Source organism: Prionailurus bengalensis, chromosome C1, assembly GCF_016509475.1.
Source record: "Prionailurus bengalensis isolate Pbe53 chromosome C1, Fcat_Pben_1.1_paternal_pri, whole genome shotgun sequence".
NCBI lineage: Eukaryota > Metazoa > Chordata > Mammalia > Carnivora > Felidae > Prionailurus > Prionailurus bengalensis.
In genome coordinates this window covers 94,378,758-94,448,662 of record NC_057345.1, presented here as the reverse complement: position 1 = coordinate 94,448,662, position 69,905 = coordinate 94,378,758, and the positions used below count along the sequence as shown (strand labels likewise).

At 54.0% G+C, this 69,905-nt stretch overlaps 1 protein-coding gene across 4 annotated transcripts; it reads right to left on the bottom strand.

The window, feature by feature from the left end:
- Nucleotides 1-23,093: 23,093 nt before the first annotated feature.
- Nucleotides 23,094-69,220, bottom strand: KCNC4 (potassium voltage-gated channel subfamily C member 4). 4 transcript variants are annotated; one of them, XM_043575809.1, is made up of 4 exons: nt 67,345-69,220; nt 55,201-56,137; nt 52,946-53,149; nt 23,094-23,876 (listed from the first exon to the last, which is right to left on the bottom strand). In XM_043575809.1, the coding sequence occupies exons 1-4, from the start codon at nt 68,020-68,022 to the stop codon at nt 23,857-23,859; spliced, it is 1,839 nt and encodes a 612-aa protein (XP_043431744.1). In that variant the 5' UTR covers nt 68,023-69,220; the 3' UTR covers nt 23,094-23,856. The 4 variants fall into 4 exon arrangements, with proteins under 4 accessions (XP_043431744.1, XP_043431740.1, XP_043431743.1 ...); XM_043575805.1 differs by lacking the exon at nt 23,094-23,876 and adding an exon at nt 45,709-50,505; XM_043575808.1 differs by lacking the exon at nt 23,094-23,876 and adding an exon at nt 45,709-46,958.
- Nucleotides 69,221-69,905: the final 685 nt, after the last annotated feature.

The window sequence follows — 69,905 nt, the reverse complement described above, 5'->3', positions numbered from 1 at the left end:
CCGCACTTCAGAATTGATATGAAATGTTGGGGTCCAGGAGTGAACGGTCAAGAAAGAATTTTTGAGATGTCTTTGGTACAAAAACGGTGGTTTTATTAAAGCATGGGGACAGGGTCCGTGGGCGGAAAGGGCGTGCTACTCTGGGGTGGTGAAGAGTGACTAGTTGGGAGGGGGTTAGGGCCAGGGTAAGTCTGTAAGGAATTTGGAAGCAAGGTTTCCAGGACCTTGACGGGGCATTTACTATTGTCTAGTAAAACATTAGCCGTGAGACCCTTCAGACATACATCAGGGAACCATATTTTTGGAAGATGACTGCTCACAAATATCTTGGGTGGGGGTAGAGATAAAGGAAGTTTCCAAAGGGATTTTTTTTATATGTTAAAGAAGATTTAAAGGATCCTGGAGGTCGGCTCTGTCAAGGTAAGGATGCCTTTTGCCTCCAGAAAAGTATTAACATTGCCTCTAGCAGTTGAGTGCCTGCGGGAAGGTCACCCCTGTCCCAAGTACGTGTCAAGTAAGTGGCAAGAAAGTTTAATTTTTTTTCTATTTCTTTTGCCTTTGTTCTCCAATTCAGGAGTTGGTGTCAGAATCCTAAGGACACAGTCCACTCTGACACGTGATTGAGATGCAACTCTTTATCATGTCCCTTGATCCTCACACCCTGTGAGATCATCATTAATATCCCCATTTTTGTCCCGAAGAAACCAAGGCTCATGGAGGTTTAGTGACTTGGCCAAAATAACACAGCTAGCAAGTGGCTGAGCTGAGCCTCCAACAGAGACCCAAATGCACCCTGAAACAGCATAAAATCCTGTCTGAGGATAGGTGGCCTGGCTTATGGTTCGTCGTAAGGACCCTATGTACCCAGGGAGCTTCGGAAAGGTATTCCCAGAACCTGGAGCTTAAGTCATTTTCAGGAGAGTCAAACAGCTAAAAATGAACAAAAATGGATACATTTAGCCACTTATAAAAAGGACCACTCCAAATGATGGTTCGTAAATGTGTAATGAAGAGATTGGGAAATACCCAAGTCCAAGAAAGGTGACCGGGACCAAAAAGGAGTAAAGAGACTTGTGCCAACAATAGTTGTCACACTGATTGATGAAAAAGGTATGGTGACTGAAATCTGTGGTCTGCCTGGAGCCCAGAAGATGCCTTCAAAGGAGAAAACCAGTCAGCGTGTCTCCAGTTCCACCTGAAGGAGACACTTTGGCTCTGGAGAGGGAGACGCTGCCATGGGCCAGGCAGAGCGCATCACAATTTCCAAAGACTTGTGAAAATGTCCCTTGGCCCTGTACTCACTGATGATTAGTTTTCTAGGTTAGCCTGATAACAGGAAGGGTACAGCTGCTAGGAACTGTCAACCCGTTTTACATTTGCCTTGGGTTCCTCAGACTCTTAGGAGTTTAATGATTGTGAATCAGTCTTGAGCTCTGTTGCCTAGGTTTTTTTTTTTTTAATTTTTTTTAACGTTTTATTTCTTTTTGAGACAGGGAGAGACAGAGCACGAACAGGGGAGGGGCAGAGAGAGGGAGACACAGAATCTGAAACAGGCTCCAGGCTCCGAGCTGTCAGCACAGAGCCCGACGCGGGGCTCGAACTCACAGACCACGAGATCATGACCTAAGCTGAAGTCGGCCGCTTAACCGACTGAGCCACCCAGGCGCCCCTGTTTTGTTTTTTTTTTAATGTTTATTTATTTTGAGAAAGAGGGTGAGCAGGGAAGGGACGAGAGAGAGAGAGGAGAGAGAGAGAGTCCCAAGCAGGATCTGCACTGCCAGTGCAGAGCCCGATGCGGTGCTCAGATCTACGAACCATGAGATCATGACCTGAGCTAAAACCAAGAGTCAGAAGCTTAACTGAGCCAACCCAGGCGCCCTCGTCTCCCGATTTTATACTGGCGTCAGGTTCATCAGTATCTTATACATTAGTCATTTTAAGTCAATACCTCTTGAGCCTGAATGACGACGAGAATGTTTATGAATCCAACATCTGGAACTTCAAACCAGAACCAAGGCCGTCCCCTGGTCCACAGCAACCCTGTGAAGGTGCCTCTACCTGGGAGACCCCCCCGCCCCAGCATACACACAGGACGTCTGTAATGAAATCCCTCACAGTTCAGCCTCCCGGCCACATAAGCTGCAGAGTCGAGTGCGGGTCACGCACAGGTCCCTTCAGGATGTCCCGTGAGAACACTGGGCTCCCTGAGGGGGAAGCACAAAATGATACAGAATTATTGGAAGAAAAGAGTGTCACAGGCACTCAAGCGCCCCAAAGTAGAGGGAAGATAAAAGAAAGCGTTCATCTTTTTTCCTACTCATGGTCAGACACTTCCTAAGTCCTGCTTCTCCCCCTAAAAAGAGCAGGAAGCGTAAGGCAACAGGTGACGTCAGAGTCCGGGCACAGGTGGATTTGTAAATCCTGGAAGCCACCGGGGAAGGCAGGCAGGCAAGGCGGGGGCCTTCAGTTCCACTCAAGGGATGACGGCTCCCTTTTATATCTCTTTCTCCCTTCTGGGATTCTGGGAGTGATTGAGATAATTTACCATTTAATGTGGACAGATGGCTTAATTAAACTAAATCGAAAGGCATCACAGAGGTTCTGGGCGTGTGAATGACTGGGGGTGGGACCCTGGGAGCCACCTGCCAGATGTGTCGTCGCCCTTCGCCAGGTAGGTCTCCTGCTTGGTCCTGAGGCGCCACCGTGCAGAGTACCTCCGGGGTGGCCTGCTTAGGGATCCAGGATGCTCGCTTCAGGAGCGGGTTCCTCCTGCGGCCTCTGCCAGAGCAGCCTGGGCACGTCCCGGCTCATGCTTTGACAAAGGCCTCTGGTTTGTGAGAACTCTCCAGGTCTAGGGACAGCAGCCGCCCAAGCAGCTGGCATGGCAGACCCTCCCCGCGGCTGGCTGGGTGCTGGGTGCTCAGTCGATCACCCAGCGGTTGAACCCAACTGCCTGCCTTCAGGGAATGTATGGCAGGGTGGGTATCCCAAAGTCCTGGGCCTTTACAGGCAAGGCCTAAGAGATTCTAGTACTTCTCCTGAATATTATGGATGAACACACTGAGACCCAGACAGGGAAAGCAACGGGCTCACCGTGAGCAGCAGAAGAGGCGTGAGAACCAACTTCCCGTGTCCTAAGAGCGCATGCGCGCGCACGTGGGTTCATGTACGTATCGGGGGGAGGGGATACAGACAGTAGGGCTGCTCTAATTCCTCCTCCCGGCCCCGTTCGCGTGTTCCTCAGTTGTTGAGGTTCCTGCCAGAAGGAAGGCCGAATCCTTCCCCATCTCTATGGTTATGTCTGAAGGAGGAGAGGGAGCCCCGCAACAGGCAATGACCTTCCAGGTTCCACCCACTCCATTCAGCCTCCCGCCTGGAGCTTTACAGTCTTTGGGCATGGACCCCAGCGGGCGGCCCTGCGTGGTTTCCTGGGCGAATTCTACTTCCACAGCTCGTGAACCTATCCTGTCTGAAGTTGGGAAGTCGGGCAAGAGACGAGCAACAAACCACCCTCTTCTCGGTCCCCCTGCCCCCAAACATCTTAAAATGATTGTCTTGGCCCAGAGCTAGGGAAGTGATGAAGTTTTCCAAACCACAAGTTGACATTTCATGTGGCTCGTTAGCCTCGTTACTTTGTGGACCAGAAGCCCCCTCACCACCCCCAGGGGAGCCTGAGTCTGCCACCTCAGTCCGATGCCCTCGGGAGGATCCCGGCAAGGATGCCCAGGGCGCTGTCCTCAGGGCTGCAGCTGTTTGCTTCAAGGAGGGCTCCAGGAGAGGCTAAACTGAGGACGACACAGGAGCTCAGGGGTCTGTGTGGGGCTAGGAGTTCCCACTGGGGATGGTAGGGCAGTGGGGCAGGGGGTGGGTGACAGATCAGTAAACCAGGAGACGCTGGGGCAGTAAGCCAGGACGTTACAGCAAATACTCCACCCCCAGGAGGAGACAAGCCACACGCGCTTGGGGAATCAGAAAAGGCTGTTTATTGCGCGCGGGTGCCGGCCCAGCGAAGTCAGCTCCAAGGGCTGGGACCCGAACTTTGGTATCAGCCTCCTTTTATGGCTGGGAGGGTAGGGGGTTGAGAGACAAAAGAAAAAGGGAAGGGGGCCCTTATCGGTGGTGCTCTCAGGGCAGTTGGTGGAGGCAGGAGGTAAGCAAGATTACAGAAGCCAAAAGTATGCAAGGAGAGTATCCAGCCTCGGGCATCTGGCTGGCCCCTTTTATCTTGCTTTTACTAGCTTTTCTTCTCTAGGAGATGATGGATAGAATTGTTATATAAAATATACAACGACCAATTAAATTTGAATGTCAGATAAACAACAAATAATTCCTTTTTTTTCTTTCTTTTTTTTTTTTTAAGCAGGCCCCAACATGGGGGTTGAACTCACGACCGTGAATAATTCCCACGAAATTATCACATGCCCAGATGCACAACTAGTGTGAGACGAATAATTAGTATAAATACATCTGAAATAGTCCATGGAACATGGAACATATACTTATATTAAAAAAAAAAAATCAGGGGCGCCTGGGTGGCTCAGTCGGTTAAGCGGCCGACTTCGGCCCAGGTCATGATCTTGAGGTCCGTGAGTTTGAGCCCCGCGTCGGGCTCCGTGCTGACAGCTCAGAGCCTGGAGCCTGTTTCGGATTCTGTGTCTCCCTCTCTCTGACCCTCCCCCGTTCATGCTCTGTCTCTCTCTGTCTCAGAAATAAATAAACGCTAAAAAAAAAAAAATCATTTGGTGGGGGGGCGGGGGGTGGCGCCTGGGTGGCTCAGTTGGTTAAGCGTCCAACTCTTGGTTTTGACTCAGATCATAATCTCACAGTTGGTGAGTTCAAGCCCGCCTCAGGCTCTGGACTGACAGCCACAGAGCCTACTTGGGATTCTCTGTCTCCCTCTCCCCTGCTTGCTCTCTCTCTCTCTCTCTCTCTCTCAAAATAAATAAATAATTTGAAAAAAATCATTCGTTGTTGATCTGAAGTTCAAAGTTAACTGGCCAGACTGTTTTATTTGCTAAATCTGTCAGCCCTAATGGGGTAGGGGTGGGGGTGGGAAATGGTGGGGCGGCGGACTGGAGAATGATAGACAGTAGACTAGGGGATGGGGGGAGGGTAGTAACCAGGGATCACGGGCCAGTAGACTAGAAATATACCCCATCCTGGAGTTAGGTACTGAGAGCCTATTTCCCATCGAGGCCAACTCCCAGGTACCTTTTTCTGCCTTCCCTAGGGTCTCAGGCCCTCAGCTGCTCCCCTGCCACTCCCACCCTTGGGGTTCCTCTCTCCCCGAACTCAGAGCGACGGACTGCCAGACTGCTATCTCCTCCCACCCAGCCATTAAGCACAAGTACCAACTCCTGCTGTTTGAAGGGTTTGTGAGTGCCAGAGCTGGAGGCACCCTGGCCTGGGTGTGAGTCTGAGCTGAGTCTCCCACTAGCTGTGCATCTGGGCATGTAATTAAGCTACTCTGAGCTTTGGTGTCTGAGAACTGAGGGTAAAGTGAGAGCCAACCTGCTGTGATCACCTAGTGGGTTAATATTCATAAAGCTGTTAGAACCTCGCACTCAGTAAATGATAGCTTAAAATGTATAAAGCCCTCTGATGACTCCGGGGAACCAGGAAAGGGATAATAACAAAGAACAAACACGGCAAAGTTCCGCAAGTGCTCACTCATAGCCATCACGACTCTCTCAGAAATAATGGAAACGGGGGCACTTGCGTGGCTCAGACGGTTAAGCCTCCGACTCTTGATTTTGGCGCAGGTCATCTCACGGGTCATGAGTTCGAGCCCCACGTCGGGCTTCTCACTGACAGCTGCAGAGCCTGCTTGGGATTCTCTCTTTCTCCTCTCTCTCTGCCCCTCCCCCACTCATGTTCTCTGTCTCTCAAAAATTAAATAAACATTTAAAAAAAGAAAAAGAAAAAAGAAATCATGGAAACCATCATTACACAGTCCCCTTTTATAGCTGAGAGTAGGGTTCACCAGAGTGCCTTTCCTCCTTCCTTCCTTTCCTTCCCTAGGGCTGCTCCATTCTGCATTAGCCCAGAAGATGAGCTTCAGATTAGGGGCCACACACACCTACTGCCAAGCAGGCAGTGTGCATCTTAGGGAGACCCCATGCTGGGAGCTCTTCATTCATTCAACAACTTTTATTGAGTGTGTATATAGTGGGAATAGAATAGTGAATGAAACAGACCTTGTCCTTGCCCTCATGGAATTTATAATCTAGTTGAGGATCTCATCTCCCAACCCTTTCCATCTTTAGAATTCTTTCTAATGTTTGTATTTGAAAGAGAGAGAGTGTGGGTGTGTGTGCATAAGTGGGGGAGGGTCAGAGAGAGGGGGGGACCAAGGATCTGAAGTGGGCTGTCTCCTGACGGCAGAGAGGCGGATGAGGGGCTCGAACTCATGAACCATGAGATCATGACCTGAGCTGAAGTCGGATGCTCAACCGAGTGACCCAAGTGCCCCCCAACCCCTGCCATTTTTACTTGAATGGTTCAGAGGCTGGCATAGCAAATTGGTTAAAACGAGAATGCAGTCTGATCCACGGGAAGTGGCTGTGTTGTGTTGAGTCATGCTCCAGTTCAATGGGGTAAGTTTTGTGGTTGATTAGTAATGTCTGCCATGGGTACAAGGGGAAGAAGTGATACCACATGGGCCATTGACATGAACATTGAACATCTCCTTGCATTCTGAACCCTGGGACAAAAGCTTGTAGCTTGAATATCTGATATCCTCTTTAGGACTGTGAGTCCAAATTCTCCAGAAGGAGTTAAAGAGCTTGAGTCCCCAGCTCAGGGGAAGATGTATCTTCAGAGCAGGCAAACCTAAGTCCCAAGGGAGGACAGACATGGATAGTAAAGTAAGATTGCGCTCCTGGGCGCCTGACAGGCCTGGCTGACAGATGGGAACAGAAGTCACTGGACAATGAGAGAGATCTTGCAGTGAGAAAAGTCCAGTGACAATGATAGCCTAGCTGACTGATGAAGCGAGGCCATCAAGGACTCTGTCCCCGCCCTCTTCCAGTTTCCCTAACTGGGAATGGATTCCTTGATGACCCATGTTCTGAGGACACTGGGAATGACAGATAAGGTGGCAGCAGACGGCGCTGGGTCTTGGCTTAGAAGGTGAGCCCCGCGAGGTAGGGATGAAGCAGATTCCTTCTTGATCCCCGAGACACGTGCCTTGGGGCCTTGCCGTCAAAGCTTAGGAGGTCCCAATTAGACATGCTCATGTGGGTTTTTAGTACTCACGCAAAGAGGCGGATATTTTTATAGTTTGAGGGGAGCTTAGAGATCATCTACTTCAAGGTGTCTCAATCTAGACCCTATTGACATTTAAAAAAAGTTTTTTTAATGTTTATTTGTGAGAGATAGAGTGTGAGTAGGGGAGCAACAGAGAGGGAGGGAGACACAGAATCCGAAGCAGGCTCCAGGCGCTGAGCTGTCAGCACAGAGCCCGACGCGGGACTCAGGCTCATGAACCGTGAGATCATGACCTGAGCCGAAGTCGGATGCTTAACTGATTGAACTACCCAGGGGCCCCTGGATCCTACTGACATTTTGAGCCAAATAATTTTTTGTTGCACGAGACTTCCCATGTACTGTAGGATGTTTAGCAGCGTCTATAGATGCCAGTAGCTTGTACTGTTGCCATATTGTTACAACCAAAAGTATCTCCAGATGCTACCAAATGTCTCCTGGCAGCAGAGCCACCCCTGGTCAAAAACCACTGACTCAGATCATCTCGATTTATAGATAAAGAAACTGAGGTCCAAGATGTGGCCTGCCCAAGGAAATTCTGGCTTCTTCTTTGGTGATTCTTCCTAGAGAATTTGTCTGTAACACCCCCCACAGTGCATCTTGTTCACAGGCACCTAATGTAATCATACGACGTATAGTACAATCACATAAAAACTTTTAGAGTTGACCTACATTAATAAGAGGAGAGTCTGCACCTTCTCCTGGGGGCTGGGGGCGGGGGGTGGGTTGCGGTGTGGCTAGGGCCAGGCCATCCTCAACATTGCTTTCCACTCAGCCCTTCCTGGAATCCAGTTTAGAGCAAAATGTACCAGGCTTTAAAGATGGAAACGTTGTGCCTCTCAACCCCCCAGGGTGGCCCTGCTGCTTTGAATGTCAGACTTGACTGGTCTTGGTATCGGGCGGAAGCAGGACCTAGGTTTCACCAGGAAGGGAGGAACTCCAAGGTTAGTAGCCATTGAGTTATTTCAAGGTGGGGGGGAGCAGGTGACTGAGTCAGAAATGTGGTGGGCCGTCCATTTCACCAATAAATCCTGTTTTGTTTCTCCTAAAGAAAAGAACATCCCACTGTTAATTTGTTAGAGCTCGGAACTGCCCGTGGCATTCAAAGTAGCACAAGAAATAGCATTACATTTCTATTATCTTCCTAATGCAGGCTTCAAGACGTGTTCCTGCTATGCTAGTTCACATTGCCAGCTAAAAAGCAAGCAATTTCAAAGGCATTTTGCTGGCCCTGAACATTTTTAATGATGTGTTCTTTCTTGACTTCACTTATAATATCACCCCTATCAAGTGAGCCTGAGCCCCTATGAAAACCATTTCAAGTGAGGACGGATGGCTAAATTTAGTCTTTGCCAGGGGGTTGGGGGTTGGGAGGGGGCGTGGGTAGGTAATGCTGAAAACAGAGGCTTCAGAGGAAAAGGAGAGTTTATAGGTCCTTTGCAGTCTAGTTAGACTTGAGTCTCTACGTAATTACAAACGTGAGAGCTGTATTGGTAAATACACACGACCCAGGTCTCAGCACTGTTGAGAATTTACTGGAGGACAGCCTGTTATCAGCTCACTTTTGCAGCCCCCCCTACCCGCTGTTGGGGCCGTTAGGACGCTTGCTTCTACGCTGCGTTGAGTACAAGATGTCCCGCCCTCTCTGTCTGAGGATGCTGCGCTTTCACTTAGATGCACTAGAGGACTAACTCATGCCAACTGACCTCCTAAGAGCCTGATGGTAAATCAGAAATGTCACTCTCCAACAGCCTGGAATCAGGAGTCGCCTGGATGGTATTGAGGCAGAATGTGGGGCGGCAGATGCGTTTATGCTTTTAATGGTCAAGATGTTGTGCCACAGGAGCCGAGCACGTATATCTCCGGTCTAGAAGAACTCTTGCCAAGGAGTCCAGGTACCCCTGGGAGTTGCTTAGGGCTCCCTCGTCTTCTGACAAAGCTAGAGACAGTGATGCTCATTGGCCTTGTTTGCCTGAATGCCATAAAAACCACTAATTTCTTCTAACTCATTCCTCATGGACACAGGTCACAAAGCATGCATTCAGTTCTTAGTGACATATTAGTGTTGGGAGTATTCAAGTCCTCTCTACAACTGGTTCGACTCTCAAATGTGGGTGGTTCTCTCAGAAAACTTAGAGCATCCAGTGAACTTTGGGACAATAGGCCTTGCTACTGATTGTACTTCCAGACGAGTGGCTTTATCTGTAAGTCCTAGGGCACCTCTCTACAGACATCGCTCACCCACACCCTGAGGGTGTGTGCTTTGAGTTCTTTTCCCATCATGGCTTTGGGTGGTTTCACCCACATTTCCCACCCTTCCTGGGTCTTCTTATGTGAGCCAGGAGCTCCATGAGCACATATTTCCCCCAGATTTACTGGTCATGGTCATGTTGGCCATCAGTGGACAAAGAGGAACGACACAGTTCAAATCCACAGCCCGGACCCTCTGGCCAGTTAATTCTCCAGTCACTTCTCGAGTGCCAGGCTCATCACGAGTCTCTGTGGGGGGAAAAGAGGTGATGTTCCAGAGTTTCTGTTCTTTCTGGACACCTCCCCTCACAGAAGAAACTGACTGAGATAAATAACTCGCACGAAGACAAACCATAATAAAGGCTTAGTTGTCGTACCAACCAACAAAGTACTAACGTGTTTGTTTCCCTCACTAAACTGTGAGAGGAAACTGTGTCTTATTTCCCTGTTTCCTCGGCCCCAAGCTGAGGGTCAGGCTCACATTTGTGCACAATGAATGTTTCTGGAAAGAATTAAGGAACTGGTTGAGGAAACATGGAGCACTTCATCTCTAGGGGCCAGGCCAAGTCTTCTTCTCTCTCTAACTAGATGTCCCCTTCCAGCTCCTGGGTTCATTTTCTCCGGGAGACTTTCTGTGCAGTCACAGAAGTAAAGCCTTCCTCCTTCCTCTCTGCACTCAGCTTCTTAATGGTCTCTCGTTCTAAATCTCCACGGGGAGACTTAGATAGACACCATCACCAACTCCAGGGCCATCCCTTGGAGAGTTGGGAGTGATCATTTTTATAATACATGAAATCCGATTACATAAAGATAAAGGCATTTTAAGATGGATTTGCTGGATGCAAAGGAAGAAAAGCACTCATGCAGCTCAAAACAAAGGATGTAATTATCGTAAGGTTACAGGGCAGCTCGTAGACACAAAGTATAGCCCAGTCTCTTGGAAATTGGATCTAGGAAGTTTGAACTCTAGGACTCCAGGCAGACACTCTTTCGGATTCTCTTTCTCTGAAGCCTCGATGGCATCTCATCCATTTACATGGGTGTGCTATTTTAGTCTCTCCAGCTTACTCAGAAAGCTCTCTGCCTCCCCATAACCTTCGCTCATTCACAGCTTTCGTTCCTGGGTAAAGTCCCCAACTCTCCATAACCGTTGAACCGTGGTTTTGTAGCCCTTGTTTAAAACTCTGATTTGAACGGGGGAATCTGATTGGTTACTGACTAGCCAATAGATTGCTCAACACTGAGACAGAATCTGATTCTGATCCAATCAGCTGTAGCTGGGGCTCTCAGGAGACAAATGTGGCAGCCGGGGCCTGTCCCTCCAGTAGAGTTGATAGACTAGGACAGATGAGAGAGACAGAGACAGAGAGAGATAGATCCAGGTACCCCACAGCAAAATTACTATGTCTGGTTACTATGGAGGTCATCAAAGGTCCAGAACTTTAGGGAAAATTGTGTCAGGAAGCGGAGATCTGTCCTGGTCCTGATGTTCATAAGTCAGGGGAACGTAGGGTAATTATGAGTGATTATGTGGTGTAAGCTTCAGGTCACTGTTAGCCGTTTATATGTAAGCAGAGCTTCCTCCTCCGCCACTGGCTGCCTCCCTGAGTCACTGTACAGCTGTCAGTAACAGGGAAGATTCCAGAAGCATGTGGCGGGACAGCCTCTTCCCCCACTCCATAGCCCACCCCCTTCTGCCATACCCTAAACTGGAAACAGCGCCACGTGGCTGTGTGTTTCCTGGCAAAACCGGGCCTGACTGTTTCCAGGAGCAGCTAGCCCACTTTCTGTTGGACCGGTTTTTCTAAAGAAGGAGACAGGTGTCCATTTTCGCCACACTCTCAGGCTGAAATCCGTGGAGCCGGAAACAATACCAGTGTAGCTGCTTTGGCTAGAAATATACCAGTCCAAAACAGTCCGGATTCATTTTTAGCTTTTTGCTCTTTAAGAGCTTTCTAGACTAGAGTTTCCTGATGAGTTGCCAGGATTCTGGATTCAAAACTGCTCTTGAAAGAGCCCAGAGACCGGGTTCCCGTTTGTCTCTTCTACTTTAACTGTGTGACCATTGGCAAGTCCCTTCCCTCCTTGCCCTGGGTCTCAGCTAGCTCACCTGTAGGAAGGGAGAATTTGGAGTAGATGATCTATCTCTACGGTTCTTTTCTCCTTGACCATCTCTTGCCCAGCTTTGCCAGGGCACACACCGGCACTCAGCCAGCCTCCCCTCGGCAGGAATACAAGCTGAATGCACCGCCACCCCCTCTCTGAGGGTTTCATTTCTCTCTTCTCTTTGCAAAAATTTTCCAGCTCTCGGGTGGAAAAGGGCCACCTCTGGCCCTTGTCAGCCTGCATAAGGGGAACAGAATACCTTAGACTCTGGAAGGCCAGTCATCAATTTGTTTTTCTGCCTATCTCTACACCCCCCCCCCCCCATGACTATAGTCCTCAGCATCCCTCCACTAGCTCCCAAGCTCTCCTGAAAAGATCCTTTAGGAGAGTTCCATTCAGCACCCCAGCGTGTAAATCTCCTGAAGGGCTGACCTTCCACATCAATAGACCCCTTTGTTGTTCCAGAACGTGTAACTGTGAGTTGAGGCCACTGCAGAGCCAGGTCTGCAGGGGATGTGGGAGGCAGTGTGGCCACCAGGCTGGGTCGGGCCTCCTGCCATCAGGTCGGCGGCGGCTGCCCTCCGCTTGTCCGGCTGCATCAGAGGCCCCAGGCCTGCTCCGGCAGGCACCCGCTGCCACCCGGCAGCCGTGTGTCCCCCATCACATAGTGCCTCTCCTCGCCTTCCTCCTCCAGAGCTCTTTCTCTGGGTTCCTTTGCTCCCCTTCCCTTTTGTGTTACCCCCCTCCCATGAGTGGTTATCCCACTAAAGAAGCCCAGCACACCACACGGACAACTCACAAGACTCTCAGGGAGCACGGGGATCCAGGGCCACCAGGCCATTGGGCTGCCTCTCTCTCAGTCCACCCTCGGTGTCAATATCCCCTCACCCAACTCCTTGGCTTCGGTTTGAATGTTACAGATAGAAACAACTATCCTTTGTTGCAGATCCCTCTTAATCCTGCCAGCTTTACATCTCCCCAGTAGCTTGCCCCTGGGGAGCCACAGGCCCAGCAACCATCACTGTGGGGAAGGGAGTGCAGATAATAGAGTAGGCAGCTCCCTAAGAGAAGGGAATCAGAGAGAGGCTGTGAGGGCAGCACCAAGAGGCGTGAGAAGAGTGGGCACTGCCCCACCGTCTGCAGGGGAGTTGGTCGAATCACAGGTTTTTGTTTTTATTTTTTTTAAGTTTATTTATTTATTTTGAGACAGAGAGAGAGAGAGGGAGGGAGGGAGAACACAGGCAGGGGAGGGGCAGAGAGAGGGAGAGACAGAATCCCAAGCAGGCTCCGTGCTGTCAGTGCTGAGCCTGATGCAGGGCTTGAACCCGTGAACCGTGAGATCATGACCTGAGCTGAAATCGAGAGTCAGACGCTTAGCCGACTGAGCCACCCAGGCGCCTCTGTTTTTGTTTTTTGAATCACAGGATTTTTCCAGGTGAGATGGGTGGGGCGTGAGTAGCTCTGTCCTCTAGGAACGGCCTAACAACCTGGAAAGCATTCATTCATTCATTCATTCACTCACTCAGGTAGGTGGTAAAGACTTAGTGAGCTCCTCCCCTGATGTATTCTGTGTAGGCAAAATAGGAACAAACAGACCCCATTCCCTGCCTTCTAGGATGCCACATGAGGGAAAGAAACAGAAATGGAACATTAGACTACCACGTGGCCCCTCCTGTGGAAATTGGGGAGAGAGGGCTGAGGGAAACCTGTGATACCTAATTCCAATGAGGGCATGGGGCCACTGGATCTCTCGTACATTGCTGGTAGAAATGCAAAAGAATCCAGCCACTTTGGAGAACAGTGTGGCACTTTCTGGGAAGTTAAATATAGACGCACCTTGCCGTTCAGAAATCCCAGTCCTAGGTATTCACCTGAGAGATGAAAACGTATGTCCACATCAAACCTCTACACAAATGTTTATAGCAACTTTATTCATAGTTGCCTAAAACTGGAAAGAACCCAAATTGTCCTTCAACTGGTGGATGGATAAACAAGCTATGGTCCATCCTTACTTGGGAATGCTACCTAGCATGAAGAAAGAAGAGATTCGTGATAACGTGCAACACCATGGATGAAGCCTAGTAAGTTTGTGCTGAGCTTAAAAAAAAAAAAAAGAAAAAAAAAGATTATGCTGAGGGAAGAAGACCAGGCTCCAGATTCCATTTATGTGACAGTCTGGAAAAGGCAAAACGACAAGGGAGGAATTAAACCCATCCAGACTGGCGGTGGCGAGAGGCTGGGGCTGGGTGGCGGGGTTGACTACAGAAGTGTGCGAAAGTACATTTTGGGGTGACGGAAGTGTTCTGTGTCCTCACTGTGGTGGTGCTTACATGACCCTACGGATTTGTCAAAACTCACTGAAGTGTGCACGAAAAGGTATATTTCGACCTGTGTAATTTACACCTCAATAAAACCGACTGGAAAAACAAAATACCGTGTGGTTTCCACACTAGGCTACAGGAAGGCCTAGGGGGGGCACTGGCTTCCTCAGAGGGTGGCCCTGACCTGGGGGAAGTGTGGCGAGGAGGGTTAAAGATGGCGACTGAACGTGGAGGGCCACATTCTGCTAAAGGGAGAAAATAAGGCCGTGGCTAAGGGTACAGCCTAACCCTAAGAGAGGGATTTGCACTGGCCAGCGAAGGAGCAGGAGCCAGATTCTAAATATATTTAGGAGTGCGCTTCTGTGCGGGCGTGTGTGAGGGGAGGGGCAGTGGAGGTGTCTGGAAGGTAGAGATTCAGGAAGGACACGCAGGCCGTGGGGGAGTAAGGACGGGCCTCCTACCGGCTGAACCCACGTGTGCATGCAGCGCCGAGCCGGAAATGTACTTACGGGCCTGGGAGCTTACCAGTCTGCTTCAGAGAAAACCCCCAGACAGCAACTGCAGTATAAATAGCAAACAAGCAAACACGACATTGTTCTGCGCCAGAATGGAGCAGGGATGTTGGCCTGAACGCAGCCTGAAGGCCTGACGTGGGGTCGAGCGGCAGCCCCAGGCGTCCCCAACCCCTCGGCCCCCGGCAAGCTAGTGCCCCTCTCCCCAGCAAAGCCCGCTGTGCACCGTGCAAACAAGTGATGAACAACAGCCCTCCCCAAGGCCAACGCTGCAGAGGTTTGCAGGCTGCTTGCTAAGTGGGAGCTCCAGAGACCTGTGCGGCTGCCGCGTCCGTTGTCCTGCAGGCCCTTCGGCAGGCAGCAGCCGCTGCTTGCTCAGCCGGCCCAGCGCACCAAAGAGAGAAAGTCCAGTGCCCCGGGGGAGCTAGCCAGGAGATGGCGAGGGGACCTTAAAAAGGAGAACACATTCCCGTGACAATGGTGCCTCAAGGCCCGGGGTTCTTGGGGGGGGGCCTAGGGAACCCATGATTTCAGGGATCTCCTGGTATTGAGGCCCTTTGGGGTAGAGATGCTAAGGACATCAGGGCAAGAAATTCCAGGAAAGGCCAGGAATTGGGACAACCAACGGCTGTGGCAGTCAGGGAGCTAAGAGCGGAGACTGAATGGGGTTGGACTTCAAGGGTTCAAATCCCAGCCCTGCCACTTACGGACTTCTGCCCTAAGGCAAGTTGTTTTGCCTGTTCGACTCTCCACTGCCTCATCTGCAAAATGGGGACAGTCATAGTACCCACCTCCCAGGGCTGCCGGGGAGACAGAGGAGTTGTCCCGTGTGCAAGCCTGGGCAATAGTGAAGACTCAGTTAAGGTTAGCAGCAATGGCTGATCGCGTTTGCTGAGGATCTCCAAGGAGTCCACACGCGTTCTGAGGCTGGATTCCTTTGCGAGACCTGGTTCTTCTGCACGTTAGCCTGTACCCTCCTCACTCAGCCCTCTAGTGTCCAGCCCTGTGCCTGCCGACTTTCAGGGTCTGTTCACTTCAGTTCAGTCCCGCGGAGAGCCTCCTCCCACCCCCGCAGCAGGGAATCCTGAGGACACCAAGGCTGGATTTGCGTGCCTGACCGACCCCCCTTACTTACTGTGTTGCCCTTCCTTCTGCCCCTATTCCACAGGGGGGGGGGGGCGAGTGAATCATACTTAAGCGTCAGAGTGCCCGCATCCAGTAGGTGCTCAGTGGTGCTCCTTCTGTCCTCGTGTGGCTCAGGCACCAGTCCCCACTGTGCCCTAACTAATACGCTGACCCCACCATCCTAGTATCTCTCCGTAGTCAGGAGGAGAGGGCCTAGCTCTGGACAGCACCTAACCCATCCTGCCCACCTCCCAGGGCCCTCTCCTGGCCCTCAGTTCTTTGGGGCCCAGAAGAGTCTCCCTGGTGCTAAACCAAAGATGGTGTCTGCTTGAGCTCTCTCTCCAAGCTGGTGAGGGGTAACATTTTGACTTTAAGTATTGTTGTGATCCAAGGAACTCAAGCAGCCTTGAACAGTGTGCAGTGATCACGCCTAGTGCTGACTGGGGAGAGGGGCCAGGGTGATTTTCATGGGCAGCCTTCTCTAACAGCCCCTCTGGGCTCTGGCTACAGTCCTTTCCCAGCAGCCTCAGGGTCTGATGGCTAGGGGCTGTCCAAAGGTGTGGTTTGGGGGAATTTGTTTGTTTCTGCGGACCTAGACCCAGGAAGCCTGAGCAGTCTACATTTACTCATCGGCCACTTGGGAACCTGTTTTCCAAGGTTTCCAGCGTAGGAAGACCTAAACACTATAAAAGAGAGATTTTTAAAGAGTGTGGGGGAAGGGACAGGATAAACGTAGTTCGAGGGGTGCCTGAGTGGCACACTTGGTTAAGTGTCTTGATCTTGACTCAGGTCACGATCTCATAGTTTGTGAGTTCAAGCCGTGCCATCAGGCTCTGTGCTGACAGCATGGAGCCTGCTTGGGATTCTGTCTCTCCTTCTCTCTGTCCCTCCCCTGCTGGTGTTCGCTCTCTCTCTCTCTCTTAAATAAACTTTCGGGGCACCTGAGTGACTCAGTCGGTTGAGCATCCAACTTCAGCACAGGTCACGATCTTGCAGTTGACGAGTTTGAGCCCTGCATCGGGCTCTGTGCTGGCAGCTCGGAGCCTGGAGCCTGCTTCAGATTCTGTGTCCCCCTCTCTCTCTGCCCCTCCCCTGTTCATGCTCTGTGTCTCTCTGTCTCAAAAATAAATAAAAACACTAAAAAAAATTTTTTTTAATAATGAAATAAATAAACTTATTAAAAAATTAAAAAAAAGAAGTTCTAGTATAGCATCAATAAATTATGCTTTGATATTGCAACTGTTTTCGTGCTTTGTTTTTCTTTCTCTTATTTTTTTTAATGTCAAGTCCTTCTTAGAATTCCAATCTGCCTCACTTGTACTGAGGGCAACATGAGAAAGAGACCTTTCCCCAACTCATCTCAGCAGGGAGAGTGGGGGAGCCTGGTATTCAAAGGGGAGGCATAGAACAGAGGCAAAGAGATGCTTGCGAAGTAGGACTTCTCAAAGAGGCCCCGCCCCCCCACCCCTGCCACCCCCTCCTCACTCAAAGCTTGGAAGAGTTGGGCTTCTTTCAGGAAGAGAGACTGTTGCCTTACAGGCCTTCATTTGTTTCCCAACGCAGTCACCCCATTGGAAACACTGTTTCGTATTCTACGTGTAAAACCGGGTTTTTGGCCCATCGGTTCCCATGTGAGATGACCCCCCTCTAACTGGACTCTTTTATGTAAGGGCCGCTTTGGATTCCAGAACGACTGGGTCAGATGATGGCCCTGCTTGGAATGGCCCACATATTTCTGGGCGTCTGTGTGTCTATGTTGCCCAGTCATGCTCCTACTTAGCTTTGGTAATCCTTTCTGGACTGAGGGTGCCGAAGTAAGTATCAGTCACTCTGTCTCCAACAGCAATTGTAGATGGCCCAAGGAAATGTCAGCCCTACAAAATAAACAGCCCTAATATTAGCTCAGACGTGAGGACATATTCCCCCAGCAGGTGTGTGGGGGTGGGGGGGGGGGGGAAGGCCCTTAAATTCTCATGTATTTTTAAAGTGTGCCTCATACACTCAATTCTCCCAGGCGTCACTAAATGTATTTTGGTCCAGAAGAGCAGTTATTACCATAGCTTTTGCCCGAGGGATGAGCCAGCATCCGGCCCTCAGTTCCCCGGGCTCGAGGTGGCCAGGTGTCCCCAGCACGGGGTGAGAGCTCGCATATCTCCTCAGCCCACGGTCCCCTCTGCCGCCAGGCAGGCAGTGATTCCAGGGTCACGGTGCATGGCTACTCCTCCCGCCAGAGAAAAATGTGCATGTGGCAGTTGCGGACAGTTCCCCACGCGGACCCCAGGTGTCGCGCTGTCACCAATGAGCATCTGCTGTATACAACAGCGGTGTTGTACGGTAAGTCACGAGGCCTGCGTACCGCATGTCCGTTGTTTACAAGGCTCTCTTCTCAGCACTGGGCCTACCCGGAGGCCCACAGTCTGGTGGTCGCAGGTTTGACAGTCCAGCAGGAAAGACAGGACATTGTCATCATGCTGTGTGCTGATAGTGACGGTTGGGCACGGAAGTGCTAGCTATAGGAAAGCTCCCACAGGAGGGACAGCCCAGACAGGACCACAGAGGCCAGGGAGGAAGAGGTCCAAGCAGAAAATGGGTTCGGAGCCGGTCTCGCTCGGTGCACACCGAGACCTCACTGAGTAGGCCGGAGGAAGGCTCCCGGAGAACGGAGAAAAGGGGGTTTGATGGGGTTGATGGAGACCAGGAGAGGCAGGAGCACGGCATTTCTCTGTGCTGCCTACAACCGAAAGTTTATCCCGTGACCGGATAAGGAGGCCGGAGGAGGTTAAAGCAACAGGTGTCAAAATGCAAGGTTTTGATGCAAGGTTTGGGAAATCCCCCGCTGGCCTGAACTTTACCTTCCCCTTCACAAACCTGTAGAGCAATGCTACGCCTTGGGGCAAGGTGGGCTGGGGAGGCCCAGAGAGAGGAGAGGCAGGGAAAAGAGACTGAGAAACAGCCAAGGAGCTTTCTCCTGCTGGGTCAGAAGACGACGTGCGCGCTCCCCTGCCATGAGACAGCCCGCAGCGTGAGGCAGTGTCTGATAAGCACCACATGATTGCTGTAACACCGGACATCTGTTCTTTTAAGCACACAATCATTTTTATAACTATAATATATTATACAATTATTCTTTTATGATTTTACTAAAGGGTAGTCAAAATCTATGGAGACTTCTCATTTAAAAGATTTTAGGGGCGCCTGGGTGGCTCAGTCGGTTAAGCGTCCAACTTCAGCTCAGGTCATGATCTCGCGGTCCGTGAGTTCGAGCCCCGTGTCGGGCTCTGTGCTGACGGCTCAGAGCCTGGAGGCTGCTTCAGATCCTCTGTCTCCCTCTCTCTCTGCCCCTCCCCTGCTCTCGCTCTGTCTCTCTCTCTCTCTCAAAACTAAATAAACATTAAACAAAATTTTTTTTTAGTAAAAGGTTTTAAAACAAGTTAGAAAATTCTGTTGCCAATTCTTTTCTCAGTGTTCAGGTAGGAGAGATTGAAAGGTATTATAGGCAGGTCATTGGATAAAATAGTGTAACAATGGCAACATCCAAACACCTGTATTCAAGCGCTCTTTTCCTGGCATGAGTTTGTTTTTTAGGCGATGATAGAGCATCACCTTTATCTTGAAGGGACAGATCAAGAGTGCGTATTAAAAAAATCTGACAGCCGTTTGTCATTCATCACAGAGAAGAGCAATAAAAATGGAACATTTTGTCTTTATAAGAAAACCGTGTGATTTATGGTTACGTTTCGTGGCTTTAAGTACTTGCCATGAGAAAACCGAGGAACCCCCGTGTGAAATGGAAGATCTTCCTGGTGACTCGAGACCCCATTACAAAGTAGGGTAAAGACCCCATACTTTAAAGACCTTATTTTTTATAAAAGTAATGACGTGAATGACAGCGCTCAGCGTTCGTGCACATCTGGCTTTTGCTTCCTGGCTGCCAAGTGAATGGGTAGCAAGGGTGTCTCTCGTTCGTACCCTCACTCCAGGCTCCCCTTTTCATATTGGTCAATCGTTTTCCCATAAACGATTTTTTTTTTCTGAGAAAGTCGTTTACTCATGTTTCCCTTGGTGATTCAAAAATAATTCTTTCCAGGACGTAAACGAAGTAACAAATCCCATTAATTGAGATCTTAGAAGGCTCTCTGTGTTCAGTCGTATACAAAGCAAACTTCCTATCAGGCATACTCTGTTTCCATGTTCATTTCTTAAAATTTTCAGCAATGTTTTCTATGCATCTTTCAATAAGGTCTGCTGACAAAAGATTTCATGTTGTTGCCATGGTGTTTTTCGAGTATTTCAGCCATTTTTCATGGTAAAGAAGCAAGCATTTCCCTAAGTGCATGCGGCTTTTTGTGTTTTGCAATTACTAAGAAACACCAAAAGACTCCTGTATACACTTATCATCACATTTAAGGAGATTTTGTTAAATACTGGGGTAAGTATTGTTAATAACTGTAAGCATCAATGAAATAATTGAGGAAGTTTGCATTCATTGTCTGGATGCTTAATTTTTAAATGTCTTACTAATTCGGAAGCTTTCTACGATCAAGAGCTAATATCTCAAGGCAAAAACTCTTAGGGCAATAACCTTCATTAACAATAATAAATGTCAACCACATTTCAGGGAATTATCTTGAAAACGTTGTGTTTTTTTTGTCAACTTCTTTTTAAAAAGTTTTTATTGATTTAAGAGAGAGAGAGAGAGAGAGAGTGGGAGAGGGGCAGAGAGAGAGGGAGAGAGAATCCCAAACAGTCCTCCTGACATAGGGCTTGAACTCACAACCATGAGATCATGACCTGAGCCGAAATCAAGAGTCAGGCGCTTAACCAACTGAGCCACTCAGGCGCCCCATCAAGTTTGTTTTAGGTCCAATTAGACTGTCATTGCTTTTGCCAGCTAATAATAAGAACTTATTCAGGAGGAGAAAGGTCATCCCAGATTATTTTTTTTATTGTTTCTTACGTTTGCATTATTGATAGTATCTCTAATCCAGGTCTCTTTGCAAGAATCTTTTAAAGCCACTTGTTCATTTTGTGAAGATTATACAGACACATAGTAAGCACGCAATAAGATTTTGGTTGAATCGAGAAAAATCTGACAGATGATAGAGTCATCATTTCCTCCTTACAAAGCCTTAAGATCTTATGGTTCTCTTGGGGTGCCTGGGTGGCTCAGTCGGTTGAGCGTCTGACTTCGGCTTAGGTCACGATCTCACAGTTTGTGGGTTTGAGCCCCGCGTCGGGCTCTGTGCTGACAGCTCAGAGCCTGGAGTCTGCTACAGATTCTGTGTCTCCCTCTCTCTCTGCCCACCCACCCCACCCCCCACTCACACTCTGTCTCTCTCTCCTTCAAAAATAAATAAACATTAAAAAAAAAAGGTTAAAAAAAAAAAGATGGTTCTCAAAGGATTGAGATCTATGGGGATCCCATAGATCCCATCTGTGGGGAGCAGTCCTATGGCCTCAATGGTTTGAAATGGGAAGTGAGAAGATTCTATTCCTGAGTTTGGGAGGATCAAGTTCTTAATTCTCAGGGACTTCTCAGCCAAGAAGCATTTTCCTGGATGTCATGTTCTCTCTTGGGAGGAGTAAAAACAGTCCATGGGACTTAATTCTTCACTTTCCCCCAGAGGGATGTATAAAGATGAACAGTCAAGACGCAAGCCCAGGCCTGCCGGCAATTCTGCTGGGAGAATCCAGCCAGTTTCCTTCCCCGATACACAGGGTGGTCTGCTCCAAGCTGGCCTGGTTCTAAGCTCTGAGGAAGTGAGCCTGGGGACAGAACCAGGACAGGATCTACATATGGGTTGGCGAGCCCGGGATCACACTCAAGAAGGCATAGCCCTCTGGCAATCTTTAGGCATCAGTTAGGATTGCATTTGGCTTTCCCTTAACAGAAACCCACGCTGGCTCACCCACATGGGGCTTTGAGTTTTCCATATAACAAGAAGTCAGGAAGCAGGGGAGGGGTGTTGTCAGGAGAGTCATGAAGGACTCAGATCCTTCTAGCTTCCTGCTCTGCTATCCTAGTTGGGGCTTTTCTTTTCAGGGTCGTGGGATGGCCCCCTTCATTCCCAAACATCTCTGTCTCACCCCAGGCAGGAAGAAGGGGAGGGGTGAGGCCAAAATGTAGTCTTTTCCTCTGGGGACTCTGCCTTTTATTAAGGGAGGGCCAGTCTTCCCAGAGACGTTTACCTCTATGTTATTGTCCAGCCCTGTAGGCATTTGCAAGTGAGCCAGAAAGGCCAGGTATTTCATCTGAACACATCATTGCTCCCACATCAGAGTGGTGTTCAGTTAGTAAAGATTAAGCGGAGAATGGATTCTAAGTGCACCGGGAGCGTCTGGGTGGTCGTGAGTGAACCACCTGATTTCATATCGAATAGACTGACCCTTGCTTTTTCACTCCCCACTTCTCAAAAACCTTTCATCATGCCTTGGGCAATGTATGACTTAGAAATATTGTCAGGAAGAACCACACTGACTTGTAACCGGTTCCCTGGGTGCCCCATCATGCCCCCGTGCTGGCCTGCGGTCCACTCTTCGAGTATGGGTGGCAGGAGTCAGGATGCCCGGTCCCAGGCTTTAGTTTACCATGGGGCTCTCCATGTCCTTGACCTACCTTGCGGGTACTTGAGGACAGCTCCAATTCATAAATAACCGGTGCCATCTGTGAGAAGCTGTGCAAAGGCTGAGGCTCCCCAGTGAAGCCACAGCACCCCCCCTCTGCTGTTCACCCTGACTCCAGGGGGGCACACAGCCCAGCAGCCCAGCAGCCCCAGAGGGCGCTGGATTTCAGCGTCCAGGAGACTGTGTGGGAGGCGTTCCCAGACAAGATGAGCTGGGGGCTGGCAGCGGGGGAGGCCCAGGGCTGGGGAGCTGGCTCTGCAATGAAGCTGTGACTTTCTACAGCTCCTTGGTGAATTTGCCACTTCTGCTCCAAGCCTCTTCCAAGGGGGATTTCCACAAGGTCTGTAGATTTTGCTCAAACTGAATTGAATCGATACTAAGTTTGTTCAAACCCTGCGTTAAGAATTTTTGTGCTGTCCTCATGACAGTAGCATAACATACTTGACCCTGAGCAGAGCTAATAATCACCTATGTGGATGATTAGGAGGACGGACGAGTAGTTTTTTGTGTTTTTTTTCCCTCATTTTCTTTTTTTTTTAATTGTTTTTTTAATTGTTTTTGAATGTTTATTATTTTTGAAGGAGAGAGAGAGACAGAGCGTGAGCAGGGGAGGAGCAGAGAGAAAGGGAGACACAGAATCCAAAGTGGGCTCTGGGCTCTGAGCTGTCAGCACAGAGCCGGATACGGGGCTCAAACTCACAAACCGTGAGATCATGACCTGAGACGAAGTCGGACGCTTAACTGACTGAGCCACCCAGGGGCCCCTTTTTTCCCCCTCATTTTCAAATAGATAGATAGATAGATAGATAATAGATAGATGATAGAAGTATACACACACACACACACACACACACACAAACTGCAGAAAATTTAGAAGTATCATGTTCCCGCTCTTCATTCCTACCATAACCCCAATTTTATTTAGGGTAGCAATGCGCCCAGGTAAAAGATGACATTTCTTAACCTTTCTTGCAACTAGCAAGTTCTAATGGGCTAGAAGTGTAACTTAGATGGGCTTTCAGGAAGATTCCTAAAGGAGAGAGGGGGGCAGACAGGGCAGGCACACATGCTTTTTTGTTCCAGTTTCTTCCTCTTTTTCGTGCCTGGAATGTGGATGTGATGGCTTGAACTCCAGCAGCCATCTTGGGTGTTTAGAATCGAACCTCTGTGTTGAAGGCAGTGATGCAGAAAAGTAGCAGGGACCTGCATCCCTGATGACTTTGTCCATCTGTCAAACAGTCCTGTAATGCCTGCCTCTGGACTTCTTTTATGAGAGAGAATGACTTCCTCTGCTTAAGTCACCAGGGTCGGGTCTCTGTTAACAACAACAAAAGTAATTCGTAGCTTGTTTAGTACCTGACACAGAGTGAGTGTCCAGTACAAGTCTGGGGCCGCACAGTTCTCTGGAAAGACCTCTGGGTGATGAGAAGAAGCATGGGCTGAAGAATCCCGTTCCTGTTTTGTCACCAGCTCCCTGAGTGACCAAGTCCGTGCCCTCTCTGGGTCTCAATTTATTTTCTGTGAGGCATGAGGTCAGGGTAAATGCCCCCTCTGAGAGCTTCTTTGGCTGTTATCTCTCTGAATCTGTGGACTGAACAGACCTGGGTACTCTTTTGGTTTTGTATCTTGCTAATTTTGTAGCAGTAGGTGGGTCATTTAGCCTCTTGGAGTCCTGAATTTAAAAAAAAAAAAAAATCTCAGTCACCTCGCTTATCAGGCATGCAGGAAATGTTTATTGAATGAATGAGGAAGGTTGGGGACCATGTCACCTGTCTGGTTGCCTCCCCAGATGATAGCAAGGATAAAATGAGCTAAGCCTGCACAATGCCGTCCCAAGAGTAGATCCCCGAAACTCAAATGCCTCCAGGACTGGGTTGACCTGGCCTCCCCCTGCCCCTCACAGAGCTTAGGTTCTAGGTATTTGCCAGGACTGACCTCTACTCAGGATGACCCTGCCACTCCCCCCCCACCCCCAAGCATCTTCCAGACTGCTTCTTAGATGGCCAAAGTCCCTGGGCGAAGGAACAGAGAAAGAACCAAACCAGTCCTATGCCAGATGTGAGGAAGAAGAAATAGAATCAATCCCTCCGTGAATGAAGTTCCAGAGACAGCACCCCCCGTCTCCCCACTGACCTCCTTCTGAGGATGCCAGGACTCCCGCCATCATTTGCTGTCAGGAGAGGAGCTCCCGCCATCCAAGGAGCTCCTTGGTTCCCATTGGCCCAGAGCTCTACCTGTGCTGCTGTTTCCCAACAGGAAATTCAGTTGCCCTGACACTCAATCTCCATAGCAACCCTTGCTTTTGAGACACTGAATGGAAACTGCTGGTGTGGGGAGGCCAGTAGCAGAATACTGATTTGTCCTGTGTCTGTAACCACGGCTGCGTCTCAATACCTTTCCAGATACCTAAGGAGCTAAAAATACATCTGGTTCTGTCTGGGGCTCTCCGCCCAGGCTAAGCATCTTAAAGTGCATCTGTGCTCTGACCTGCTAATATCAGTTACCTCAGGCAATTTGGGCCTGGGGGCCACGGAACGGGGCACAAGTCTGGAGGGGTCTGCTGGAAAGAAGAGAGACAAGTGAGCAGGGTCTCCGGAGAGGAAACAGGCGTTCCGGGGGACAGGCAGCAGACAGCACTAACTCCCTGCAGAGCGCCAGTGAACTTGTCAGTGCAACCCACGATCCCGGCATTTGGCCATTGGCTCATTCGACAACCGCGGATTAAGCCTCTACTCCATCCTGGAGTCCGTGCGGGGCGCTGGGATTACAGGCGTGAAGAAGAGAGGGCCCACGTGGGGCGTCTGGGCTGCTCGGTTAAGCGTCTGACTCGATTTCGGCTCAGGTCTTGATCTCACGGTTTGTGAGATCGAGCCTGGTGTCAGGCTCCGCACCGACAGTGTGGGGCTTCTTGGGATTCTTTCCCCCTCCCTCTCTCTCTCTGCCCCTCCCCCACTTGCGCTCTCTCTCGAAAATACATCAACTTAAAAAAAAGAGAGAGCGCACACGTTCCCTGCTCTCACCGGTTTACAGGATGTTTGAAATGGGGATTATCCCTGAAAGTGCAAGCCTACTACGTGTATTCCTGGATGCTGTCTCTGCTCTGCCGTGAGCCTCCCGGCTCAAAGATTATTTGGACTCGTAACCTGGGCAGGGTTTCGCCGCACGGAGTAGGTGGCAAGCTAACACGGGGCAGACTGCAATGGCATGGAGCTGAGTGGCATTGCCCCTGCCGCCGGGCCCGTCCCACCGGGGGCAGCCTCCCTCTCCGGGGGCCTCCCACACGCTCTGGCCAGCACTGCAGAGGGGGTGCTCGGGCTGTGAGGTACTGCATTCAGGATAGATAGTGACCACTCCACCGACACCTGTTAAGGCAGTTCAGGACAAAGCGACAGGTTGAATTACTTCCTAGTGTCCTTGGCAGGATTTGCAGACAGTCCTCCCCACCCCCCACCTCCTTCTTCCCGTAATCACTGCACATGTCATTCAATTACTCCTGCATTTCCCAGAGCCGGAAGCTGTGCAGAGTTTAGAGCAAGCGGTGCGTGCCAGGGCTGCTCCAGAAAAGCAGGTGCCACACGGCCCCGGCCCCAGTCCCCGCTCGAACCCCGGCCTCCGCCATAAGGCACATGGGCCACAAGATGGAGAGACGGGGTTACGCGGCAGGCGCCGTGCAGGCACAGGAAGATCCCACAGATGATGCACCAGGTCACATGAGGGTGCCACCACGACCCTGACTGACTTCTTGAGCCTCAGGGCCTCAGATCCCTTGGCTGGCTGTTTGGCCTGGAGCAAAGAAAAGGGGCTGGGCTCCTGGACGCATCCCAAATCCGTTGGGCCATCTGGCGGAGAATGAGAATGATTCCATGCAGCCTAATTCTCTTTTTTTGGCAAAGCAGCTCCAGATCTGCCCGACGGGGGCATCTTTGCTTTTGGTTCCCTCCTGCAACTCTGTGAGCAAAACAACACCCTGACTCCTTCTGCCCGGATCATTTCCTCCTTCGCCCGAGGGAGTAGCAGCTCTCTGATGGTTTTCCTTTCCTTTCCTGCTGGAGAAAGGATCCTGTGGCTACCTGGGGATTGCTCTGTAACTGACCACCTGTCCCTACTGGTGGCTTCCTGCAGGGCCTTGGGGTGGAGCAGGGACTCCACAGACCTTAGACGCTGCATGAACCCTTTGCGGGGGTTGGTGGGGGGGGGGGGCACCGGGACGGTCCTCTCTTGGACCAGGACCTCTTTGCCAGGTGCTGGTCTCATTCAGGGCTGCACCTCGGGTGCTTCCGACCACCTCTACCCTCTGACTCAAGCTGCCTTCAGAGCCCATCTAAAGACACCTTCCAGAAACAGAGTCCCAGCAGGGCCCTTCCCACAGCTCTGTGAGGGAAGAAGAAACAGTGGACAAAATTAGCTGATCAGGGATACCATTCCATGGCACTGCGGAGCCTATGCCCATGGCCTGGTTGAGGAAAGCGCCCTGTACCCAGGATCAAAAATCTGGGTCCTAGTCCTGGTCTTCCAGCGACCAGACAGCCACCTTAGCTGTGGCGAACCCCTCCGAATCTGTAACCCACCTCACCAGGTTTTCAGGAAGATTCATCCAACTAAGGGATATTCAGATGCTTTGAACAATAACATGGAGATGTGTGAATTTATTCAACACCTACTTTGTGGTTGGCACTGAGCTGGATGATATGGCAGACACAGAAATGGTGGCCTCCACCCTGAGGAAGTTTGCATAATCTGGAGCTGACGCCTCAGGGCCTCAGGGCCGCGAGCCTCAGGGCCGCGAGCCTCAGGGCCGCAAGCAGTGTGACCTCCCTGATGGTTGTTGTTCTTTAGGAAAGGCAAGAGGAGGCAGGAACAGGGTGGACATGTGACAGGTGTGAAACAGGCCAAGGGCAAAGTCCGTGCTCTTCTGGGCCGTTAAGTGTAATAGGAGATTGGGGAGGAGAGAAAAGGGGAGTATGTAGGGCAGGGTCCCAAGCATCCGGGAGGCCTGGTGAAGGAAGCCCATTTTGAGTCGGACTGCATAGATGGCCCGCGAAGGTATTCAGAGCTGGCTTCGGAGAGGTGGCTGAGAGGGTGGTGGGGGAGAAGGGCGCTGAGGGTGGGGGGCACATAGTGAGCCAAGGTATGGAGGCCCAGCTCTGAGTGACACGACGGAGACAACCCTCCCAGTGGGGAGATACGCTTGTGAACACAGGTCGGGCTTTGGGCTCCAATTTTAGGCGCGTCACTTAGCAGTCGTTTGTCTTGGACAAGCTTTGTTTGTTTGTTTATTTATTTATAAATGTTTATTTATTTTTGAGAGAGCACGAGTGGGGGAGGGGCAGAGAGAGAGGGGGAGACACAGAATCCGAAGTAGGCTCCAGGCTCTGAGCTGTCAGCACAGAGCCCAACGTGGAGCTCGAACTCACGAATCAGGAGATCGTGACCTGAGCCGAAGTCGGATGCTCAACCCACTGAGCCACCCAGGCATCCCCGTCTTGGACAAGCTTAATTAGCCTGTCTGAGTCTCAGGTTCTTCGCCTATGAAGACTTGCTAGCCATAATTATGTGCAATAGCTAGCGTGAGGATTATATTAGATCCGGGCCTGAATTTACGGCTCACTAGCTGCCTGACCCAAACAAGTGAACTTCTCTGAGTCTCAGATTTCTCATCTTTAGAGTAGGGATTATACCTCCTCCAAAGGATGGGGGTAGGATTGAAGGAGCTGATGTACGTAAACTATTTGGCATAGGGTAAACGCCCAGGGAATGGCGGAATGTGCCAGAACCACTGGAGGGAGGTGGGGAGTGGGGAAGTTGTTTGAGCAGAGGGGAAGGGTTTGAGCCAAGCCACCCACCCACATGAGTGTTCCATGTGAGGGGGAGCCCGGTGGGGAGCAAAGCCTCTCTCCATGCCTCTCCCAGGCTTGAGCCAGTGAGTTAACCAGGCCAGTAACCACAGCCCTGCAGGGAAGCTTTCATACCCTGGACCCAAATGATCAACTTAACGGCTTTATAGCAGAGGCAGGGAAGGAATTCAGAGAGGGCTCTCCTCTGGCAGCCGAGCGTGAGCTGTAAACCTCTTTTCTTTGTTGGAAGGAAAAAGAAATCATTTTAGTGAATTTCTTTTCTTGCAGGCACACTGAGTCACAGAGCCTGGACATCTTCTCCCTGGAGGAAGCCTCCGAATTCCCCCAGACACCCCTGCTGAGGCCTGGAAAGGTAAGTGAGCTCAAGCTGCCAGGGTCACTGGGCCCTGGGTGCCTGGCTGAAGAGTGGGGGTGGGGTACGGCAGGCTGCACAGGCCCCAGGTGACTTGGAACCACCCATCCCTTCCTGTGGGGTGCCTCCTGGGTGCTCCTTCCTGTGGCCAGTCCTTAGACCGCTACCCGGAGCACCCAGACAGCTCATCGTCACGGGCTTGGTCTCTAAGTCCCCCTGATGTGGGACCTCCCTTGGGCCTATGCAGTCAGGAGAGGCAGCCTGGCGTGAGCAAGAACCGTGGATCCAGGACAGAAACGCTAGCGTTAAATCTCCTTGTTTGCCTGCACGACAGGACAGTGTCCTGCCCTGCCTGTCTCTAGGCTCCACGTGCAGGCCGTTTGGGTTAATGTTGTCATCCTAACACCTTACAGACAGTCATGAATGCCCAAGTCGCTTACATGCTTCCTTCCCTCTTGGGTAAATAATCCCAAACCCTTGCCTTCCAATCCAGTTCAAGTCCTGTCCCTCTTTCTGCTACATATTTTCACGTTCATGGCCTGTGGAGCTTAAAGCCCTCTCACCAGACAGCCCCTAAGCCAGGCCGGGCCAGCGTGCAGTGGTGGGGAAGGACCTCACCGCGCCTAACATGGAGGTCCCACAGGGACTCTGGCCAAGAGTTCCCTGCCTTGCTGGCACTCCCTAAGACCCTCTGGTGGGAGTGGCTGCCGCCCTGGACACCCGGCGTTTTCTCTGTCACCTGTTACTGCCACCCCTGCCCTCCGTGCCTCCTGCACGGCACCCAAAGGCCGGAGAGTTAGCCAAGCCTCCAGGTGAGGCCAGTGCCTCCCAGCAATGCAGACACTTGGCTTCGGGAAGGAACAGCCACCCACGTCCTGCCCGTGGGCTTGGTTGAGCCTCCCAGAGAGGCCGCCGGCCTCTCCTGTCCCAGTGGCTGTGTCTGAGCACACAGCACTGCAGAAGCAGGTCTGACTTTCCTCTCTTCCCTCAGGTGCTGAGCTGGGTGCCTGGCTCAGAGCAAGTGTGGCCCTGATCACTGGGCTGGTTACAGGAAGGAAGGAAGGAAGGAAGGAAGGAAGGAAGAATTGTGCTAAAGGTCTCATCCCCTGAGGATCTGGTTTTCCTCAGGACATGAAATCTCTCCCAACACTGAAAACTCCTCCTCCCCTTCCTTGGGCCAGCCACGTGGGCATATTTCTCCAAGAGGATAATTCCATCTCTTTCCCTGGGAGTTTCCAACCCCAAAATGGCTCAGGCTTGCGCAGTGGTGCCAAATATGGCACACAGATTATTCTGAGCAACTCACAGCCTGGTCTTACACAAATAGTGAAGTAGAAGTGGAGAAGTGGATAATTCTGGTGTTCTCTTTCTTCGTGCCTGTCCTCCCTACCGTCATTGATTGAGTGAGTCACTCATTGATTCATTGATTCAAACTGTTACAGAGCGCGGGACACTGGTAGGTTCAGGCTATACACAGGGACCATGTGAGCTGTGGCCTGGGGAGTTTGCGGCCTGGAGGGAATTTGTCTGTCAGCCAGGAACACAAAGTGCAGGGGGTCTAGTTGATGGAAGGAAGGCCAGGGAAGCTAGGAGGAGGGGGAGGAGGCCGGGAAAAAAGGAGTTTGGTCTGGGAAACATCTGCAAGACAGTGTTTCATCTGATCTGAGCAAGGGGGATCCTTCTGCCGGATTCCTGCTAAGGTGTTGGTTGTTAATTAAAGAAAGTGCTAGCCGCCGACAGCGTTAAAGTGTGGCCCTTCCTTTTGACAACCGTATTTGTTTTCGTTGCCTGCTGCCCGGGAAGCGTGTGGCATTGGCATCAAGTCGACCTGGGTTCAAAACCTGACTGCCCATCGCTGTCTCTAACTTGGAGCAAGTCATTTGGTTTCTGGAATCTTCACTTGGTATAAACCGGAGAGTATCTTCTTCACCCCAAAGGGTTGTTGTATGGATTAAATGGGATGGCACATAGAAAGGGCTTAGCTCAGAGCTGGAACTGCACAGGTGCTCAGTAATGTGGTTTTGACCTCAGAAAATTAAACAAGCATTAATATGATCCAATTCTACCTCCGGGTGTGTTCAGAGGAAATGAAAGGAGACTCTCAAAGAAATGTTTGTACACCCGTTATTCACAATAGCCCCAAACCGGAAGCAGCCCAGGTTGGATGAATGGATAAACAAAATGTGATACACACACACACACACACACACACACACACACTGGACATTAGGCTTAGCCAATCACAAAGGGACAAATACTGCATGATTCCACTTATATGAGGCACCTAGAGTAGTTACATTCATAGAGCCAGACAGCAGAATGGTGGCTCCCAGGGGCTGGGAGGAGAGGAGAATGGGGAGTTGGTGTTTCGTGGGCCGAGTTTCATTTTGGGGTAATGGGAAAGTTCTGGAGATGGACGGTGGTGACAGTTGTACAATAATGTGAATGTACTTTGGTGGGGGGAAGGGCAGAGGGACAGAGGGAGAGAGAGAGTCCCAAGTAGGCTCTATGCTCAGCACGGAGCCGACTCGGGGCTCAATCCCACCACCCTGGAATCATGACCTGAGCTGAAATCAAGAGTCAGGTGCTTGGCCGACTGAGCCACCCAGGGGCGCCAACAATGTAGATGTACTTAATGCCATCAAACTCTACAGTTAAAAATAGAAAATGTTGTTATGTATATTCTATCACAATAAAAAATGTTGCTTTTACTCTCTTTCTCCAGCAGCGGAGCCTCTACAGACTTCTCTCTTCTTCATAAGGGACGTGGACAACCGCAAGCTTGGTGTGACACTTCTAAAAGGTCACCCCCCCCTGAGCTTGTTGCCTCATTATCAACGGATCCTGCCCAGACTCCCAGAGAGGGCGATTGATTAATCAATGTTCTGTCGAGGCCAAAGAGTCTGTACATCAGGCTGTTTGGAAGGAAGCTGGCGGTAGACTGGAGTCAGGCAGAGGGAGGAGAGGCTGAGGAACATTCACCGAGTGTCCACCGTGGGCTGGGAAAAGTGCTCAGCAGTTGCCAGGCATACGAATGACAAGCTTCTGCCCTCAAGGAATTCACAAGGAACTTCTCCCCTTATGGCCAGCCGGCCATCCCCCACTGTGGAGATGGCAAGGCGGGGAAAGGGGAAATGATACACTTTTGCAATTGTCTCTCTGGACTCAGGACCCAGAGAGTTTTCTAGGGCCCCCAGAAGACCTGGCTCCTGAGGCTAGCCCTGCTTACTGAACTTCAACACAAAAGTGCCTCTGTGTCCAGACCTGGAGGAACAGTCAGGGTTGTCTGGTGGGATCGTCACAGTGCTGAGGTTGGTAAGAGCCCAGGTCATGGGCAGAAAGGAAGGGAAACCTGTCTGGGTTTCCTGCTTCCTGCAGCCCCTGGGGGGGGGGGGGGTGGGGGTGCAGGAGGGCCAGGATTTGCTTCTGCTAGCATTCTCTGGGGATCACATGGCCCAAAAGTTGGGGAATCTTTATGGGGACCCCCCCAAATAGTTTAGGGTCCTGAAAAGAAGCTCTCATATTTCCAACATCCCCCCACTAGCCTCAGGCATATGGCAGATAGGGATCCCACTGCAGAGGGTGCTTGGCAGTTCAAACATGAGGTCCCAAGTCCAAGGAAGTGTTTTAACTCATTCAACAAACACCTATCAAGCCCCTACTTACTACCAGGCATGTTAATAATTCAGGCTATGCTCTTAAACTGGACAGGAGATAGAGGTCTAAGTGTAATTTCTAAAAAGTTGAAAGTATAAGTCTCCTACAGATACAGAATAAACGTGTCAAAGATTTTCTTTAACTCATCCATTAATGAGGTGACCAATAAAATACGCTGGTTCAAAGAGCCTTTAAGGAACTGGATTTAAAGGGAAGACACACCGGTGCACCTGGGTGGCTCAGTTGGCTGAGCGTCTGACTTCGGCCCAGGTTATGATCTCAAAGTCTGTGACTTTGAGCCCCGCGTCGGGCTCTGTGCTGACAGCTCAGAGCCTGGAGCTGCTTCGGATTCTGTGTCTCCCTCTCTCTCTGCCCCGCCCCGCTCACGTTCTGTCTCTCTGTCTTTCAAAAATAAATAGATGTTAAAAAAAAAAATTCAAAGGGAAGACACATCAAAATAAATTTCTTTGTAAGTTGGAGACAAATCTGGTAAGTGTCCTGGAGAGCAATTAAACGGGTTTATCTCTCCTACCAGCCAGAAATCATTTGACTCTCTACCAGACGGTGAACTGGTCTTCTAGAGCATGCCATCCAATAGATATACACTGGGAACCATGCGTGTGATTCAAATTTTTTTAGTAGTCACGTTAAAAAGTAAAAATGAACAGGTGAAATCAATGTTAATAATACATTTTATTGGGGTGCCTGGGTGGCCCGGTCAGTTGAGCATCCGACTCTTGATTTCAGCTCAGGTCAGGATCTCAAGGTTGTGGGATTGAGCCCCGTGTGAGGCTCTGTGCTGAGCATGAAACCCACTTAAGATTCTCCCTCTCTCTCTCTGTCTTTCTCTCTCCTTCTGATCCTCTCCCTTGCTCACACACGCTCGCTCTCTCTCTCTCTCTCTAAAATAAAAAAAAAATTAATTAATAATATACTTTATTTAACCCAACAGGTCCAAAATACTGTCATTTTAACATGTGGCATTAGCACTTAACACGTTAAGTGCTCAAAAGCTCTATGTTGATAGCACAGTTTTAGAGAATTAAATAAGCTTCGTGTAGGTCTGTTAAACAAAGCTTCACTATGACAGGGCAGGAGTATGCAGTCATCCTTTTGACCTTATCTAAATTTTGGATAATTTAAATTTTCCCTAATATAGTTAATATCCTAACATCTACATAGGTTCCTTGGCCCAATTAGCAGAAGTACAGGGAAGGTGAGTCCAAACTAGGACTCTTAACACAGTTTGTGCAGGGGTGTGTGGGTGGCTCAGTCAGTTAAGCGTGGGACTCTTGATTTCGGCTCGGGTCACCATCTTGCGTTTCGAGAGATCGAGCCGCAGGTGGGGCCTGTACCGTCAGCGTGGAGCCTGCTTGGGATTCTCTCTCTCTCTCCCTCTTTGCCCTTCCCCAGATCATGCTCTCTCTGAAAATACATAAACTTAAAAAAAAAAGTTTTGTGCAAGGCATTCAGGTACATACCGAGTGCAAACAAACGCTCTTGTAAAGGTGTATCGGGGGCTGTGCGGGGAGAAAATTCTGCTGGTGGGATGGGTGGATCAGGAAAGACTTCCCAAGAGATGAGTAGTTTTCACAAGGTAGACCAAGTGGGGGCTGCTTCGAGCAACCTGCTAAAGCAGGACAGTGCAGAAGTTCAAAGAACACTCCTCCTTGAATGTGTGGGGAGGGAGGGACAGGAAATGAGGGTTGATGGGCCAGACGGTCAAGGGTCTTGGGCATCTCACCTCTACCCAACAGGGAGCCATAGAAGGGTTTTCAGAAAGGGAAGGACATGGTCAGACTTGTCTATTAGGAAGACCCTTCAAACAGCTGTTAGCCGTGTGGCTGGTGGAATTTTCCAATTCTTTCCCCTCTCGTTACCCCAGTGGTGAATGGGGATGAAGTCTGCGTCAAGGTTGGTAGCTAAAAATATTTCCTAGGCATCCAATTACAGATATGATGCCCAAACCCAGAGTGAAGAAGGCACTGGCCAAGTGGGCAAGGTGGCTTCTGAGGTCAGAACAGAGTAAAGATTCCTTCTGGGACCTGTGGAGGGGCTGCAGGTGGCTTTTGTGGATTAGTGACTTAGTAGCCAGTACCCTGGCAGCCTTTGGGGCCAAGTGAGTACAAAGTAAGAGAAATCTCAGCTTGGCATTCACTCAGCCACTGGCCAAGCGAGGCAGGCCAGGACACAGCTTTGGGCTGTGTTTATCCCCATCATCTGGATAGAGATAAGGGCTGCCTTTGATTTCTCTTGCCCTTTACATCTGAGAAGCTCAGAGTACTTCATGGGCATTCTTGAAGATGCTGGTCTCTCACTCTGGCAAGAGGAGGGTCAGACAAGGGCACGGAGAGCTGGAACGGGCACAAATGGTGCCAAGAACCAGGAAGAACTCCTGAATTTTCTTGAGACACCCTCTTTGTTCCCCCAGCTCATCAATGTCAGGGAAGAGGAAGCTAACCTGTGTTACTTCTAGTTCTATCTGAAGTGCACAGAACAAGCCACTTTGGGCCAAGAGCCTGTGGCCCCAAGGAAGGTGAGAGGTAGCGTAGGGAAGGAGAGATTTCAGGATGGCTTGGTAATCAGTGTCTGTCTTGGTGGTGTGTGCAGTGAGGGTGGGCGCTGAGGGGTCCTCGGTCAGCTTCCTTACAACTGATGTGTCTCTAAGTGGCCCGTCCGCCAGCTGGCTGTGTTCCGAATATCCGACATGGGTGCGGTTGCCTTCCCGCCACGGTTGAGACCTTCTGCTGACGAAGACCTCCTCTCTTCCGTCCTCCACCAGAGCTAACCCTCCTGCCCCGGCACCTCCTGGAAAGGCTGTAGGATGACCTGGGCTCTTTCTCTCCGGTTTAGGTCTCCCCAACAATCCTCTAGTAGAGTCTACCTGCTCAATTTGGGAAGGTTCCTTAGTGTTCATCCAGGAAAGAAGGGGGAGAGGGAGGAAGTTAAGCTTTACGAATGAAATGTCAGGTACTATGCTAAAGCAGTAAGAATACAGGATCTTAATCGAGCCTTTGGGGGAACCTGCTAAGATGGGTAGTATTATCCCCAATTTTGTAAGCGCTGTAGCTCAGCAGGCAAGTTGTCAAAGATAGCACAGCCAGCGGTAGATGCAAGGCTAGAGCTCCGGTTCTCCAGAGCTGTCCACGGTCAGTCCCAAGTAGAGCTGATCTAACTCTAGAGAGATCTGTGATGGAGCAAAAACCCCAGAGTGACGGCTGGCTAAAAGGAGCCACCAGGGGCCACCTGGCTCCACCTGTTTTCACAGTCTGTGCTGGCCCAGCCTCTAACTTTCAGACTAATCGTTCTTCACATTGGCGGGAAGTGGGCACAGCAAGTCTGATGAAAGATTCGAATCCTGCCTGTAGAATATAACATACAAACAACATTGGCTGCAACTTCGGGGGGCGCACGCACCCTGAGAGTCCGGAAATGGTCTTTGAGACCCAGGAAGTCTGCATAGGAGCCTAGGTGGGGAAGAGAGCCAGGGTTTGGAAGGGTGGAGGAAGACAGAAACAGTGCTATGGGGGCAGGGCGGGAGCAGAGAGGTGGCCACTGACGGCCAGGGAAGGGGTCCCTGGGCTGAGCGTCAGGTGCACGGGGCACCTCCCAGGGTGAAGTGTGTTGGCATCAAGTGAGGTCACCAGAAGGCATCATGGAGCCCTGGGGGTGCTGAGGGGGGCAGGGTCCCCCAGGCCAGTCCTGGCCCATTCCAGAACTGGGTTTTGTTCTACAAACGGATTCAGGAACACAACTCAGAGTTCTAAACCTCCATTTGGCAAGCGGATTAAGATTTCTCCCCCTGGGGCGCCTGGATGGCTTAGTTGGTTGAGCGTCCGACTTCAGCCTAGGTCATGATCTCACGGTTCAGGAGTTGGAGCCCTGCATCGGGCTCTGTGCTGACAGCTCAGAGCCTGGAGCTGCTTCGGATTCTGTGTCTCCCTCTCTCTCTGCTCGTCCCCCGCTCACACTCTGTCTCTCTCTCAAAAGTAAGTAATAAACATAAAAAAAGATTAAAAAAAAAAAAAGATTTCTTCCCCTGAAGCCAGAAGTGTCCACAATGACAATAAAAACCCAGAGCGGTCTTGGTCTCAGAGTAACCCAAACCTTCCATCCGCCAAGCAAGGGTGGGGTGGCGTCAGGCTAACCCAGCCGCCAAGGCAGCCTGTTAAAAATAATGCTTACGTAAAGAAAACACCCCCAGAAAAAGAATCCCGAGTAATCTGGGCGGGCTGGAATAAACGCCTCCTGTTCGGACCAACCTCTGAGATGAAATGATCTATTTCTTCCTTGAACTGCTCCCCCAGTTCTGTTCATTCACGTGCTTGCTCAGCAGACACCCAAACAGTGTTTTGGGTTTGCCCAGCTGTTCTATTTCCAGCCTGTTGAGTTCATTTTAGGTTCCACGGTCGGGATTGGTCCCTCCTCCTTCTCCCTCCTCCCTTTCTCGGTCCTCCTCTTCCCGCATTTTCTCACTCCTCCCGCCCCACTTCCCTTCCGACTCCTCCGTCTCCCACCCGTCCTCCCTGCCTCTCTCCCCCACCCCCCTCCAGGATCCCTGCTCTCTGTCTCTCCTCTAGTGCTTTCTCCCACGTCCCTACTCTTCGGCTCCTATGCCCCAGAGCTCACGGGTGTGTGTAGACAAGCCCTGGGAGAGAGGAGGACTGCAAGGTGGGGTGCAGGTGGTAGCCCTGGCAGCAGGCAGCTTGGCGGGCTTCTCTCTGGCTTCTCACGGTCAAGTACACAGGTATCACACAGGTGCTTCACGGCCACCAGGAGGGAAATGGCTTCACCAGCCGGTCACCTCGAGAGCATCCATGCCCCGGGGCCCTGCATCATGCTTGGACACTGCCTCCGTCCTGTCATCCCCCTAGTGAATGGCCCTAGCAAAGATTTCGGGAAAAGGGTTTCTAGTGCTTTCTGTTGTGGAAGTCACACCTGCCAAGCCCTACTCCCCTGTGTCTCTACAACACGGCGGACGTGCACAGAGCACCATTCGCCTGCCTGAGCCTGGCTAGCTGTTTCACCTATTTCACCTCTCTTTGCTCCTCCTGGCAAAAAAAAAAAAAAAAAAAAAAAAAGGCACAAGCAGCAAAGCCAGTGGCAGCTAAAATTCTGGGTGTGGGCAGTTAATCGATGACAGGAGAGGGGCCAGTGCCACGGGGCCAGCTGCAGCTTGTAGAGCCGTCGGTCAGGGGCATGGGGGTGGGGCAGAGTCAGGCTGCATGGGTTCAGCTCAAAATCGGGATGTGAAATCTGTCTGTGAGATTGCTGTCGGGCTGATCTCTGTGCCTTGGTTCCTTATCTGTCACATGGAAGTGATTAAAAGAGCTCTTACCTCCTAGGTTTGTTCTGAAGATGAATCCGCACAGAAGGCTTAGGACAATGCTTGGCCTGTCAGGCGCTCAATGTGAGCTATTACTATTTCCAGAAGCACCAGCTCTCCTCTTCTGGAGGAACACCCCAGCCCCTGAGGAAAGGTCAGAGGAATGATAACCTTTCACCTCAGGTAGTGCTCCGGGGGTTCCAGAAGACCCGTCTACCCACTTCCTCATTTAACCTTCATACCTCCTGTGGATGAAGGCAGGGGAGGTTTAATTCCCATTTCACAGACGTGGAAACTGAGGCCAAGCAATGTCATGGGACTGGGCCAGGCTCCTATGGAAACGACCCTCTCCAGCTTCTCTCTCTATGGCCCACTCGGGCAGCGGGGATTTTACCCACATCGGTGCCCAGAGAGTTGGAGAGGGCAGGAGGCTCATAAAAGAACACTGGTGAAGACTGAGAACGTGGAATATGGAGAAGGGAAGAACCTGGGACACGAGCCCTTGGCTGGTCCACGGAGACTCCAGGGACGGTCTGAAGCCATTAGCACCAGGAGAGAAAGGCCCGCTGGCCGGCCAGAGCCTGGGAAGCTGAGGGGAGTGGGGGGCTGTGGATGGGGGCACTGCTGGCAGTGGGGGGGCGCTGGGCTGGCACACAGTGGTGGGTGGTAGAGGGAGGGGCCCAGCATCCCAGGGAACTGTTCTGGACAGATTCTGAGACCAGACATGGGCTAGAATGACAAGTGTGAATGGCAGAAGTCAGGAGTGAGCGGCTAGCTCATTCCCTGTCTACTCATTCATTCATTCATCATTGAGCTCCTGAGCACTGAGCAGGAGCTGGAGATAAAAGTCTTAATAAGTGAGTAAATAGTAAGTCCCCATAAACAAGTAAATAAGCAACAGGCTATCCCTGTGCTAAGTACTACACTAGAGGGGCGTACCAGGTACCATGAGGGTATAAAGGAAGAGTCCAGGGAAGGTTCTCACCGGAGGTGACAGGTGAGCGGGCCTTGAGGGACGTATAAGTCCCTCGAGGGATGTATTAGTGTTTGCCAGGCAGGGGACTCAATACTGGAATATGGAAGGGGGTCCAAAATATGGAAGGGGGTCTTCGAGACAGAGGCAACTCCTATCACATATCACTTCTGATTTCCCTTTCGCGCTCCATTTTCTTTTAGTAATCAAAGCAAAGCCAAAATTCCTTGTAGAACTCTGGCCTCTACCTTGACTCACACAAGGAGCTCCTGCTTTCTCTCTCCTCTGGTCAAAACAAACAAACAAAATATCTACCCTCCCTAGAGTTCTCTGGTGTGAGGACTTCCAATAATAGAGAACAAGCTCTTACTCCATAAGCTGAGAGGAGGTCTAGTAATCCTATGTCCTGGGAAATGAAATATACATGGACCCTGATTTATACTACCGTGTGGATGACTGGCACAAGATACTTTTCTCTGCATATATTAGAACATGAAGAGAGGGTGGAGAGACCAAAAGGACCTGGGAAATGTGCGGGTGTTTGAGGTGCAGTAAGGGTGCAGCGTATTTAGTGAGGATAGACACAAACTCAAGAAGAGACATGGAGGGTTCTAGAAACCAATTTTCCAGTTCTGTCCAGGGAAATGCAGCTGGTCACAGTGCAGCACACTATGTCCAGAGGGAGAGTGCTGCCATTGGAGCCTTCTCACACACCCCCTACCCTCACCATCCCACCCCCCCCCCAGGCTCTCTGGGAGCTGGTTGCCACCTGGGGGGGGGGGGGGGAGGAAGGTCCTGAGAGAAATGAGGTCCCTAATGGATCTGCCAGGAGTACAAACAGTATCGTTCCCTCAGGGGGAGGAGGCAGTCCTGAGGCATGAGGCTAGACGCAGCTGGGGTGCTGGGAAGGAAACTGGTTCTGACTCCTATTCCTATAGTGCCCCCCTGGTCCACTGAGACGACAGCACAAGCTGGCCACCAGGCTGACCATGTATTGGCCTGGGAAGGGGGAGGGTCCTGGGGGAGCTTCTCGGTGCCGGTAGTGGAAGCCGTGGCAAAACCCCGCTCTCCATAGCAACTTGGCAGCCGCCACCGCAGGGAGGGCCACCATGGCAACAGCCGGGCCAGGAGCCGCTCCTCTGGGGGCACTGGGCCTCCTGGGATCACCCCTGGTCTTCCCGAGGGCCAGCTGCCTGGGCCTGGGCCAGGCGGGACACTGAGGGTATGGGGAAAAGTCTGTTTTTGTTTGTTACCCCCCTCCTTTTTTTTTTTTTTTTTCAGTTTATTTATTTTTGAGAGACAGAGAGAGAGAGAGAATATGAGTGGGGAGGCGCAGAGAGAGAGAATCCCAAGCAGACTCCACGCTGTGTGCAGAGCCTGACTTGGGACTTGAACTCACAAACCATGAGATCATGACCGGAGCCCAAGTCAGGAGTCACACACTTAACCGACTGAGCCACCCAGGCTCCCCTCCCTTGTTTGTTTGATTTGAACATTCGATCACGGATATTGAATTTTAAGTGACTGTCCTTGGACCTGGCGCCTAAAGGTGAGAAACCGTGGGGGGAGGTGGTGAGTGGCTCTCTAGGGAGATAAAGAACAGAGTTGCCCATGGTTAAGGAATCCCAGGCTTTGGTCCCTACAGAGGTCCCCTCAGGGGCAGTGACACCCCAGTGGCCCCAGGCTCTGTCAGCTGAGGGCTCAGGATGACCCGGGAGGAGCCCCGCTGTCCCACCCAGAGGCCTGAGCTGGGCCAGGAGGCTCCGAGTTCCAGAAAAAGTGCATATGGGTGAGGGGGACTGGCTTGAGGGCCATGCGGGGCCAGGCAACTTGTTTTTTGTCCCTCTTTCCCACCCCCCCAACCCCCCAGCCTTGTCTTTTGCCTCCTCCCATCTGCCTTTTCCCCAGAGCACTTACCCCACAGGGCTCAGCCCTGAGGGGAGCCAGGGTGAATGAGCTCCCTCAGGTGGCTCACCGGTTGGGGAGGGGGTTTGACAAGTTCCTGAAGTTCGGAAGTTCTGGAAGGAAGAGCAGGAAGAGCTAGGAGAACTCCCCTCTCCGCCTCCCTCTCTCTCAGTCCTCATTATTCTGACAGTTTCTCAGGCAGGAAATGCATAATGTAAAGAGAAGAGCTTTCACGTTACTCCCCAAGGACTCCCAGGAATGCCCTAGAAGTGAGGTGCAGAAGCCAGCTGGAGACAGCTTGGAGGAAAAACATAGGACGCAGCTCAGCGGCTGCTTATGGCACGGCCATGTCTGCCCATTCATTCATTCATTCATAAACTATTTACTGAGCCCCTAGCACTGTGCGAGGCCCCAGGTACTTACAGGGAGGCAGGCAAGGGGCAAATACATGGTCACGAAGCATGCTAAGCACCCCGAAGAAAATGAGCCCGCTGCAGTGATAGAAAACAACACGGGGCACTGGAGGGGGCCACCAGGGAAGTGACATTTAAAGCCACACCAGAGGGGTGAGGCAAAGGGGTCAGGTGAGGTGGGCACAGTGTTCCATTAAAGGTGGAAGAGACGCCGTGTGTAACAAAGGTTCGGGGGCTGAGGGAAGAGGGGTGTGGGGGGGCACGGACAGAGGCAGGGAGGGGTCTGAGGAGGCACAGGGCCGTGAGGGCCCCCCTTTACCTTGACAGAGTTTAGATTTTACTCAAAGTACAGTGGGAATCCAGCCGCTGTGGGTTGAAGATGGGTTAACGTGATCTAGTGTCCATTTTCAGAAGGCCTGTCTGGCTGCTGGGAGGACACTGGGGTGTAGACAGGCAGCTGGGGCCCAGCGAGGAAGGGGTGAGAGATGGAAGGCTTGCGAGGCATATTTCAGAACTAGGAATGACAGCATTGAGGTGGGCTGGAATGAGGGTGGGAGAGGTTATTATGTGTGTATTTAGTCTACCGGTCTTTTGGCCTAGCTCCCCCATTAGAATGTCAGCTCCATGAGGGCAGGGGTCCCACTGATTGGGTCACTGTTGGTTCCCCAGGATGCAGTATGGGCATTTGATAAAGATTTAACGTGAGTGAGTGAGTGAGTTAAGGTATGAGAGGGAGGGGTTAACGATGACACCCTGGTTTTTGCTCAGTCTCCGTGTGGATGGTGGTAGCACATGGACGGGGAGAGGAGGACAGGGAGGGAGAACCGTGAAATCAGAGTCCAATGTCAGGGGAGCGTGGGGGTGCTTTTGAGGGGCTGAGCAGGCAGGGTGAGTGGGTGTGGAGAGCAGGGAGGGGAGGGGGTCGTGCTCTCTGGTCACTGATGTACATGCAACATGGAAGGCAGTGCCTGGAATAGAGAAAAAGTTTAATATATGTTTGTTGGATGAATGAATGAATGAGCAAATGAATGACGTTGAGAGGAGAGTTCTGGGGCTGGACCTACAAACGTGGCTGTCACCAGCTTCTGGAAGGCGTTTATGACTATAGGAGTGGGTGAGATCACCTAGCAAAGTGGGTGTAGAGAGAGAAAGGAAGGGACCTCCTCAGGCCAACCCTAGTCCCCACACCGGAAATTGCTGATTTACGAAGCAGGGAGCCTAGCTTAGCAAAAGCAGAGCCTGGCCGTTCTGGGAGACTCTTATGGAATAGCCCTAAAGACAGGTAAATATGGTGACTTGGGGGTGGGGGTGCAGGCTGGCCCCTCAGCCCTGTGAGAAACGGAGAAGCTTCCAGCACCAACAGCAGGAGGCCTCTGACCCCTCTGACCTGGAGCCACAGCTCTCCTGGCTCCCTCTCCTCAGCCCGTGATGCTATGGCCAGGCCCAGGTGAGGTTCCCCGGGAGAAAGCAGCTCCGAGCGTCCCTGGCAGCCCTTGTGGCCCCTAGAGCAAACCATGCTGTCCGGGGCTGAGGTGTGGTGACCACGGCCCCAGGTGACTGGGCCAGCTCACGTGCCACCTGTCGTGTTGATCCCACAAAGGCCTGGAGCCGGGCAATGAGGGCAGGTGCTCACGGTGATAATGCTGTCAGGGCCCGGGAGGCTGCAGGGGCGGGTACTGGCCACACATCACAGGGTATCAACCCAAGTGAGGGTATCAACCGAGTCATTGAACCAGATGCACCACAGATGCCAGTCTCAGCCCTGGCATACACCCAGGATTGGCTGGAAAGAGGCAGACAGGGAGTCTAGCAGGGAGTTCCCCTCCAGAGCGAAGGACTTTGAGGAAAATCATGCCAGGAAAAGAGCTTATCTGGGTCCTGTTAGGAAGACCCGGGCTCCAGACCAGCCTCCACTGCTGAGTAGCTGCGTGGCCCCCTGTCAGTCAGAACGTGTGAGAACCGGAAGAGGTCTTCTAATTCAACCTTCCATGCCGGGCAGAAGTTCTTCCCACAAACCCTGGCACGTGACCACCCAATGTCTCTCCGGACATTTCCAGGGACAGGAACCTCGTACCCACAAGGCGGTCATTCCTATTCGGCAGTTCTGTCAGAAAGGTCTTTTACCAAAGGCCTAGAAGGACCCAACGCTAGATGTTAATTGTGTGGCCTCCAGGGAGGAGCGTAGGACTGAGGGAGGATGACAGGGCCTTCCTTCCCTGTTGATTTGGTATGGGATGCTTTCAACACCATGTGGGGAATTTGTAATAGCAGGAAAACAAAAAGCCAGGTTCTTCTTTATTTGACCCCGATCTGTCCTCCTAACATTTCCACCTACTGGTCCCAGGTCTGCTCTCCGGGATCAGAAGATAAGCTAAACCCACTTCCCCTCAGATGCCTTCAAATACTGAAGATGGGGGTCCCTTTTCTTCTGCAGGCTGAGCTGCTCCTGCTATAACTTGGTCTCCAGACCCGTCCCCATCCCAGTCACTCCCTTCAGACAATAAAACTCAGTGGGTTGCAGAGGAAAGAATCAAGAATTCCATGAGTTGGGGGTTATGCTAATTAACAACGGCCCCTTTTCTGTGGGGGGTGGGGTCAGGCACTACCAGGGCACCCACTTGCCCAATTCCAATTGAGGTGAATGAAATGAAAACCATTAAAAGCAAAAATCCCTGCCCTGGGGCTGATGACTTAGAAGCCCCATTCCATTTACAAGGCAGGAAAGCACTGGACTCTTGGAGTCAGACTAGTTGGGTTCAAATCCCAGCTTGGCCCCTTTTTGGCTGGGTGACCCAACATGGCTATCCTGCAGTTTTCTCTGTGAAACAAGAATAATGATGACACCAGTCTCGAAATGGGTTTTTAAGAGCATTAGATGTATTGCCCGGCACTCAATAAATGTTAGCTGTTTGGCATTATGACCCCCCACTCTCTCTGCCTGCTTCACAAGAAGATGAGGGCTTTACCGAAATGACGCTAATTCATAGCACTTATTTGAAAGGTGAAGCCAGAAACCAAACTGGGGTGGGTTACTGGGGGGAAGTTGCTCCACAACGCTCCTCCCCCCCCCCCCCAATATTTGTAAGCAATGATCGTGTGCCCAGGGTTTTACAGGCACTGCTCACTGGGTTCTCCCAACAGCTCCATGAGGTAGGTGCCATCAATACTCCCATTCAACGGGTGAGGAAATAAAGATTCACACGGGTTAAGTAGGTTAAGTGACTTGCCCCAGGTCCCACAACTAGGAAGTCATGGAGCCAGGACTCCAAGCTGAGTGTGAGTGTGTCTGACTCCCAAAGTTGGTCTTGGACACCGGTGTCCTGTTCGTTGAACCAGCCCCCTCGTTTGGGCTCAGCCCCTGCTTTTTTGAGGAAGCCACGCCCTTCCTTTCCTGACAGCCCTGCCCGCTGTTCCTGTGAGGTGAAGCGGACGGGTAGTCTGTTCTCGCTGAACTCTACGCCCCTCTCCCCTCCAGAAGTCTGCACCAGCGTGTCACCGGGGACCCTGCATCTCCTTGGGTCCCCTGAGGGCCACCCTGGCCTCTGGTACCCCGGGGCTGTTTGCTGGTTCTTGGCCCCTGACCGTGAAACGGTTCCACACTCATCTACGAAAAACAAAACAAAACAAAAACCCCCAGCCATCTTGGACGTGGGCTCCGATGCGTAATATCGTTATGGAGCCAGAAGTACATCCCATCCCATTATGGCCTGGCCAAGCTTCTCTGAGGCCAGCCTGGCTGCAAATGGCTTTCTCCGGCCTGGAAAGCGGGGGGGGGGGGGGGGGGGGGGGCGCAGGGGCGCAGGCCCTGCTTGCCCTCCGCGGCCGGGCGAGATCTTATCTTTAATTGACAACTGGCAGCCTGCCATTGCTTTGCCTCGGCCGGCTCAGGCTCCAAGCCCGATTTTCTCTTGTGCCTCAAGAGCAGGCTTCCTCTCACTTCTTCTGTCCCCTCTGCCTTCCTCACCCCCTGCCCCCTGTTATGCGCTTGTCCTTTCTTGGCGTGACTGAACACGGCGAACTCAGAAGTCTGTGGGGAAAAGCCTGAGAGCTCCGGAAAGGGGTGAGGAGGGAACGAACACTTGCGGTGGGCATCTTCTCTACGTCATAGGCACACCGAGGGCACTGGGCCCGGTCCTTACACGCGCGGTCTTTGAAACCCGAATTGGGCTGTTGTGATTCCCTTTCTACAGAATGGCAAACTGAGGTTGGCTGAGCTGTTCCCAAGTCACCCAGCTAGTAAGTGGCTTTGAACTGAGGCCCTACGACCCTAGTTTACGCCTAGAGTAAGAGGGTGAGGCGAACAAACATGTGCCCAGAGCTGGCTGCGTGATTTACGGAGCCCGGGGCAAAAATGAACACGCAGGGCCCCTTCTTCCATCATTTCAAGACGGTGGCGGCTGAGCATGAAGGTGTGGGGCCATTTGGAACGCGCGCACAAGGCAGCACAGCGGGGAGCCAGCCCTGCGTGTGCCTCCATGTGACCGAGCGGGGAAACAACAGTGAGGGGCACGTGTCCCCATCGCTTACCCAGGATTCATTTATTCCCCATCGCTAAGTGGTCCCGGATGTGCCACCTGTCCCTTGCCGGCCTCAGTTCGTCAGCCATCCAGTCATCGCAATGACTCTGGCATCCCCAGGGCCTTGGCCCACATAGCACTGGTGTAATTCCAGGGAAGGTGGCGGGGGGGGGGGGGGGTCCCGCACAAGCAAGCAGGAATACAGGGGTACGCCTTCCAAACACATCTCTTCCGCGTCACGGAGGGGGTCAGATGGCGGTGGTGGAGACCAGAACACTGCCTGGGAGCCGGGGGTCCCCGGTCAGCCCTCTTTCACGACCCCGGGCAAGAATGTCCTTCTCTGGGCATTCGTGCCTAGCTCTAAACGCAGGGGTTGGCAGGCATCGGTGATTCCGGGTGGGGAAAGGGCTAGGATCGGAGTGTGTTGCATGTCTCAGGTGTTGGGGTGGAAGCCCGGGGAGGTCCCCACAGACACAGAGCCAGAAAGGAGAGGCGGACGCAGTCACTAGAGGCGGGAGCAGCAGGACGCTCCAGATGTCTTTATTGGGGCTCGAGCACAGCACGACAGTGGAAGGCGCGCAGACAGGGCGGCAGGGCCCAGCCTAGGCATGCCTCAGACACACACACACACACACACACACACACACACACACACGAGGGGACAGCTTTACAAAAGGACTGACCAACGCCAGGGAGGGGCAGGGCGGGTGGGACTGCGGTGAGAGGGCCGCGGGAGGGGCAGAGGCCAAGGTTGAAGGGGTCACCTGGCCTCTGCTATTGCACGCGTCCTCTGGCCACCGGCCAGGAAGTACAGTATTGCAACTGGTCTCCGCTTGCCCGAGGCTTCCCCTTCTCAGACCCCTGAGCCAGAGGGGCAGACAGACCCCTTCCCTGCCCGTCTGCCCAGCAGCATCTTTGAAAACAAATGGACGGAGGAGACAGAACAAAAACCCCAAAATAAAAAAGACAAAATGCCCCCTCGGTCCAGGACACAGGTAAGGTGGAGGAGGAGTCGAAGAAGCTCCAGAGGAAGTCCCCTGGAAGTCCCCCAAAACTGGGGCGTGGGGTGGGAGGTAGAACCCCAATCTGGGGTGGGGTGGGGCCAGTGGAGCAGTGACCCCGGGGGGCAACCGGGCCTTCCCCAGAGACCACCGGCCACAGGGGAAGGAAACAACCCCAAGGGGCCAAGTCTGGCCTGCCTGCCCCCCCCCCCCCCCCCGCCCTTGGGACTGGCAGAGCCCAGACGCTCTTTCTTGGGACATTCCACACACGTGTTCAGCAGAAACAAGGAGTCAGTGAAGAAGAGGGGGGCCTGGGGGCGGGGCCTGGGCCTGGGGAGACACAGCCTAACAGAGAAGACAGACCACCAGTAGCACGTGCACCACACACGAGTATAGTACGTACGAATATAGATACTATATGTGCATATATATCTCTTCGGTGTACAACAGAACAGAACATCAGACCCAGATGGCTCTGGGCCTGGAGGGTCACATGGGAGGTTTTCCGTCAGTCCTGTGCAAACAAGGGTCTCTGAGTCTTTCCCAGCGAAAGATTCTTGCCAGGGTTCCAGAGTTTCCCTAAGCCTTTGGCTTTCTGTCTGTCTGCCTGCCTCTCTCATGTTGGTGCCGCTTAAGAGAGGGTGAGGACTTCAGCCTGGGCATAGCTGGGCGAGAGGGCGTCTTGGCAGGTCTCTGTGTTTAAAGAGCACAGGTGTGAGACACTGGGACGCACGCTTTCGGCTCAACATTGCCGTCTGGGGGGGCAAGGAGTTCAGCAAAAGAAAGGGAGAAACAAAGAATGAGATGTTAGAAGGAAGCCAGCTGCTGACCCACAGCCTGTGGGCTAAGGACTAGGCCAGGAGCAGAGCTGGAAGGCATGGGGACCCCGGGCTAAGAGGCCAGGAAGAGCAAGGATGGGTCAGCGAATGGGGTGAGCCCCTTCATCACCCCTCTGCCTACCCAGCACTAGGCCAAGGTGACTCGTAGGCCATGTTACAGCTTATCTCCATACCTGCTCACGTAACGAGCTCCAGGAATCACAAGCCCTCAGGTCTTCAAAACCCCAGTGCTGTGGGCGGAGGGATCACAGCCCTACATGCTGGCACGGAGGGAGTGGGGGACGTTCCTGGTGTGGCCTGGAGTCCAACCTGGGCGGCCCACCCCCGCATAGCTCCACCTGCCACCTACCACCTGGGCCCACTCCATTGTCCCCGGGGTGGAGGGACGGGGGCGGCTGGTGAAGAAGGTGCCTGAGTGTGCTGCCCTGTCGTGCCCAGCCACAGTTCCTCAATCTGGCAGGAACAGAGTTCTAGCAGTTGGAGGGTGGATGCCGAAGGGGAGGGTCAGGGAGGATGTACGTGTCCATCTCAGAAGAGAAGGCCAGAAAGGAGCATCTTATTGAGAAACCCAACCCTTCTCAGTGAGCCCTTCTCGGCAGCTCAGCCTCAGCCTGGAATGTCAGTGGCCTGGGTCTTCCCTTCCCCTACCCTCCCAGCGGGGGCACAGGCAGGGCGGGCAAGGAGGCTGCTGTGGGGGCAGGGATTTGGGGGTGATACTCTCTGACCAGGGCAGGGGAGGCCCTCCTCTCCCAGGAAGCTCTGTGACAGGGTAGTCTGGGCCCAAGGGGGTGACTCCTGGAGCCCCAGCCCTCGGGCTGGTACTCAGTCTCCCCTCTGACTCCCGGCCTACACTGAACAGACATCTTCCACCTCTGGTTCCAGCTCACAGCTCTTCCCAGAAGCCCTGGGGGCTGACAAATGCCTCTAAGTTTGTCAGCAGGCCTGGTACAAACTCGTAAGGTGAACAACTCCTACCCCGGCTGCTTCCCTGCTCTGTGGGGGAGGGGGTGGGCCCCAGCTGTAAGGGAAAGGCTTCTAGAAGACAAAGTAATGGGTACAGGTCCAAGTCTACACCCAACGTGAAGCCAACTGTGCTCTCAGATTACAGGTGGAAGGGAGAGCCTTCCCCTAAGGAGGGAGGCCCAAGGTCTGGACAGGCTGAGGCCCACGTAGGCAGCTGCGTTCCTAGGCAGGACCCCGTGTACAGTGGGTCTCTGCAAACTCCAGGACTCACTTTGCCCCTTCCCAGGGCCCTGGGAGGTCCAGAGGTCCTGAGAGGTAGCAGCCTACTCAGCCGTCCTGTTAGCTAGGTCCTCTGTTTCCCCCACGGAAGCCAGAGAACCAGGGGGGACAGGTGGGAGCCCATCTCCCAAGGCACCAGGGGCTCCAGCTTGGCACTCCTGCCTCATGTCGCCCAGGGACATCTGTGCCCACCGGAGGGGTGCCATGAGCATGCCCATCCCTGTGGGAGGGAGGAGAGGGAAGGAGGAGGTGGGTACCGTGGAAACTTGGGCTCCTGACAACTTGAGGGCTGCCACAGAAATAGCCAACTCAGTTCCCCAAACCAGAAAGGCAAGTCAGAGGAGAAAATAGCTGTGGCGTCCAGGCTAAACTGGACACCTAGCTCATCACATCCCCATCAGACTCAGGACCCCCGGGCAAGGAGCCCTGCGGGGCCGGGACCGAATCCGTCCTCACGAAGGAAAAGCAGCTGGGCTCTCAGATTCAGCGACGAGACGGTGCCTAATGTCTCCATCCTGCTCCACGGGGCTTCCCAGCCCCAGTCACTGAAAGGGGCCTGTCCAGGCCACATGGACGCGGCTGTATTTTCTCATCTCTTAGCGGGACATTTCATTCTGAGAACAAGCGGGAGACAGGCCCCACAGGCCACAGCAGGGCTGGGGTATGCCAGTACCCATCGTGAACACACTTTTCCGGAAGGGACATTCGTGTGTCTGCCCGAGGCTGAAGACAGACGGCACGGAAATGGGGGTGCTCCGGGCACAGGTTTTTCACAACAGCCAACCTCATGAAATGGTCTGACCTTTCTGCCCAGTGCACCTTCCGGGGTGGCCTCCCAATCCCCCAGCCTCCTGCCGAGTCCCTGAATTCTGTCCTTCCATTCCTATCTTTGCCCACCCTGGAAGGAGCAGATACGGACCTTAGTCATTCCCTCTACAAAGTTGCATAATCTGACTCTAAAAATTGCCAGGCGCACGGCTCCACTGTCAGGTCTAATTCCCATCAGGTGAAACAGGAAATGGCTTGGCCGAGGCCTTCTGCGTTCCTGAAGCTGAGGGGGCCCAGAGAGCCTCCCTGGCAAGCTGCTGGGGAGGGGCCGCCTGCAGCCGGCCCTGCCTGGCCCGGGAGTGGCCACGTGCGAGGGGCAGGATGGCTTCTGTCCCCACGCTTCCCCTCAGCTGCCCCTGCCCAGGGGGCACCCCTGCTCACTCAATGACTCACAAACCTGTTGTGCTCCTGGGCTCGTTAGGTAAATGAATACACTTAATTATAGAAATTAGATGAGTCTCCGGTTCTGGCAGCAATACAGAGCGCAGAGGCTGGGTGGGAGCGGCAGGTGACTCAGAGGCAGGGCTGGGAGTTTGGGGGAGCGGAGAAGGAGGGAGGAGAAACTGTCGTGGAAGCAGAGAAAGCAGCGCGGGAGAGGCACCACTGCTGGGGCGCAGATGGGGTGCGGGGCTCTGCTGCCGGGTGTCACTCCGGAGAGGAGGGCATTCCCACACCTAGGCAGCCAATTGTGGGGCCCCAGGGACCCCCACCTGCGTGCCAGGCCAGGGCTGGGGAACATCAGGCCTCCTCTCCCAGGGCGGCACTGCTCCCCTCACGGGCCTAGCTCCCTGCACACCAGCAGAGACGCCCCACGAGACAGCCTTATTCTTGGCTGGTCTGGGTGTGGGACGGACAGACAGACAGACAGAGATATTCAGTGGCAGGCTGGTTGCTGACTGAAGGCCACGAGGAATGAAAATGCATTTGCTGTGATTACGATGGGGCCCTGAGGGCAGGCAAGGCCCAGAGGCACAGGTCCTGGGTGGGGGGCTGGCACGTCCGGCTCAGGATGGGGACCGGGGAGGTGCGAGCCCTGGGCGTAATCTCCCCCTTGTTCTCAGGCTCCAGAGCTGAACATTCTGGGGAGCTGGGTGCTGTGGAGGAGAGGCTCAGGGGCCTGGATTCTCCTGCATCCCGCCCGGCTCCCTCAGGCCCCAGGAGGTATGAGGGCTGGAGGGCATGTGAGCGTGTGTGCCCGGGGGTGGGGAGAGCCGAGGGTGCCGCTAAGGGGCCGGGTGTCCAGGTGGAGGGCTGGTGAGAGGGTGGAAGGGGTGGGAGAGCGGGAGCTTTCTTGGAGGGTAGGGTGAGCTGTATCTTGATGCCAGTGGAGACAGCCCCAGACTGGTTCCAGCTGCTCCAGCTATGTTGTTTAGACTCCGGGACTTTGCGCAGCCTTGGTGAAGAAAAGGCACATGGGTCAGAGGGGCCTGGTTCCTCATCTGAGCAGCTCCGTGGGATTCATGCTCCAGGGGACCCTGCGGGGCAGTCAGCCCTGGGCTGGTTGAGGGGTCTGGCCCGCCTGGGAAAGGCTCCCTGACGTTCTTGGGCTTCCAGGTCACCTGGGCTCCAGAGGACAGATGCCAGGGCCACACAGCTGATCTCTGCCCTGTCATTGTCCCCAAGTAAGTTCCCTTCCAGCTACACATACACCCCCCAGCCTCCAGCACCTTTCTACACCATCTTCGGAAGCCCTGATCAGCACCGGTCACCTCCCCCCCCCCCCCCCCAGGGAGTTCACACTCTGACACTTGGGCAGCTATAGGCTCACAAGGGAGTCTCTGCCCGTGGCTGAAGGAGCCCTGGGCCCCCTACGCCAGGTCCCACACGTAGCCCCAGTGCAGAGAAGGGAGGCACAGTCTGGCATGGGGAAAGTTGCTGAGTGCTTGCTGGGAGTTTGGCGATGCTAACTGCCACGCTCGCTTAGCAGGGCCTGTTTCCCAGCAACCCACCTGTTCCCTCTCGAAGGTCACTCTAATTGGCTGAGCTGCATGCTTGTTGCCAAGAAGCAGTGTGGAGGCATCTTGAAAATAGAGCAGCCGGGCCACACGAGCTCCCAGAGAGATCTGGCGGTGCGGTACACACTCCCCAGCCCAGGCACGTGCCCCTCCTGCCCCGGGTGTGACCCGCTCCCCACCTCCTCACGGTCCTGCCTGACTTGTACCCTCACAGCCTCTTCCACACTGCTACTTCCGCCAAGCCCGTCACAATACTGGAGTGCAAACAGGGCTGTCGGGCAGTCAGCTCGAGGCCTACATGGGAGGCAGGGTCCCCTCTGCCCCACATTCCGGGCCATTACTCAGCATGCTCCAGCCACAGCAAGTCTCTGGGTCTGAACCAGGACGCAGCAGAAGCCGCTGCGTGTTTGTGATGGGGGGCAGGAGAGACAGGCACATCCAGAGCCCAAGGACTGGGACACGCAGAGGACAGGGAGACCAGAGAGACGCAGGAGAGAGTGTAAATGGTCTGAGTACCTTCAACCTGCAGCCCCGTAGCTGGGGCCTCTGGGCCATCTCCTTCCAGCTGCCAGATGGCAGCTCCTGCTGGTGACACCCAACAGTACATATGCCCAGCACAGCTGGACACACACCTCTCAGCGCCTCATTAGGGTCAGGGTGCCCTGGGGATCCCGTGGGGGCAGAGGCTGGGAAGGTGCCCGTGCAGGCTGCATGAGATGAGCAGGCCAGGAGACATGCTTGGGGGGACAGAGGCATCACAGACACTGCCCCGACTCACTCAACCCAGACCTGGACTGGAGTTTGGGACAGTGAGAAGTGGCAGGGGTGGGGGGGTGTGGATTTGGTTAAAAGAGGGCTGGTTAAGAAGTGGCCTGAGAACCCAGGGACAAGCTTTGTTTCAGGAGGAGTCAGGGTTTGTTCTGGAACTAGGTAGGGCATTTAGGCAGGTTAAGTCACAGGGACAGGGCAAGAATGACAAAAAAGTGATCAGGAACCGGGCAGGAGCACCTGCTCTTGAGACTCCTGTTCTCAGCCACTACCGACCCTCAACCATCCTCCATCATTGCTGACCCCCTTTTTGCAAGTAAGGAAGCCCTAAGTCCACGGCCCAGCTTCTGCCCTGCTCCTGCCACAGCTAGGGGCCTGCCGATGAATTTCAGCCTTTCCTTACTGGAGAGGACAGGCTACTCTCCTGAATCCTCCAAATCCTTCAGAGCACACCTCAGAGGGGACACAGAGTCCCTACCCATCCCTACCCCCTTCCCCACCCCTTGGTCACCTGCTGGCTCTGCCTCAAGAGGCGTGCAGAGCTGGGTTGGCCCCTCCCAGGCTCCTGGACCCCCAGGGCAGGATGAGGAGGTCAGGCCTGTGCTAGGCTCTCCAAAGACATCACACCAGCAGCTCATTCTTATCCTGACTCCCGAAGGCTCTTGGTATCTCTCGGGACTTACTTGGGAAACCTTAGCTGTGTTTAAGGGAGGTCTAGGGAAAGTCTGGCAGTGACCCTGTGGAGCCAGGCCTCAAGGTCGTGGCAGGAACCAGAGGAAGAGGTGGTGATCAAATGGAAGGGAAAGGCAGGGGCCGCTGATTTGGCCTGCCCTTAGCCTCTAGCACTTAGTCTTTCTTCCCTGTGGCCATGGTGGGGGGCTGGGAGGGGTGTGGGTGCTAGGCTCTGTGAACCTCTGGGGGATGCCGGAGGCCTTTCTAGTCCAGGGAGTGGGAGATCAGGGTACTCATCTTAAAAGCGGGGGCACATCCAAGGCAGAGGAGATGGTGGCCAAGGCCTCAGGGGAGGAGGGGACCTCAAGGTTTGCAGGGGACACTGGGGAGACTCAGCTCCCTGGGGGCTCTCCACCTGCCCGGCCTGGGGAGCCATACCTTTCCGGACACTACCATCGGCACAGGCATAGTCCCCGGCGCTGAGCAGGAAGCAGGCGGCTGCCTTCTTGTTTTTGTCTCGGGGGCCAGAGCGTCGCAGGGCCCGGCGCTCCTCAGGGGTGGGGGCAGAGGCCAGGGGCTGGGTGAGGCCAGCTCCCTCCTCATCGGACAGCACCGCATTGGCATCGCCGTTCTGCTTGGAGTCTAAAGGGAGCAGACAGAAAGGAGGCTGTGTGAGGGGCTGCTCCGGCCTTCCTCATGGGCTCACCTGGGGGCTCTCCAATCCCAGCCCTAGAGCGTGACTGCCCTCACCTGAGGGGGCCTGGCATCTCCCTGGGAGGGCCAGCGAGTGGGCCTGGCCCTGGGGGCAGGGGGCGGAATGCCCTCCTTCCCTCTCAGCCTTGGCCTAGGGTCGTTCCCGGGACAAGGAGCCACAGATACCCCAAGCCGGGGCTCCTGAATTCTGTCTGCCGCAGGCTGTCCCAGGAGATTAGCCTGAGGCAGGCGGCCGACTCTGCTTCCTCCTTGGGGCTGGCTCAGGCTGACACTTGGATGAGTTTGCATTCCCTCAGAGAACACCCGGCTTGCTGGGATGAGGGCTGGCACCGCCAGGGTTAAACCAATAAATAGGCCTCCACGGCCATCTCTCTGGACCCCCTGTAGGTGGTTAATCTTGCTCACCAGGCACCTCAGGCAGAGTCAAGTACCTAAAGGATTTGGAGCCCTCCGCTTGGGGCTCGCCTGTCTGGGGAAGACCCTGCACAGAGGAGGCTCCAGTTCAGCTCCCACTGCTGTGGGCTCTTAGCCCCAAGCCCCTGCCTCCGTCAGGCAGCACAGTGGGCCCTTGGCTGGCTCGCTCTGAAGGCAGCGGCCTCAGCATGGGCCAGGAATGCCCTGACCACGGCCAAGTAGTTAGGGTCAGGCTGAGGTGCAGCTGACAGCAGCCGCGGGTAAGTGTGCATCCAGGAGCTGGTGCAGGGACTTGCGCATTTTGATATTAGGTTTCCCTCCGAGCTCTGAACGGGCCTCGGGGTACAGCTGAAATTCCCCGAGGCCCTGGCTGGGAGATTTCCACCCAGGGATGGGGGAAGGGGCACCGCTTTGGTGAAGTGGGGAGCCTGAGGGGGGTTGTTCCATCAAGGCCCCCAAATGACCCCAGGGAGTGAGTAGCCCCAGCATGTACTACCGCCACCCCCCAACAGGCCATAGGTGACTGTTATGAGTCAGGCACCCCTCTGGAGAGTGAGTCCCACTTTGCCCCCAGAGCTTGGCCAAAAGCTGCTACCTTTGTCTCCTGGCCCACCCCCAGCCTCCCGATGGCCTGGCGTCCAAGGGCTGCCCAGGCGAGGAATCCCAGACCTCCCTCCGGAGCCCCTCCCACCACACTTAGGCTCCGACTCTCCAGCCTAACTCCAAGTTTCTGTGGGTTAAGCCGACTTCCTTTCCCCTCTCTTGACGCAGGTGGAAGCCAGCTTTCCAGGGGTGGCCTTTCCCATCCTTGAAGAACAGGATCCAGACCCAGAGGCCCTCCTCCTCCAGGGTGCAGAAGCCATTTCTTCTACCCTTCCTTTTCCCCTGCCCGACACTGTCTGGGCTACTCCCTCTCGGTTCCCTCCCATCCCATGTTAAACCCTGAGCCGAGGACTCAATCTAGCTTGTGCTGAACAGAAGGCGGCCTCCCACTGCTGTTACGTTATCACATTTATTAGGCCAAGAGACATCAGACTCCAACGTTTGGAAAGAAATGATTCACGTGTTGATGCACCTTGGCAGAACAGCTGCCCTGCTCTCTAGCTAACAACGACAGCGCCTGATGCTTGTAGAGTGGTTTTCACTTCTCCCAATACTCTCAGATCTGTTATTCATTTGGGTCTCCTCAAAGTCTTGGGGAGTAGGAGATGACTCCCATTTTACAGGTGAAGAACCCATGATCAGAGATGGTTAGTGACTGGCCTCAGGTCACACAGCACCGTGGCCAAGATGGTACTTGAATTCACAGCCCCGTGCACCGCCCGCCGCAGCCTAAATTGGGTGGTAAACTCACTCCACAGACCCTAATTTCAGAAAGCTATTGAAAAACCAGAAGAGAGAGAGATTTGGCCTCGACACTTTCTGCTTTTAAAGACACATCTTAGACACTTAGGGCAGCCCGGGACAATAAAGGACAATCCCAAGTCCCAAGGGCTGAGGTTCACTTGGGGACTCCCTCCACCACTGGAGGGGAGGTGGTTTTCCTTCCCAACCCCCAATCTCACCTGCCCGTTTCCTCTCAACCATACCCTCTTCTGGGGCAGGGGGGCTGGTATCACTGTAGGTGCTGTCCCGGGGTGAGGTCTCCTCAGACTTGCAGTAAATGGGTGACTCAAGCTGGGGTGGCCGGGGCACGTGCTTCTTTCTTTTTTTAGGCAGCTTCTGCTTGGCCATGGCCAGGGAGTAGTACATGCCGAAGTTGTTGACGATGACCGGCACGGGCATGGCGATGGTGAGCACGCCAGCCAGTGCACACAGCGCCCCCACCAGCATGCCCGACCACGTCTTGGGGTACATGTCCCCATAGCCCAGCGTCGTCATGGTGACCACCGCCCACCAGAAGCCAATGGGGATGTTCTTGAAGTCGGTGTGGTCGTTGCCCCGTGGGTCGGAGGGCCTGGCGCCAATGCGCTCGGCATAGTAGATCATGGTGGCGAAGATAAGCACGCCCAGGGCCAGGAAGATGATGAGCAGGAGGAACTCATTGGTGCTGGCACGCAGGGTGTGGCCCAGCACGCGCAGCCCCACGAAGTGGCGTGTGAGCTTGAAGATGCGCAGGATGCGCACGAAGCGCACGACGCGCAGGAAGCCCAGCACGTCTCGGGCTGCCTTGGAGGACAGGCCGCTCAGCCCCACCTCCAGGTAGAAGGGCAGGATGGCCACGAAGTCGATGATGTTGAGCAGGTTCTTGACGAAGTCTAGCGTGTCAGGGCAGCACACGATGCGCACCAGGAACTCCAATGTAAACCACAGCACACACACGCCCTCGATGTAGGTCAGGATGGGCTCTGTCTCCACCTCCCGCCGGAAGTGCACGCTGGTCGTGTTCCCCACTCGGTGGATCTCTGTCACGTTGCGGTCAATGTTGAAGGCCTCGTGGGTCTCCAGACAGAAGGTGGTGATGGAGACCAGGATGAAGAAGAGAGAGGCGAAGGCCACCACCTGCGGGCGAGGAGGAGAGTGGGGCGGTTGTCAGGGATGGACGGGCGCCGTCCTGTTTGTGGAGAGTGAGGGCACGGGTCACCGGAAGGAAGGACGTTAGATGGTGAGAGGCGGGATGAAGGTGGTCGTGGGCTGGAACTCCCTCCTCGGAGGGTCTTTACCCATCTGCTCGGGTATTTTAAGGTAATTCTTCCCAATCTTTGTCACGGCACACAGAAGAGACAGGCTGCTTCTGGCTGGAGGCAACTGGACAGGAAACTATACTATTGCCTATGATGCCCCCCCCCCCCCCCCGCCCTTAACGCTCTGGCTCCGCCCACTGCCGACTCTGGCCCCACCTCCTGCCTAGCTCCGCGCCCCTGTAGAAGGGTCGTGCCTTAAAGCTTCTCAAACTGTAATGGGTATACAAATCATCTAGGAATCTTGTTAAAATCTGATTCTGATTCTGATTCAGGGCCAGGGTAGGGCCTGTGATTCTACATTTCTAACACACTCTCAGGAGAGGCTGCTGGTCCACAGACTACACTTGGAGTAATTAGGCTTTAGGGGCAGTGGTCCTCAAAGTGAGGTCCCGGACCAGCTGCAGGAGCAGCAGCACTTGGGAACTAGTTAGAAATGCAAATTCTTGACGCCGTAAACTCACTGAATGAGAAATACTGCGGGTAGGGCCCAGCTATCTGCTTTAACAAACCTTCCAGGTAATTCTGATGCAGGCTAAGTTTTGAGGTCCACTGTGTTAGGGATATGCCCAGAGAGAGGGCCTGGAGGGAATGAGTCCGGGCCTCTTTCTGCCAGCTGAGTCTTAGAACTCCATCCACGACCCCCCACCTCCTCAAGTCCCAAGTCCCAGCCCCTCTCTACTACCTTGCAGCTTAGAATGTCCCAGCCAAATGCCCAGACAGTGAGAAGTGTCTGAAGGAAGGTAGCACGTTCCATAACAGGAGACAAGGGGGGTCTGCCCAGAATAACCACCCCTCCCCTTCCCGACACCTGGCATTTCCTGGGACACTGAGCTCCAACAAAAAATAAACTGCACCCACTGGGATTGGAGTGTGGCAGGGGCTGATCCAGACGGCTCGGATCTCGGGTAGAATGATGACAGTGGCACCCGGCAGAGGAACAGTTAGGTTTAAGTGTCCAATCATTATGAATGGAGATGAAATGCATGTGTAATAACACCAATTACGGAACCCTCATCTGTTATTCATGCAATGCCATTCACCACTGTCGGGGCACCTGTTGCTGGGGTCTCCGCCCCCTGCTGCTGCCTGTCCTGCTCCGTGCATGGGGATGAGCTTCCTCCCTGGGCCGAGGGCCGAGCTTAAATAGGTGGACGGGGAAGGACTGTGGCCCCATGGCCACTTGGCAATCCCCACACACTGACTTCCACCTGGCCATGGCTAATGGTGCCCCTCAGGGATGCTTTCCTCCCAGAGAGTCTGCATGAGAGAGGGGGAGAAGGCACACCTTGTTCTTAGTATTGCAAAACACCAATGGAGAATACAAGGGGAGCTGGGAAAATGAAACAGCAGCACCTCCGGGGCTTCTGGAGCAGAAGCAAGTCTGAGAGAACTTTGGGAATGAACATCCATTAGCTGTCTGTTTTGTCCTGGCACAGCTGGGCACTTGGTACGTGTTACCACCTTCGGTCCTCCCTGTGACGCTGTGAGGGAAGTCTCATCATCTCCTTTTAAGGAGGAGGAACTAAGCATCAGAGAGGTTTAAACGCTTGCCTAAGGTCACATAGCCTAGAAGGGTTGGAAACCAGACTTGAACTCAGAACTGTTTACCTTTGGAGGCCGTACCTTCTCTTCACACCGCACTGCCTTCACCACCTCCCAGGCACGATCAATTCACAGACCCAGGAAAGTCCTCTCTGAACTGTCAATGGTGTTCCTAGCCAACTCCTTGATGACTACTATTTTACCCTTAGGGTTGTGTACCTTGGACTTAAGACAGACACTCATTGCACAGTAACACATCTTATTTACACTTGACCATGGACAGGTTGATCAAATGCAGCAAGGAAGGAGAATGGAGGTAGCAGACCACTTTCCCCACTTGAGCTGCCTGGAGCTTCTCCTGTTTGTGTCTCTCCTATGAAGGTAAATTTCAAGTTCCTTTTCTGATCTCTCTCTCTCTTTTAAGTTTATTTATTTATTTGAAGAGAAAGAGAGAGACTCCAAGCAGGCTCCACGCTATCAGCACACAGCCCGATGTGGGGCTCGATCTCACGAACCATGAGATCATGACCTGAGCCGAAATCAAGAGTCACGTGCTTAACCGACTGAGCCACCCAGGTGCCCCTGATGTCATTTTTCTTCCCCGAGAAAGGTGCTATCAAGGCAATACAGACCGATGTGGGTATGAGGCAAACGGCTCCAGCCTGGGGGCTCTCCGTGGCCATCCAGAGATGAGCTGGTGGTGGCACCTGTTGAGTGGCCACCGTGATGCTGGGAACCAACTCTGGGCGCTGCTCCCATCCCCAGCAGCAAAAGGGGTGGGGTAAGGCGTGGAGACGGCATACCCTAGCTCTGCCAGGAAGCAGGGGAAGCAGGAGCCTGCTCTCTCCGAGGAAAAATTAGCCAGGAGAGTTGGCCCACCTGGGAGCCGAGCGTGAAGTTAATTAGTGATTTGGAAAAACAAGTTCAGGAAGAGCTGCCAAGGGGCTGAGCAGAGGGCACAGAGAGGGGAGAAGGGGAGGGAGAGCAGTGTGCCGGCCACCCTCTTACCCACAGGGCCAAGGAGCCGGCCTTGGTGCCTTCCTCACTGGCGCCCGGGCTCCTTCTGCAGCCGCCCAGTAAGTACAAACCACCCCTCCTGCCTTAGGGAACAGCCCCCTGAATTCCTGCAGTGTCCACTCCTGCTGTTTTTCCTTAGAGCTGTTGCAACTGTTTTCTCGTACCACTCACCTTGGCCCTCCCAGGAGATGGGGCTGATAAAGGGTAGCCACATGTGCCCATTTCCCAGGCACGAGAAAGGGCAAATGACTCGCTCAGGATCAGGCAGAGGCCAGGTCCCCTGACTCTCAGCTCAGTTCTTTCCACTTGGTCCTCTAACCAAACAGTCCACTCCTCTTTGGTGACATCTTCACGGGGTCTCAGTCTCCCCTGTGACCTCTCGAGGGCTGGCAGCAGGTGCAAGGCAGGCCCCAGAAAGCCCCCCCTTCCCCAAGGAGACAGGCACACCACCTGAGGCTGAGCTGGGACAGATGCAGGCACCTGGGCTCTGGTGTGTTGCCCCAGGTGGGTCCTGAGGTTACAGGTTCCCCTGTCGGGCCCCAATGATTCCTTTCTCCCTAGGTTATTCCCGAACTGAATTATTTTGTAAGCAGTGGTCCTAAGCAAGTGCAATCAAGGCCCTTCACCTCCAGCAGCAGGGACACTGCTTTTTTTTTCTCCCACTCTCTTTATTGGGGGCTTCCGGGGACAAAAAAGGACTGAGGAAGGAGGCAGTGGCTGCAACAGCACCCAACTTAGACATCAAGGCCTTGAGCTGGAGCCTTCTGAGCGGCCCTTGCTGGGCCATCGCATACAGCTAGTGGGGTACACTTGTACCTCCTTCCCATGGTACCTGCTGAGCAGAGACTGAGGACAAAGAGCTAAGGAGCCCTGGGGTCAGACTGCCTGGGTCCCTCATCCTGGCCCAGCCACTCACTAGGTAAATGCTGAGCTTTGTACGGGTCTCTCACTACAAAATGGGGCCAGCACTAGCTCCCAGCCAGGGGTGTGGGCATGGTCTCCAAGGACCCTTACATGCAGCTTCTGAGAGGCTGAGTTGGACCTGGAGCCAGAAACATCACAAAAATCTTTGCTTTTTAGAAGCAAATGGACCCCAGGAGCTCACCCAGTTCAATTCCCTTTCTGCTGGTTTTGCAACCAAAGAAACCGAGGCCTGGGGAGAAAGGACTTGCCCCGGTTCCCATGCTGGAAGATGTCAGTTCTTTCCATGCTACCTGAGGACACGGGACATAGATTCTGCTGGAAGTCAAAACTGCCCAAGCGGAAAATTGCTTATGTGATCTGGTTTGGCCAGCAGCTGCGCTCCTCCCCGCTGGCAGGATGCGGGAGGGTCTCACCACCCTGGACAGGAGGTTCCGAGCCTCTGTGCTGGAAAGCACCGCCCCTTCCAGCTTCCTGCTCCATGGGCTCCCCACACACAGGCTGGCTGTAGCCTGTAGGGGACCCACCTGTCCGGAGACCCAGGTGTTTTGGCTGGTGAGTCAGCCCTGTTATCAGCCTCCTTCACCAAGCTCATCCTAAAACTGCCGATGGTAGGAATCTCAAGTCACGTGCTTCTGGGTACAAGCTGGTCTCTGCTACTCACTGCCTGAGAGACCTTAGGCAAATTTCTTAACCTCTCTAAGCCTTAGGGTCTTTGCCCATAAAATGGCTTACTATGTGCCAGGCACTGTTCTGGGCGCTGGGGAACAGCAGGAAACAAAACGAACACCCCTGCCCCTTAGGCCTTACATTCTAGGAGAAGGAAACCATCAACAAATAAGCAAATACATAGTATGCCAGATGGTGTAAGTGTCAGGAAGAAAAATAAAGAGGAAAGGAGGTAGAGTATGAGGAGGAGAGAACTATTTCATTTTCTTTTTAAACTATTTTTTTCAATTTGTTTTGAGAGAGAGAAAGAGCACGTGCACGCGCAAGTCGGGGAGGGGCAGAGAGCGCGAGAGAATCCCAAGCAGGTTCCGTACTGTCAGCGCAGAGCCCTATGCAGGGCTCGAACCCACGAACCATGAGATCATGACCTGAGCCGAGATCAAGAGTTGGACGCTTAACTGACTAAGCCACCCAGGTGAGCGGAGGGACCTATTTCAAATAGGGTGATTAGGCAAGACCTCAATGCCAAGGTGACACATCTAAGCAGAGACCTGAAGGAGTGAGGAAGTGAGTTATATGAAGATCCAGGACACCTGGAGAGGCAGAGGGAACAGGCACTGCAAAGGACCTGAGGCTACAGAGTGCTTGATGTGTTGAGGGGGATGAGAACAGTACCCACTTTATAGGGCTGTTTTGAGGATTAAAAGAAATGATATTTGTAAAACTCAGCACAGAGCCTAGAGTGTCTCAAGAATCTGGCACAGGCTGGGTCGGGGGGGTAGGGGGGAGGTGACAGACACCAGTCATTGGGAACTGAATACAATCAGCGGGGGCAGGGGAGGGGGGCCCAAGGAGAAAGGGCCAAGGAGACAGATGGACCGATAAACATAAGAAGACTCATGCCCAAAACCTATATTAAGGATGAAGTGTAGGAGAAGAGAAATCTGAGAACACAGCCAAAGACACTTGCAGAGAAGATCGGTGGGGATGGGATGAGGCGCTGAGGCTTCCGGGGAAGTGAGGTCCTAGAGCCCAGGCAGCGCTGTAAAAGGAGCGAGCAGCCCTGCGGGCTCAGAGGCAGGAAAAGAGAGATAACGTGTCAGGCAAAGCATCTCTGAGCTGTCCCTAGGCTCCTGAGTGACGGCCTCAAAGTGCGGGTATCAGCCTAGCGACCCCTGTTCCTCTCCTTTCATGGGCTCCCCTGGGAGCAGACCCTGGCCCTGGGACCTCCTATCCTGGTTCCAGGGGCCACAGCCCGCCGCCACCTATGCCCCCCTTCGGCCAAGCCAGCACGTGGGGCTCCTCAGGGCCTCTGGGCTGCCGGGAGCTGATGAGTCCGGCCCCAGAAGGAATTCAGTCCAGCCCAGATCGCCGGCCAGGAACGTGCCCAGCCAAATGCGATTCCTGGCTGTTGCCTATCTGTGTTCCGTGCTGTCCTATCTCTGCCGGGGCCGGTCGCCTGGCCAGAAAATTCGCCCCTTCCCTAACTCCGCATGGTTAAAGCACTACTCACGGTGAACGTTTATTTATTTATTTATATATTTATTTATAGCCTGCCTCCTTCTAAAAATTATTTAAGACAGCTAAGTCATTATCCTGCAGGGCCTATCCAGCTTAACTTCGATTTCCTCCTTGAGGCTTCCCTGCCGGCCAACCATCCCCCCACCTCGCTTCACTTCACACAGAGGTGGGATTTATGGCTTTTTCCTCTCACCTCCTGTGGGGCTTTATTCTTTAAGAGTACTGTGGCACCTCTCATGATCCATCTTGTGTTATTACTATTTCTTGTCACCCAATTTCCTTCAACTGCCACCGACTCCACCTGACCTAGCTCCCTTCAGGAACAGGGACCGTGTCTGACTCGTCTCTGTATTTACAGGGCCCAGCCTGGTGTCCGGCATGTGATAAGTTCCCAATAAATGTTTTCTGAATGACTGGAGCCAAGGGGACTGCCTACTTCCTCTCCAGGTCCTGGGGAACCTGTCACGAGGAGGAGACGTGGCCAGCCCCACTAACTCGGGCTAGAGGTGACCGAAATGCCCAGGAATACCTCCAGGCACATGGGCTCCCAGACTCTGTGGCTTTCCAGGGTGGGCCAAGGCCACTGCCTGATGGGGCCCCCTGCCAGAGGCTGGGTAAACATCACCCAGCCTGAGAAAAACCCAAAAAACCCTAGCAGGGAGCTGGGCCAGAGGCTGTGGTAGGCTGGGTGCCCAGGAACAAGGATGGCCTGAACGTCCTGGTGCCCAGCAACCGGGTTCGGAGTGAGGGCAGGACAATGTCCACGGGGGGAGGCAAGGAGCCTGGGGGCTCCCCGTTCCCAAGGCCCAAATGCCTGGCTCTGTTCCTGCCCATTCTTCCCTCATCTCCCCAAAATAGCCCAAGTTTATTTCAGCCCCTCCCCCACTTTACACCCCACCCCAAATGGTGACAAACAGAAACACCTCATTATCCAGAGACAAGATGTTCAGAGGCAAATGTTGGTCTGTTCAGAACAAAAAAGAAAAACACAAAACAGACCCAGGAAGAGACTGGGAGGCTGCCTCGGGACAGGGTTGGGGGACAGGCCAGGGCACCGAGCCTCCCAGGCTTGGCTTCTTGGCTCTCCCTAGCCCAGCCGGCTTGGGACCAGGGGGTCCTGCCCACCACCCAGCTAGTCCCAGTCAATGCCCATGTCAGAGAAGCTGGGGGGCCTTCAGAAAGGATAAGTAGGAACAGAGCTCTGCATTTTCTTCCAAGAAGGCCTCCATTTCACTCCTCTGCGGGGCCAGGGGACACCTCGTCACCTCCCGTAACTAAGTCCCCTTTCTTTTTGTTCTATGCGAGTCCCACAGTGAGAAAAAACAGACAGCAAGCTCAGATGTGAGCAATTCTAGGGAGTGAGGGGATGGGAGCTTCAGTTCGGAGGAGGAAGTGAAGGGAGGGATGGCAGGAGAGCAGAAGGCCCCCTCTGGGGCCCCCTAAAGTCAGAGGCCTTTTCCAGGCAAGAAGGCACAGGAGGCGGCTGAAGCTGTGGCCCAAGCACAGATGTGGGTTCACAAGATCTGGGTTTGGAGCCTAGTTCAACCACCAGCTGTGTGAGCAAGCCCCTCTGGGCCTCAGTTTCCCTCAGTGTAGACTGAGGTTAATGATCCCTGCCTCACAGAGGCCAGATGAGATACTAGAACAAAGCAAGAGTGACCTGATACGCAGTGGGTGCTCAGTGAAAACCCAGCTCCAGCTGCCTTCCTGGGACAGTAGGGATCCTTGGGCCACATCCTCTACTCGGAAGGGGAACATTATGGGAAAACGAATCCAGGTACTGATTTAGCCAAAGGAGAACGACCATCCTCCTTTTTTTTTTTTTTTTAATTGTTTTTCAGTTTTATTTATTTTCAGGGAGGGAGAGAGAGCATGAGCAGGGGAGAGGGCAGAGAGAGGCAACCAGGCTTCGTGCTGCCAGCGTGGAGCTCAATGGGGGCTTGAACTCACAAACCGTAAGATCATGACCTGAGCCGAAACCGAGTTGCACGCTTAACCAACTGAGCCACCCAGGCGCTCCAAACCACTATCGTTCCTAACAGGACTGATAACAGCTGAAGTCAGTCTAACCCCTGGGTCCTCAAGAGGTTGGGAGTGAAGGGAGGGGAGTGTCCTAGGGTCCCGTTCCTCGGGCCTCCTGTGTGCCCTCAGCAAATAAGGAAGGTCTTATTCTACCAACCTCCTTGCTGCCAAAACCCTGCTGGTCCCCCTCAGTCTGGCAAGCCACCCTGGCTGTGGCTGAGGCTGGGACTGTGGGCGCTGGGCAGGTGGGGACAGGACCAGCCTGCCCCATGCCTGCTTTCCCACACCAGGCCACAGAAAGAGAGCCACCAAAGCGCCGCCACGGGCCTGGCCACCGTGAGGGGAGCAGGGGTGAGCACCCTGACTGACCTAGAGCCAGCCTGCCTGAATGGGAACAGCTCTGCGGGCCAGGCCAGTAGCTACGCAACAGGCTCCACAATCAGTTGAGTTCACTTTCCGTTTGTATCTGTTTTGCTCCTGTCATAACACACTACTCAACTGGCCAGCTGGGTGCAAACCGACGCCTGGGGCGGGCCCTGCCCCTCTGCCCTACTGGCCTTCAGTGGGCACCCCACGCCCACGGCTGATGCTGCGGGCCCCGAGTAGGGAGGGTATGCACAGACCCAGTGGACAATACTTGCTGGAAGGGCAGTGTTATTGGCCGCGGGTAAACAGAGTGAGGAGGGCACGGCCCCAGATCGCCTACGCCCCAGGCCCTTAGACCTTGAGGGGTGGCAGAGTAAACGTCCCTGCTGATGTCCCCATCTGCCCCTGGGTTTTCTGATGTCATCCACAGGAAGTACAGAACCTCAGAACACCTTCCAGGCCAGAATAAGAAACAAACCACCCCTTCACCTCCAAAACAGCCTCGTTCAGTGGAAAGAACATGTTGCAATCGGAGGAGCAGGGGCTTTGACTCACAGCACGCCACTATCTGGCTGTGTCATCTCAGGCAAGATGTTTACCCTCTCACAGGCCCAATCTACTGAATGGGGAGGAGATCTCCACCGTTAAGTTTATCGGGAGGACTAGAGATTAATGCAAGTACCTGCATGGCATACTCAAACCAAAAGCCATTAGCAATTTTTTAACAATTATGTATTCTCACTTGTCTGTCCCAGGAACAGCTGAATTGAAGGCTTGCTTCTGCCTGGTGCTCCTCAGCAGGAAGCAAGTCCACTTTTGGCATGAGTGCCATTAAGCTCCACATAGCTGTTCACATCAGTGTTACTGACCAGAAAGTTGGAATCTAAGGGAGGTTCCTGCTCTGCCCTTAAGTGTCTTTGATGGCATCGAACACCTCTGGATCGTGGTTTCTTCATTGCTTCAGTATTAGAATTAACCCTGCCCGGCCCCGAACTCCTGGCCTCGGCTGGAATGCCCTGGCGGATGTATTCCACATCAAACGGGCAAAAGTATCTCGGGCTCCTGGAGAAACTCAAGAGGTCAACTAGGCTCTGCATTTATTCAACGAACCCCCAGGCCGGCCGACCCTGGGGTTTGTTGAGCAGAAGGTAAACTCATAGATGGCACAGCCCCTTGGAATCCAGGAGAGAAGAAGCAGAGATGAAAAGTTCCCCAGAGGCCCCAGAATGCTCAGGAACAGGACCTAGCTCCCCTAACCACATCGTTTCATTTCTGCCTCCCTGCCTTGTCCCCTTTCCCCATTTCTAGGAAGCCAAATCTACTGCCTCCCCCCAGCCCCAACTTAAAAAGAGCCTGGATTAGCCTGTACCTGTTGCTCTCCCCTAGTACCCACAGCCAACAGCGGACACTGGCAGGGTTAATGAACTGCATGAGAAGCCCCCAGAACTCACAGCAGACCCAGGCCAGGGCATCATCTGGGCTGATCTAAGGGCTGTAGGGAAGAAACAAAGGCAGCTCCTGGCCCCAACTTCCCTCTCAGTCCTGACAAAGGGGTCTGCCTTCAGGGGGCTGCCCTGGGATGCCTTGGCCACCAAGACCTCTGTTCCTCCCAGGCCAGAGATGTGTCTGCCCTGGTCTAGCGTTAACACCAGCCTGGCCCGCCCTGCAGCCCCCCTTCCCAGCCTCCTGCCCTCCCCTTCGTGGGGAAGTGGAACTTTCCCTTCCATGACCTGGTTGAGGCCCAGCACAGGAGGGGCCAGGGAGGGTGGCAAGGGCTCTGAGACTCATTAATAGGATGACTTGGGATGCCAGAGGTGAGGAACAGCCAGGCTTTAGGCTGCCAGCCATGAAGCCAGGCACCAGCCTCCGGGGTTCTCTCTCTCTCTCTCTCTCTCTCTCTCTCTCTCTCTCTCTCAAGAATCTGAAGCCATCCTTCATGGTTGTGTTTTTTTTTTTTTTTTTTAAGCCGTCCAAGTATATCCCCATCCCTCCAATCCCTTTCACCTAAGGGGGGGTGGGAGAAACTGGACTGACCTGGGGAGGAGGTGGTGGGATAGGACTAGATCTATGCCACCCTCTTCTCCCCCCACATACCCATTTCAGGCAGTAACCCGAACCAGGGCTTTCTGGGAAGCCAATCTGTGCCGCAGCAGGAAGAAAAGAAGTGGCAACAAATTTGGGATCATCACAGGCAGCCTGTGGCTGGCCACTGACCGCGGGAGCCTGCATCACCCAGAACATTAGGCCCTTCCTGTCTAACTGAAGCCAAGACATCCCAGGTGACCAGGAAGCCTTAGGGGCATGGCAAGGGGCAGACATCTTGACTTATCTCCCTGAAAAAAGGGCTCACCAGAAACCTGGATGAGAGGCCTGCGTTCCGGTCCCAGCCCTGCCTGGGCTGGAGCTGGTGTCCCTCTACAGAACTCATACTTCACAGCGTACCCGGCTGCCCAGAGCATTTAAAGGAGGTGGCACCCGTGGAAGAAGCTAACACATGGGCCTGCCACAGAGTAGGCGCTTAGCACACCCAGTTTTCTTCCCCCAAACCCTGACTCAGGCAGGAGGCCTAATTCCAGCTCTCCAGGCCGCTGGCCCTGTGGAGGAGTGGGGGGTAAATGAAGAGAGGCAGCCTGTGCAGAGAAGGGGGAGGAAGAGCTCAGCTAAGGGCAACCCACTCCCTCGGAGGGGATGCGGCAAAGCAGGCAGCTGGGATTAGGTCCAAGTAGTAAGTCAAGTGCGTGCAATCTCCTGATGAGGCGTGCAGGAGAGAGGGTATGTGTGTCTGTGGGGGGGGGGGGGGGGCAGGCGGGGGGAGTCCCCTGGGGTTCCATGGAAGACAGAGGGAATTGGGAGGGAGGCAGTGGTAAAGGTAAGTCAGTCTCGGCCCAGCCCGCTCCTCCCGGCCCCCATCCCCACCACCACGGGTACTTACACACCCGAGAGGAGGCTCAGGCTCCTGTCACTCACCCTGGCCGCCCGGGAGGAGTAGGGATCTTCGAAGAGCGCCCACATGCGGGGCTGCCAGCCACGGCAGCCCCCCGACCCCGCGCCGGAGCCTGCACCTCCCTCATGGGGCCCCAGGCGTTGCAGGGCCAGCTCCCGCTCATCATCGCCGGCCTCGTCGCCGGTCCCTGCGCCACCGCCGCCTCCGTCCGGGCTCTCGAAGATATCGAGCGCCTCTTCGGCATCGCGGTGCTGCCGGTAGGTCATCCAGCAGCAGGGCTCCACGTCGGTCTCGTCGATGCCCCAGAAAGTGAGCTCCTCCTCGAAGAGCGGCCCACACACGTCGGCGGGGCAGTGCAGCTTGCCGGTGCGGTAGTAGTTGAGCACGTAAGCAAAGACGCCCGGGTGCCGATCGAAGAAGAACTCGCAGCTCCCGCCGCCGCTGCTGCCGCTGCTGCCTGCACCGCCGCCATCGGACTCGGGCCGGCCCCCGCCGTCGGGATCCGCCAGCCAGGCGAGGCGGGTGCCCGGTAGGGTGCGCAGGGTGCTGCGGTAGGTCTCATGTCGCGTGCCGCCCACGTTGATGATGATCTTCTCCGACGCCTCGCCCTTGGCCATCTCCTCCTTCAGACATGTTTTGGACGGAGGCTTGTTCCCCGACTTGCGCCCACGGTAGGAGGAGACACACACCGAGCTGATCATAAGAAGCGCTGCGGGGCTTCGGCTTGGGGCGGCCGCTGCCCTCCAAACACCCTTCCCAAGGAGGCAGCGTCAGACGGGGGAGGGGGAGGAGACGAGGAGGAGGCAGGAGGCGGCGGCGGCCCCCTCTGCGGCTTGGCCCTGCCCCTGCCTCCCCCCGGAGCGCGGAGCAGGAGGAGTTGGGTTTCTCCGGTGCACAGGTGGTTGGGGTTTGGGCAGGCAGCTCCGGCGAGGGAGGCAGGAGGGAAAAGGCGAGCCGAGGACCCAAGCGAGGGGCCCGGGGAGGCAGGAACAAGCCCTCACGCTCCCCGGCTAGGACTGGACACTCAGATGCTCGGGCCCCCGGACACGCCCCCCCTTTCACCCTCAAAAGGCGAGTTAGCGCACAGTCCAGGCTCACTGCGAAGGTCTGGGGCGCGCGCGCGCTCACACTCACACTCACAGGGGCCACCCTCCGGCTCCCGAGTCCCGGGAGCGGCCGGCTTCCCCGCGGCGGCGGCAGCGCAGCAGCAACAAGTCCTCGGAGCGGCTGCCGGGGCCGGGCCGACGCTCTTACGGCAGCCGGCGGAGCTCCGCGGGCCCGGGCTGCTTGCGGTCAACACGAGGCGGCGGCGGCGGCATGTGGCCTCTTCCCCCCATTCATAAATCCAGCTCAGGGCTCAGATGGCGGGCGGGGCTGAGCGGAGCGCGGCGTTCAGGCGGGCGGGGGCTGCGCAGGGCGAGGCGGCCGCAGAAAAACAAGCGCGCCCGCAGGAGCGAGCCTCCCGTCCTGCGTCCGCGGCTCGGCAGCGGCTAGGAGCGGCGCGGGGCTGGCGCTGCGCAGCGGGGGCCGTGCTGGGGCGGGGGGGCCTCAGACGGGGCGTCCTGCGCAGCGCCGAGCCCGGGGGGCGGAGCCGCTCCGGGGCGCGGGGCTCTGGGCTCCGGCGGCCGAGCGGCCAAGGACACCTGCAGGCTTCCCAGGCAGCGCGGATCGAGAGCTTCAGCGCAGCGCCCCGGCGCCGGGCTCCAGCGATCTGGCGGCACTGGGAGCCACGCCATCCGCGCGTCTGCCCATCTCCGGGCGGGGCGCCGGCCTTGGCTCGCGGCAGGAGGCGGGCGAAAGGTGGCCTAAGGGCGGGGGAGCCTGGGCGCCGGTGGGCTGGGGCCCAGGGGGTTCTCGATCTCCCTCCGGCGTTGGTAGCGGATGCCACTCTCTGGTGGCGCCTTTTCTTCTCGGCCCCGCCTCGCCCGGGCGCGCCCTCCGTTGGGTGGGGTGGGCGGGGCGCGGCGCGGGGCCGACCGGACTCGCTGCAGGGCCCGGGCGGCGGGGCTCAGCCTTCCTCCGCTGAGCCGAGCCGAGCCGAGCCGAGGCGCGTAACCCCCTCACCGCCAGCGCCCAGCCCAGCGCGCCGCCCCTGCGCGCGTCCGCCACCGTCCCCTCCGCCCCTTCGGCCCGGCTCCCCGCCTTCCCCGAGCCCGCAGCTCCTCCCACTGCAGCCCCTGAGACACCGAAGGGCTCGCGACCCCTGACCTCTAACCTCCCCCCGCCCCTTCTGGCCGCTCTAGTCAACTCCCCCTCCTTGTTGCGGTTTCATTGCGGCGGACTGGAGGACGGGGAATAAAGGGGGTGGAGAGACAGTGTCGAGTGGAGGAGGCTGCCCCCTCCTGTCCCAGACACCGTGTTGGGGCTTCCTGACCACCCCGCCCCCATCTTGCGCCTGTGAGGCCCAACTAGGCCCAAGATGACTGTGATCTCGATACCAGCCTCTATCACAGTCAACAAAGACCCTGCCTGCGGTGGAACGGGGGACCTGGCGGCCTTGCGCAGAATTGGCTCCTGGTCTGGGTGGAAGAAAACCAGAGTTCTGGCACTATTGTGGGTGTGGAGTGGGTGGTCCTGAAAGATC

What these genes read in the sequence shown, in the direction of transcription:
- KCNC4 (XM_043575805.1), bottom strand. Translation starts at nt 68,022, where the DNA reads ATGATCAGCTCGGTGTGTGTCTCCTCCTACCGTGGGCGCAAGTCGGGG. An exon ending in ACTCCTCCCGGGCGGCCAGG is followed by an intron (nt 56,138 to 67,344) that starts GTGAGTGACAGG and finishes CCTCGCCCGCAG; the next exon opens with GTGGTGGCCTTCGCCTCTCT. An exon ending in GGTTGAGAGGAAACGGGCAG is followed by an intron (nt 53,150 to 55,200) that starts GTGAGATTGGGG and finishes TGCTCCCTTTAG; the next exon opens with ACTCCAAGCAGAACGGCGAT.